Below are 72,089 nucleotides of genomic sequence, written 5' to 3' on the forward strand. Positions count from 1 at the left end.
AGAGAGAAGTGGATGTGAATTCTTTGAAGTGTCATTCTCTAATAAAATTAGGGGGTCTATTGCCATAGCGGGCGGATCGCCACCGCCCGTATGGCGGTGGCAATATACCCGCCATTACCTAACTCCCACCTCTCATTCCCCCCTGCCATATTACGATGGCAGGGGGTACCCCGGCGGACAGAAAGACCGTCAACCAATTTTCCGCCCGTCGACGTGTCGGCCGGGCGGAAAAGGAGCTGAATATGGTGGCGGTGTCTGTAAGACACTCCATCCATATTATAATACAGGCGGAGAAGTGCCTTTCCAAAGCAAGGCGTGCAGTTCTTGAATGTGGGGGCTCGTAGGGGGCTCCCAGGGTGTTGAGAGGGTGGGGGTGCACATGGGTGGTACCTGCATTTGCATGCACAACGTGACAGGCACCGCGCAGTGCCTGCCACGTTGTGCATGCAAATGCACAACATGCTTTTTTGCATTGCGACGGGTGCTGCTAAAAACACCGCCCACCGCAATGTAAAAAATGCTGGATGCTCCTGCCAGTGTGGCGGGTGCATCCTAATATGCATCACGGGGCCGCCGCACATATGGTGGGCGGTCCCTTTTGCTGTTACGGTGGCGGGGGGCCTTTGTCCGCCCGCCATCGTAAAAGACCCCTATGATGGTAGAAACATCATGTGAACACATTAAAAAAACATTATTAACCAATGAGACGTAGAATCAATGCGAGTCGCAGGTACCATGGGACTGTTTTTAGGTGGCGCAGTACTGCAATCAAGGCAGACACCTGAAAATGCTGAAATTTCACAAAAAATTTCAAGACATCTTTCTTGTTTGCACCAGTGAGGAAACCTCTAGGCTTCTCACAGGAGTCCCAAGCGATGCGGAACAGCAAGTTAAGGACCAGCAGGAGTACCACAGCACTCTCTCATTGTTCTATGGGTACCACAAGAGTACTGCTGTACCTTACTGGCGGGGGTAACAAATAAACAAATTAAGGCTGACATTGATTGGTCAGAAAGGGTTTCTTGGCCCTAATAAGGCTAGGGGGACTTGGCCCACCGGGCCCTAACCCATGGAAGGGGCCACACAACCCCCCTCCTCATTATATTGTAACATGTGCTGCCCGAGAAATAGAGTCCTTTGAGTCTAATAAGGCTCAGGAGTGGGACAACATGGCCCACATCCTCTTCATAATGCAATGCAACCCGGTGGGGCCCCAGGCCCTAATAAGGATTGGAGCAGGGTCCTCATGGCCCTCTTCCCCATTTTAAAAACAGACAGCCTGGTGAGTAGGATCCCCAGGGCCTGAGAAGGTTCAGGGAGAGGGCCATGTCCCTCTTTAAAATATGAATTGCTCAAGAGACAGGGTCCCCGCGGGTCAAATAAAGCTTGGGAGGGGCCCTGCATGCACTCCTCCCCTGTTTAATTGCATTTGACTCCGGGTGATAGGGTCCTTGGGTTCTTTTAAGGCTAGGAAAGGGAGGCCACACAGCCCCACTCCCCTTTTTATTGGAATTGGCCCCAGGGATGGAGTCCCTGGGGTCAATTAGGGGTGGGAAGGGGAGTGTACACTCCACTCCCATTAATCTATGCTTTCCTCCAAGGGATGTGGTCCCCAGGGCCTGAAGTCCAACTCTGTGCAGTGTGGGGTTGGCTGCCTGTGAGGAGCTGGACACAGGGACTGACTGCAAGTCAGGCCCTGAGGCCAACCAATGCTGCCCAGAACAAAGGCTGTGCGCAGCATGGGGTTTGCCTTCTGCGGGGGTGGTTGCCTCCAGGTGAGTTGGCCTACCACCTGCTGTGCACAGCCGAAGGCCATGTGCTAAGGGGGTTGAATTAACATATGGTAATAAAATATTACTTTACATTAGGAAACCCTAGAAATTCACTGAAAAATACAAAGGTCAAAATAACGTTATAGTTACGTCTGATAAATAGATATGTGTTTCTTTTTTTAAAAACTTAGAAATTTGCTGAAAAAATAAAGGATTAAAATAACGTTATATTATGGTGAATATGTCAGTGATAATGTGTTCAACCTAAATAAAAACTAAAATTGATCAGTTATAGTTAGCACAGCTAACTATAACCCACACCCCCACCATGCACTGCTTATGACCTCACAAGTTACATCACTCATGACATCTTCTATGACATCATTTATGACATCATTGATTACATTTCAAATGACATCATTGATTACATCACTGATGACATCATCCAAGTTTCTTTTGTACACATTGCTCTATAAATAGGTATAGCATTAGAGCTATGAAAGTAAGTGCAAAACAGTTCAGAATAACATGAAGCATCTTTATTCCTATCACACATACAACCTCTGTAGGTAAAGCAAGCTTGTGTTACGTGCAACATTGACTTTATACTATTCAGTTCATGGATAGCTGAGTTCATGTTGACTATGAACCACAGATAAAAGGGTAAACTATTGTGCACATGGTGTTCAATCTGCATACAACTGTTAAGGGAAAACCAAGTTTCTCTAAATACTGAAGCCCTGTTAAATGGCTAATGCCCTACTACAGACAGTCATTACCTGTATAAAACCTCTGACAGTCACTGAACCTACATTGAGAAATGAAGTTGATATGAGTAGAAAAGTGCATACTGTCAGCATAGTTTACTCTATTGTGAGTGTTTGCTCTGTACCACACTGTTTGCAGATAGTGAGAAAAACACCACAGAGTATTAAGAATTATGTACTAAGAACAGGGTATTCTCTGTGTAAAACATGTCCAAAGAGCAAATATTCACTTAAGATAACCAGGATCTAAAGGTGTTAAAGAACATACTACCTGCAGCCTTCATATTGTGGTAAAAACACAGAGATAATCCATCTTCTGAAGCATTACAAGCACATGTACATAGGTTATCACCTGGTGCACACAGTCCTCAATGTTTTGTAGAAATTGTCATGCTGAGATGATTCTGCTTAAATAACTGAAGGCTACTTACAATACTTAATACATTTTATGTACAATCTTTGCCCTGTTGGAAACTTTTCTGAAGAGCCAAACAAACTCATGGGGAACATACTGAGCACAAGTTGTCAACTGTCACTTGCACTAGGATTTAGTCTTCAAAACAAAGATTTATAATGTGTTCAATACTCTACACACCTAATATGCATTAGTATAACAAGCATTTTGTAAACACACCCATTAGCTATGTGTACTATAAAATAAACTAGCACACTCACTGGAAGATGCCATCACTGATGTCATCAATGATGTCATTTCAGATGTCATCAGTAATGTCATAAATGAAGCCACTGATGACTTCTGAATGTTCTCATGAATGAAGTTATAGAACCTGTCATGAGGGATGAAATATGTGAGATCATAAGCAGTGCATGGTGAGGCACACGTTACAGTTAGCTCTTCTAATAGTCTATGGCTGGTGAATTTCTGTGCTCTTTCTTATTTCAAATCACTAAATCTATCATTAAAATATTCACCTAACTATAACTTTAACCCTTGTTTTTTTTCAGTGAATATGTATTTATATATATATATATATATATATATATATATATATATATATATATATATATATATATATATATATATATATATATTCACTGAAGAAACCATAGGTTATAGACCATATATAGTTAGGAATTAGAATTTACAAAACATTGAAAATTCACTGAAAAAACCATGGGTTATAGACCATATATAGTTAGGAATTAGCATTTACAAAACCTTATTTTACTCACACAAAACCATTGAAATTTTATATATAGTTAGTTGCACTAACTATATATCGCGCACCCGCAATCCACTGCTGATCATGTCACATATTACATCATTCATGACATGATCAGTGACATCACTGATGACATCACTGATGACATCACAGATGACATTCAATGGTTTTGTGTGAGTAAAATAAGGTTTTGTAAATGCTAATTCCTAACTATATATGGTCTATAACCCATGGTTTTTTCAGTGAATTTTCAAGGTTTTGTTAATGCTAATTCCTAACTATATATGGTCTATAACCTATGGTTTTTTTCAGTGAATTTCAATGTTTTTTTAATAGCAAATATCAAAAGCTTTAAAATGTCAAGTACGTGGTAGGTAAAAACATTTTCGTGTTTATGCACGCTGATGTGCTTTGACCGCTGCCCCCCCCTCCTCTTTTCTTTTAGGAGTATTCTCTCTTTGCAGATAGTGAAGGGTAGGTAACGCAGGCCTTTGCCCCCGTTGTAATCCGTCGTGCCTGATTCCCTCTTCATTTGATTGATTGTTATCCTAGCATTTATTGTTTTGGAATTGGTTCTCTTTGGTTCATTCTCTATTTACAAACAAGCACAGAGTCGCAATACTCTGTTTAGTCTTTGCATATAGTGAAAAATCGTTAAAAAAACAAAAGGAATCAAGCAAAATCAGTAGGCCACTAATGGGATCTCTTTTTGACCTCGCTAAAATAGAAACATTATGAACAACCCCTCATGAGAAATATGAAACTAGTGAGAGGAACTGAGCTCGACACCATGATGGCTGCAAGACAGCTCTGCTCCGCCGCCCACCCCACCCAAAATAACGACAAACCCTATGCAAATATTATAAATATATACAACACACCAGCAAAGTAACAGAGTAAAACATTTTATTAAATAACTATTTACATGGCAGCCTGCTGCAACATCGATCCAAACAAGCCTTTGTATTTAGGGCTCAAAATCAACAAGTAACAGGGTAAAACATTTTATTAAATATCTATTTACATGGCAGCCTGCTGCAACATCGATCCAAACAAGCCTTTGTGTTTGTGGCTCAAAATCAACCATCAACAGTAAGATTTTCATAGGTGAGTGTAGGTTCATGGTTTTCCATCCACAGACTAAAAGCCTGGAGTGGGAGTGAAAGAACAATAACTAGGTAAGAAGGAAGGCAGAGGTTGTGGTAAGGCCTCTGGATATGGTATGTTGCTTGGTCCCTGAGATGCTTCGATGTCACTGCCTTGCACAAATGGCATAAGTCCTGGATGTTGGGTGCCATAGTTGAGGATTCCGAGCAGCGCTTGTAACACTGTCTGAAGCTTATTTGCACCTGCTGCAGCTTCACTATTCTCAAAGTAAGTGGGGGCTGTTTGTGGACCTGACTGCATTGGAAAACAATGTGATGCGGTGCCTCCCTAAACCGCTTGACGGAGGCCCCCGAGATAATTGCGCCTGTTCCACACCTTGTCCCACAATCCGTTTGACCTGAAGACACGTCCTGCCGTGCCCTGGTCCGACCATCATATATACCTGTGCCAGGCGACGGCGTGGGGTGCACTTGAAGGTAGAGGCGGCACAAACGAGCCTCCCCCACCTCCCCAGGTTGAGGTTTCTCAGCTTCAACCCAGCGCTTCACTCGACCAGCTGACTTGCGCCCACTGTTGCGACACAGTGCCTCGCTCGGCCAGCTGAATTGCGCCTGCTCTTGCTATTACAACGTCTCACCCGCCATCCAACGGAATTGCACCCAATCTTGCGGTACAGCGACAGGCGGCTGCTACGGAGCTCAAGAAATGGCGGTCGGCTCCACAGACTTGGGCCTGGCCTGCAAAGATGGCTCTGGGCAACCGTGGAACTTGATCGCTTGACTGCTAGGGCATGGGCCCCATTCCCAAAAGAGTCCCCTCAGCCTTGAAGATTCTACAACAGTCACCGGGACCCCCGACTCCCGTAGACTTCCGGTGGGGAGCGACTGCCATGATTGCTCGCGGAATGGCCATGACGTAGCCACGAGATGGTGGTGCTCTCATGCTGACGCCAGCTTCAGTCTGAAACATCCAGAAACACTGTAGACTACCAATTTGATCAGTTCCGGTGGAGCCCCAACGTGACCCGGTAGAGAAGAACTTGCCCTCCCCTCTTTGACTGATGGTTCTTGTTGCCTGTCCCTTCTGTTGTCATTTAACAGAACTTTTTGGACTGCTGAAAGGGGTTGTGTTCCGACCGCTGGTTGGTGGAGACATTTTGACTATATTCTGGACCTGCGTTGTTGCGTAATGCGTCATATGACGCTCCGCGTTAGCGCACCCGGAAGTGCTCCGGTGCGCGAGGCGCAGCTTCCCGGAAGCGATCCAGGGCGCGGAGCGCAGCGCGTAACGTAAGCATAACAGGTCATGTGACTTGTTAATAAAACTTTTCATTGGTTCATTTTACTTTTGTTTTTCTAATGATGGAAGGCTTGGTCATATGACCTAAAAATAACACGTTTCATTGCTTTTGAACATTTTTTTTTCCAAAATGATGAAAGCCCCACCTTTTTTTTTCTCACTCTGACTTGTAAAGCAAAGGACCCAGATGCATTTACAGTTTATCACTAACAATGTTCCAGGCTAATGCATTTTCCCGGGAAATTTACAACTGTCCTGCAAGTAAAATATTCCTATTTCGAGAAAAAGGGCGTTTCTTCGTCCCATGAGGGAGCCGTTGAACAAAAGAGGCTCGACCTGCTGTCTTAGTCGCTGATAGGCATGAATATCGGATTCTTATCGATCACTTTATGTTGCTGGAGTGGAAAACACAACAGCCCTTGACCATTTATCTTTACTGCGTTCCTGCGTATTATACCTTTTAACCGTCATGTAATCGGGCTGCTTTATTTCACTTGCCTTTTACTGATTCGAAAACAGTGGCTATTATTCAAAACTTTACCAATCTAGGTACTACTACCATGTTTTGTTTTAAAAACCTTTATTGTGAAAATGTCAGTATACAAATACGGGCCTATAACCACGTGGGCCGGCCACGGAGCAAACTGTAATCTTATATGATGAGGGGACATTTACACTGTAGAAGAACGTAACGGGCGGGCCATTAGGTTGCAAGAACTAAGGTGTCTAACAGTTGCGGAATCGGTGGGCGTACATTTTATAATTAAAGTACGACAGGGCCAGTTACAATAAAATTATCTAGATATACATTTGCGGGCAAGTACCATGGGTGACGTTAATTTGAACTTTAAATAGTACAGTAATCAATAACACATCAGAACTTAATATCAATAGGGATGTCCAAATGTTCAATCAGTACTCGTCCCCGCCCGCCATGTGCTTCAAAACTGCATAAGTATCTCGTGATATCAAGGTTGGGCAACCAGTACACAACAAGGAAGTACGAGTCCCATTTATACCGGCGCCATTTTGGGCGAGGCCGGGAAGGTCCAGGATATAGTCAAAATGTCTCCACCAACCAGCCGTCGGACCAGAACCCCTTTCGGCAGTCCAAAAAGGTTCCGTTAAATGACTACAGAAGAAATAGGCAACAAGAACAATCAGTCAAAAGAGGGGACGCTTTCGGGTATGGGGCCCATGCCCTAGCAGGCAAGCGTCCGAGTTCCAAGGTATCCCAGGGTCATTTTAGTGGGCCAGGCTTAAATCCAAAGAGCCGGCCGCCATTTTGAGAGTCCTGTTGCAGCCGCCTATCGCTGCACCGCAAGAGTGGGCGCAATTCAACTGGATGGTGGGCGAGACGATGTAGCCGCAAGAGCGGGCGCAACTCAGCTGGATGGCGGGTGAGGCACTGTGCCGCAAGAGCGGGCGGAACTCAGCTGGATGGCGGGTGAGGCACTGTGCCGCAAGAGCGGGCGGAACTCAGCTGGACGGCGAGTGAAACGCTAAGAGGCGCCCCACTGCCGTCTTTCGGCGCAGCATTGTAGGATGGCCACACCAGTGCGGCAACTTGCTGGACACCACCTCGGTGCCATCCGGATCTCGGCGCGTTGTGCTGCCTTCGGCCTACTGTAGCAGCAAGTGCGGGCGCAACTCAGCTGGACGGCGAGTGAAACGGTAAGGGGCGCCCCACTGCAGATGAGGGGCCTCCACCAGGGGAGGTGGGAAAGGCCCGTTCGCGCCGCCTCCCCCCTCCCCCGGGCACCCCACGCCGTCTTTCGACGCAGCATTGTAGGATGGCCACACCAGTGCGGCAACTTGCTGGACACCACCTCGGTGCCATCCGGATCTCGGCGCGTTGTGGTGCCTTCGGCCTATTCGCACATCGGTCCGCTACTGACGCCGCCTCACAGGCCAACGGATTTTGTAGGCTTTTTATAGCCCAAAGCCGCATAACAGGTCATGTGACTTGTTTATAAAACTTTTCATTGGTTCATTTTACTTTTGGTTTCCTAATGATGGAAGGCTTGATCATATGACCTAAAAATAACACTTTTCATTGGATTGAAACATTTTTTTTTCCCAAATGATGAAAGCCCCACCTATTTTTTTCTCACTCGGCAGTCCAAAAAAGTTCCGTTAGATGACAACAGAGGGGACAGGCAACAAGAACCATCAGTCAAAAGAGGGGAGGGCAAGTTCTTCCCTACCGGGTCACGTTGGGGCTCCACCGGAAGTCATCGAATTGGTAGTCTACAGTGTTTCTGGATGTTTCAGACTGAAGCTGGCGTCAGCATGAGAGCACCACCATCTCGTGGCTCCGTCGTGGCCATTCCGCAAGCAATCATGGCAGCCGCTCCCCACCGGAAGCCTGCGGGAGTCGGGGGCCCCGATGACTTTTGTAGAATCTTCAAGGCTGAGGGGACGCTTTCGAGAATGGGGCCCAAGCCCTAGCAGGCAAATGTCCGAGTTCAAATGTGTCCCAGGGCCATTTTAGTGGACCAGGCCCAAATCCGAAGAGCCGGCCGCCATTTTAAGAGTCCTGTGGCAGCCGCCTATCGCTGCACCGGAGGAGTGGGCGCAATTCAACTGGATGGTGGGTGAGACGCTGTAGCCGCAAGAGCGGGCGCAACTCAGCTGAATGGCGGATGGGGCACAGTGCCGCAAAAGCGGGCGGTAAACAGCTGAATGGCGACTGAAACGCTAAAGGGCGCCCCACTGCAGCAGAGGAGCCTCCACCTGGGGAGGCGGGGGAGGCCCGTTCGCGCCGCCTCCCCCCCCCCCGGTGTGCCCCACGCCGTTTTTTGGCGCAGCATTGTAGGATGGCCAGACCAGTGCGGCAACTTACTGGACACCTCCTGGGTGCCGTCCGGATCTCAGCGCGTTGTGCTGCCTTCGGCCTATTCGCACAACGGACCGCTACTGACGCCACCTCACAGGCCGACGGATTTTGCCGACTAAAAGACAGACCAAAGCAGCCCATTGTTGCTTTGAGATGAATGTTGCAGCAGGCTGCCATGTAAATAGTTGTTTAAAATTCTTTTTTTTAACGTGTTTACTTTGTTGGAGAGTTGTATATATTTATAAGTTATTAAAGTGTTATAATCCTACTACTTTGTTGTAGTGCTATATATTTTTAATGTGGCACATAATTGTGAAGACTTTGATGTACAAAAAGGCCTCCCTGGAATCTTCCGCTTCAGGCTTGGTCCCACACACCCTTACAGTGCGAATCCCCTCCCCTATCACAATACAGGATCGTTATCAGATAGTAGGAACGCGTGTGGTGTGACGGATCTCATGGGGTGGGGGCCTTGATCTACTGTAACTCCTTTGAAGAGGGGTGATTCTTTACAGTTGGGGCCATAAACTACATCCGCAGGGCTAGCTGATAGCCTGGGACCGGCCTGGACAATCAGACACAGAGGAAGAGGAGTGTCAGAGGGTGCGGTAGTGAATAGGGTGAAAGGGAGGTGTCGGGCGGGCACAGGGTGTGATTCTCAGGGAAGAGCAGCGCAGATAGGGGGGAGGTTTATGGCCCATGCATGAGAGAGAGAGCGGGGGTGACCAGTGCGTGGGGGAGATGCTTGCGAGGTTGGGGAGCCATGCTGAGGATCGGCGGCGTGCAGAGAGTGGGTCTGGTCAAGGCATCTAAAATGGCTGCCGTGCACGACAAAAGTGTGGCATTGGAAAAAAGGCAAGATGGCGCAGACAATGTTTATCAATACGGATTAATTTATAACAATTATTTTTAACAATATTTTACTCGCAGTGACAAAATGGCGGTCAACACTTCCTGATTTCCTTCGAATCGAACGTTAACAGACGTCACGCAGCAAAAAAAAAAAACGCTCACGCGCAGCCGCTGGAAGACATGTATCAACATATATGAGCATCCTCAGCCACCCTCAGAAAACATAGGGGGTCAGGATACGTCTCCCGTACCCCCTTATACCCATTTCTCACATTGTTTTTCCTCCATCTTGTAATTTATTTAAAACGAAACACAAAATGGCGAATTCCCGTTTCGCAACCCGGATCGCGACCCGGTTCGCGAACCGGGAAGCGCTTCTACCGCGAAAAATCAAATTTATTTTATTTGCCCCACGGGACCCTTTAATAACCCCAACATCAATCCTAGGGGGTCAAGAGGGGTCTACCTTGCCCCCTTTCATTAAATTCCCCCTTCGTTTTTCTCCTCCTCTTGACTCTCGATCCTACCAAGAGAAAAGATGGCGGCCATTCCGGACTGTTTAGAATGTTGACAGACACCGGAGAGCCAATCAGCTTCGCTTCGCAAAGTTCCGTTACGCGAAAAGTTCGCGAACCGGAGCGCTAACCGGGACGCTGTCACAGATATATCTGTTTTTTAAAACGTTAATTTCTCAAAATCCACTGATGCACATATATTGAGACCTAGCAAAGGCACATTGGGCTAACAGTCCCTACAATTTTGCCAAGTTTCGTGCAAATCCATTCAGCCGTTCGAGCTAAAAGTGAGGCCAACCGCCCTATGGAAAAATGAATAGGAAAAACGTGTTTTGGGACCCCCCTTTTTTCTCGGCCCCCCCTTGAGGAAACACCCCCAAATTTTCAGGGGCTGCTCAGAAACGAAATGTGCCATTTTCCTGAAAATTTCAGCCGATTCCGTCCACAAACGGCAAAGTTATTAGACATAGAATTTTCAAAAGTCCCATAGAGAAAAAATCCTAACTATATATACCTACTGGCGACCGCCAGTAGGTATATATATATATATATATATATATATATATATATATATATATATATATATATATATATATATATATATATATATATATATATATATATATATATATTACCTACTGGCGGTCACTTAAAAAAACATAGGTTTCAGGCCTTATATAGTTAGGAATTATCATTTAAAAAACCATTGAAATTGCTCCTATATAGTTAGTTGTACTAACTATATTTCGCGCACCCGCAATCCACTGCTGATGATGTCACCTATTACATCATTCATGACATGGTCAGTGACATCACTGATGACATCTCAGATGACATCACTGATGACAACTCATTTGACATCACTGATGACATCACTGATGACATCTCATTTGACATCACTGATGACATCATCCAGTGACCGTGTGTTTCTGTAAAGTTTAAATATGTTTTACATATTGAAGAATGAGTGGATGTATAAGTGTCTGGATGAAGGATTTAGTAGGTGCGTGACTGACTAGGTGTGTGAGTAACTCCATGGATGAGTGGCAGTGTTTGAGTGTCTGTATAGGTGTATGAGTGCATATGATAGTGTTGTATTGATGAGTGACTGTATGTATGAGTGATTCTATGGGTGAATGTGTGTGTAGTGTGTATGTAGTAACTGGTATTGGTGTATCAATGGTTTCAAGAATGGTAGTCTGTATTTAACACTGCGTGTATCAAAGGTTATATTAGAGTGTGAGGAGGTGCATCGTATTACCACATGAATGATATCATCAGTGATGTGATCAGTGATGTCAAATGAGATGTCATCAGTGATGTCATCAGTGATGTAATTTGAGATGTCATCAGTGATGTCATCTGAGATGTCATCAGTGATGTCACGTTTCCTGTAGTTTTTTGTAGATTTTGGTTGCTCTATTTCTCCTGATTACTGTAAATACATCTACCAGTATTATCTTACTTTTGGCATTATCTTTGGGCACAGAATTTCTTTCATACACTCCATCACTTTCTTAATTTTTCCTCATCACAAATTGCTTCATGGTTGTTACCATATAAGATCTTTTTTTTTCCCATTTTTTGATTTTCTTTTTGGATACACTTCTTTTTATTTCCATTTGGACATAGCCATGGGTTATTAGTTGGGTGGTTTTTTACTTTTGTACTACCTGTTGTGGCTCAAAGTTTATTGTTGGCCATTTGCATTTCTGGCATTTAACTTATTTATTGCCGTGTTACTTGATGAAGACATTTACAACCCATCCATATTGGATTTTATCCAATTGCTTACTTTTTTGCATCATTTTGCACAACATTGCACATTGTCACTTTATGAGTGTATATAAACAAACGACAATTGCACTTTGCATTTGCACTTTATCTTGCCAAACAAAGTTTGCACATAATTGCGTATTTTGCACAATGCTTGGGTTTTATCCAAAGAAAATTGTAATGTCTTTTTTAAATGAATTGTAACACGACGTGTTTTTTGCTGGATTTCATCTTGCACTTTAGCCAATTTTATTATATGCGTCACACTGTCGCAATTGTGGCCAGCGGTCGGACCAGAACCCCTTTCGGCAGTCCAAAAAGGTTCCGTTAAATGACTACAGAAGAAATAGGCAACAAGAACAATCAGTCAAAAGAGGGGACGCTTTCGGGTATGGGGCCCATGCCCTAGCAGGCAAGCGTCCGAGTTCCAAGGTATCCCAGGGTCATTTTAGTGGGCCAGGCCCAAATCCAAAGAGCCGGCCGCCATTTTGAGAGTCCTGTTGCAGCCGCCTATCGCTGCACCGCAAGAGTGGGCGCAATTCAACTGGATGGTGGGCGAGACGATGTAGCCGCAAGAGCGGGCGCAACTCAGCTGGATGGCGGGTGAGGCACTGTGCCGCAAGAGCGGGCGGAACTCAGCTGGATGGCGGGTGAGGCACTGTGCCGCAAGAGCGGGCGGAACTCAGCTGGACGGCGAGTGAAACGCTAAGAGGCGCCCCACTGCCGTCTTTCGGCGCAGCATTGTAGGATGGCCACACCAGTGCGGCAACTTGCTGGACACCACCTCGGTGCCATCCGGATCTCGGCGCGTTGTGCTGCCTTCGGCCTACTGTAGCAGCAAGTGCGGGCGCAACTCAGCTGGACGGCGAGTGAAACGGTAAGGGGCGCCCCACTGCAGATGAGGGGCCTCCACCAGGGGAGGCGGGAAAGGCCCGTTCGCGCCGCCTCCCCCCTCCCCCGGGCACCCCACGCCGTCTTTCGACGCAGCATTGTAGGATGGCCACACCAGTGCGGCAACTTGCTGGACACCACCTCGGTGCCATCCGGATCTCGGCGCGTTGTGGTGCCTTCGGCCTATTCGCACATCGGTCCGCTACTGACGCCGCCTCACAGGCCAACGGATTTTGTAGGCTTTTTATAGCCCAAAGCCGCATAACAGGTCATGTGACTTGTTTATAAAACTTTTCATTGGTTCATTTTACTTTTGGTTTCCTAATGATGGAAGGCTTGATCATATGACCTAAAAATAACACTTTTCATTGGATTGAAACATTTTTTTTTCCCAAATGATGAAAGCCCCACCTATTTTTTTCTCACTCGGCAGTCCAAAAAAGTTCCGTTAGATGACAACAGAGGGGACAGGCAACAAGAACCATCAGTCAAAAGAGGGGAGGGCAAGTTCTTCCCTACCGGGTCACGTTGGGGCTCCACCGGAAGTCATCGAATTGGTAGTCTACAGTGTTTCTGGATGTTTCAGACTGAAGCTGGCGTCAGCATGAGAGCACCACCATCTCGTGGCTCCGTCGTGGCCATTCCGCAAGCAATCATGGCAGCCGCTCCCCACCGGAAGCCTGCGGGAGTCGGGGGCCCCGATGACTTTTGTAGAATCTTCAAGGCTGAGGGGACGCTTTCGAGAATGGGGCCCAAGCCCTAGCAGGCAAATGTCCGAGTTCAAATGTGTCCCAGGGCCATTTTAGTGGACCAGGCCCAAATCCGAAGAGCCGGCCGCCATTTTAAGAGTCCTGTGGCAGCCGCCTATCGCTGCACCGGAGGAGTGGGCGCAATTCAACTGGATGGTGGGTGAGACGCTGTAGCCGCAAGAGCGGGCGCAACTCAGCTGAATGGCGGATGGGGCACAGTGCCGCAAAAGCGGGCGGTAAACAGCTGAATGGCGACTGAAACGCTAAAGGGCGCCCCACTGCAGCAGAGGAGCCTCCACCTGGGGAGGCGGGGGAGGCCCGTTCGCGCCGCCTCCCCCCCCCCCCGGTGTGCCCCACGCCGTTTTTTGGCGCAGCATTGTAGGATGGCCAGACCAGTGCGGCAACTTACTGGACACCTCCTGGGTGCCGTCCGGATCTCAGCGCGTTGTGCTGCCTTCGGCCTATTCGCACAACGGACCGCTACTGACGCCACCTCACAGGCCGACGGATTTTGCCGACTAAAAGACAGACCAAAGCAGCCCATTGTTGCTTTGAGATGAATGTTGCAGCAGGCTGCCATGTAAATAGTTGTTTAAAATTCTTTTTTTTAACGTGTTTACTTTGTTGGAGAGTTGTATATATTTATAAGTTATTAAAGTGTTATAATCCTACTACTTTGTTGTAGTGCTATATATTTTTAATGTGGCACATAATTGTGAAGACTTTGATGTACAAAAAGGCCTCCCTGGAATCTTCCGCTTCAGGCTTGGTCCCACACACCCTTACAGTGCGAATCCCCTCCCCTATCACAATACAGGATCGTTATCAGATAGTAGGAACGCGTGTGGTGTGACGGATCTCATGGGGTGGGGGCCTTGATCTACTGTAACTCCTTTGAAGAGGGGTGATTCTTTACAGTTGGGGCCATAAACTACATCCGCAGGGCTAGGTGATAGCCTGGGACCGGCCTGGACAATCAGACACAGAGGAAGAGGAGTGTCAGAGGGTGCGGTAGTGAATAGGGTGAAAGGGAGGTGTCGGGCGGGCACAGGGTGTGATTCTCAGGGAAGAGCAGCGCAGATAGGGGGGAGGTTTATGGCCCATGCATGAGAGAGAGAGCGGGGGTGACCAGTGCGTGGGGGAGATGCTTGCGAGGTTGGGGAGCCATGCTGAGGATCGGCGGCGTGCAGAGAGTGGGTCTGGTCAAGGCATCTAAAATGGCTGCCGTGCACGACAAAAGTGTGGCATTGGAAAAAAGGCAAGATGGCGCAGACAATGTTTATCAATACGGATTAATTTATAACAATTATTTTTAACAATATTTTACTCGCAGTGACAAAATGGCGGTCAACACTTCCTGATTTCCTTCGAATCGAACGTTAACAGACGTCACGCAGCAAAAAAAAAAAACGCTCACGCGCAGCCGCTGGAAGACATGTATCAACATATATGAGCATCCTCAGCCACCCTCAGAAAACATAGGGGGTCAGGATACGTCTCCCGTACCCCCTTATACCCATTTCTCACATTGTTTTTCCTCCATCTTGTAATTTATTTAAAACGAAACACAAAATGGCGAATTCCCGTTTCGCAACCCGGATCGCGACCCGGTTCGCGAACCGGGAAGCGCTTCTACCGCGAAAAATCAAATTTATTTTATTTGCCCCACGGGACCCTTTAATAACCCCAACATCAATCCTAGGGGGTCAAGAGGGGTCTACCTTGCCCCCTTTCATTAAATTCCCCCTTCGTTTTTCTCCTCCTCTTGACTCTCGATCCTACCAAGAAAAAAGATGGCGACCATTCCGGACTGTTTAGAATGTTGACAGACACCGGAGAGCCAATCAGCTTCGCTTCGCAAAGTTCCGTTACGCGAAAAGTTCGCGAACCGGAGCGCTAACCGGGACGCTGTCACAGATATATCTGTTTTTTAAAACGTTAATTTCTCAAAATCCACTGATGCACATATATTGAGACCTAGCAAAGGCACATTGGGCTAACAGTCCCTACAATTTTGCCAAGTTTCGTGCAAATCCATTCAGCCGTTCGAGCTAAAAGTGAGGCCAACCGCCCTATGGAAAAATGAATAGGAAAAACGTGTTTTGGGACCCCCCTTTTTTCTCGGCCCCCCCTTGAGGAAACACCCCCAAATTTTCAGGGGCTGCTCAGAAACAAAATGTGCCATTTTCCTGAAAATATCAGCCGATTCCGTCCACAAACGGCAAAGTTATTAGACATAGAATTTTCAAAAGTCCCATAGAGAAAAAATCCTAACTATATATACCTACTGGCGACCGCCAGTAGGTATATATATATATATATATATATATATATATATATATATATATATATATATATATATTACCTACTGGCGGTCACTTAAAAAAACATAGGTTTCAGGCCTTATATAGTTAGGAATTATCATTTAAAAAACCATTGAAATTGCTCCTATATAGTTAGTTGTACTAACTATATTTCGCGCACCCGCAATCCACTGCTGATGATGTCACCTACTACATCATTCGTGACATGGTCAGTGACATCACTGATGACATCTCAGATGACATCACTGATGACAACTCATTTGACATCACTGATGACATCACTGATGACATCTCATTTGACATCACTGATGACATCATCCAGTGACCGTGTGTTTCTGTAAAGTTTAAATATGTTTTACATATTGAAGAATGAGTGGATGTATAAGTGTCTGGATGAAGGATTTAGTAGGTGCGTGACTGACTAGGTGTGTGAGTAACTCCATGGATGAGTGGCAGTGTTTGAGTGTCTGTATAGGTGTATGAGTGCATATGATAGTGTTGTATTGATGAGTGACTGTATGTATGAGTGATTCTATGGGTGAATGTGTGTGTAGTGTGTATGTAGTAACTGGTATTGGTGTATCAATGGTTTCAAGAATGGTAGTCTGTATTTAACACTGCGTGTATCAAAGGTTATATTAGAGTGTGAGGAGGTGCATCGTATTACCACATGAATGATATCATCAGTGATGTGATCAGTGATGTCAAATGAGATGTCATCAGTGATGTCATCAGTGATGTAATTTGAGATGTCATCAGTGATGTCATCTGAGATGTCATCAGTGATGTCACGTTTCCTGTAGTTTTTTGTAGATTTTGGTTGCTCTATTTCTCCTGATTACTGTAAATACATCTACCAGTATTATCTTACTTTTGGCATTATCTTTGGGCACAGAATTTCTTTCATACACTCCATCACTTTCTTAATTTTTCCTCATCACAAATTGCTTCATGGTTGTTACCATATAAGATCTTTTTTTTTCCCATTTTTTGATTTTCTTTTTGGATACACTTCTTTTTATTTCCATTTGGACATAGCCATGGGTTATTAGTTGGGTGGTTTTTTACTTTTGTACTACCTGTTGTGGCTCAAAGTTTATTGTTGGCCATTTGCATTTCTGGCATTTAACTTATTTATTGCCGTGTTACTTGATGAAGACATTTACAACCCATCCATATTGGATTTTATCCAATTGCTTACTTTTTTGCATCATTTTGCACAACATTGCACATTGTCACTTTATGAGTGTATATAAACAAACGACAATTGCACTTTGCATTTGCACTTTATCTTGCCAAACAAAGTTTGCACATAATTGCGTATTTTGCACAATGCTTGGGTTTTATCCAAAGAAAATTGTAATGTCTTTTTTAAATGAATTGTAACACGACGTGTTTTTTGCTGGATTTCATCTTGCACTTTAGCCAATTTTATTATATGCGTCACACTGTCGCAATTGTGGCCATTGGTGATATAAATTTAAATGTATCTTATAATATCAATGTACTTTACAAAAAATAATTTTTTCACTTGTGGATTTGAACCCTTTATTTGTGAGTAGTACACATTAAGTAATGATTCTATTGTTTGGAAAACAGACTCTTTAATGCTTGTAATGGAGTATGTCTTTTCTTTTCATCATCACATGGTGCAGTGTTTGAAAGGATGCCCGAAATGCGTTAGATTTTGTTGGACTGAAGCTTTAAATAAATCTGTTGCCTTTATCTACTTCTTGGATTCGTGTGGTTTTCCTGGGTCGACTTAATGCAGAGCCTTTGTAAAACTGCTGTTGCTGCATATATATATCTATCTATCTATATATATATATATATATATATATATATATATATATGTATATATATATATATATATATATATATATATATATATATATATATATATATATGTATGTATGTATATATATATATATATATATATATATATATATATATATATATATGTATATTATCCCAATCCTGGCTTAGACTTCAAGAAGATCGAGTCAAAGGTTTTTATTCACCAATACATGCGATCAGACGTGTTTCGGTGGATAAGTCCGCGTTGTTCACTTCATCTGCTTTACACCATGTTTGTGGGCCATTTTTATAGTAGTGCATACTTGATAGGTGATGGAACAACCATGTGCCATAATTAAGTATGTGACTGTGAACATAGAAGAGTTCAATGCGCTCAAAAACATGCAAGTCATTGTGACACATTAAGCATAAGTATTTAAAACACTGTAAATACATCTTTACAATTGAAGGTTAATGCTGGTGTGTATACATTGCCAAAAATAATAATTTGTGGCTCTTTGGTGTGAGAAGTGTAGGCGTTATTGACACAAATGACTGCTGCCAGTTACATGTCGGTTTAGACATGGAAGAGTTCCTTCCTCCATGTGTATAAGTTTCTAGCCGCTCAGTAGTCTGTAACCTCTTTATTACGATCAAGACACGTCGTGTGTTTGGTGCATCCCTGTCTGAGCGTGTTTGAAGGTGAGTGTGATGTGCGCTAATCTGTAAGATTTGTATATCAGGAAGAGCCGTAGGGGCACGATGTCCGTGGGTTATTAACCAAATATGGCTTTTCTATACCTCGGCAGCGAAGTGTTAACGCTGATTGTCTGTCTCAGATGGAATGTATAAAAACCAGTGCATCAATGCGCGTTGGTTGGGAAGTGATTGCTCTATTGAGTTTGAGATTAATTTAGGTGTCACAATTCATTTGTGTGAGACCTAAAGGAAATAAATTAAATGCAAGTGCGTAAGTGTAAAAGGAGGTGGTCGTAGGCGTGCATGGAGTCCTGCCCAAGTGGGCTTGGACTCGTGTCTTGCTGGAGAAGTCCCTGGATTCCTCAATGTTGGAAGTTTCTGAGACTGTTTGTTTTATCGAGTGTCATTAAGAGGGAGCAGGCATGTTTGCTTTATGAGAAGGGTGGAACCCTGATAACTAAATGGCTAGCGAGCATGTTTCGAGCTCATGGTTGTTTTAATAATTAGTGATTATGTGTGTGTGATTTAAGGTGGAAAAATAAAAATATAAATGAAATTAAAATGTGCACTAAGTGATTTAAAAAGGATCAAGTCCTAGATGGTGAAACAAGATGTTATTCAGTAGATGGGTTTGTCTCAGGAAACATGAGTAGGGATGTTTTAACAGTAGTGTGGTGCCGTATCATAGATGTACACTAAGTGCCTCATCAGCATTGAGCCCAAAGGGGATCTTACTGTTGAGCTCTATGATATATTTGTATTCGAGTCGTCTCAGTTTTTGTTGTCTATTCCCTCCCCTGGGGTTTGGTGCTACACTGTCCAAAACAAAGTATGTGAGTTCCTCAATTTTTCCACTGTGGTGAGCATTGATATGGCGAGACGCAGGGTATGCTGGATCGTCATTAGTGATTGCTCTTAGATGTTGGAGGATCCTCACATGAGCTGGATGTATAGTGCTCCCCACATAGATTAAATTGCAGGAGCATTTGAGCACGTACACCGCAAAGTCAGTTTTGCACATGTAGTGTTGTCTGATTTTGAAAGGGGATTTTCTGAAAGGGAATTTGACTGTTTTAGTGTTAACCCCATGTTGGCAGGCTTTGCACTTGGTGCATTTGTAGAAACCCGGTTGGGAATGTAACCAGATTTTTTTGGTTGGAGCAGATGGTGCATAATTGACCAATTCTAGGCTCATTGAAGTTGCTCTTCTAAAAGTCAGCTGGGGCAGTTTTGCACAACTTTGTCCTATGACTGTGTCATTTTTAATCAGTGGCCAGTGTCTCTACATGATTTTCCTAATGTTCTTATGGTGCATGTTCTATCCTGTGATCAGTCTGGGCATTGTGTTAGTGCTGGTTGTTCTGGTATCATTTGTTGCTTTAGGCTTTTTTTGGAGCAAGACTGACCTGTCTAGGCGGTCGCTCTTTAGTCTTGCTTTGTTTAAAGTGTTTGAACTGTAACCTCTTTCCTTGAGTCTGGCACAGAGGTTGTCCGTGCTTGAGTTGAGGTCTTTCTGTAAGCTACAATTTCTCTTCATCCTTATGCATTCAGCATATGGAATACTTTCTTTGAGGCTTGTGGGGTGGAAGCTTGTTGAGTGCAAAATTGTGTTCCCTGCAGTTTCTTTTCTATGGGTGCGAGTCTGTATTTTCCCTTCCTCATGAAAAACATCTAGGTCTATAAAAGTGATTTTGTCTTTACTGGCCGTACATATGAATTTTAGATTCAGGTTGTTATTGTTTATGTCACTGGAGAATTGGAGGGCGCTCTCTTCCGTGCCCCGCCATAGGATGAAAATGTCATCTATGTAGCGCCTGTACAAGACAATGTTGTTGGTGATTGCGTCATGGAATTGGGTCATGAGTACTTGCTCCTCCCACCAGCCCATATGCAAATTAGCATAGCTGGGGGCGAAGCAAGTACCCATGGCAGTCCCCTGTATTTGCTTGTACAGGAGCTTGTTATACCTAAAGGTGTTATTCTCCAGGCACCATTCTGCCATGTGTAACAGCATCAGCGTGTGTTGCAACAAGGTTATGTTTCTGTTAGCAAGAAAGTGTTGCATTGCTTTTAAACCATCTCTATGTCTGATGCTCCTATACAAACTCTGGACATCTAAGGTAACAAGACTGAGATCTTGTTCCCTAGCAAAATCATTTATACAATTCAAAAAATCCCCAGTATCTTGAAGGTAAGCTGGCACTATTGGTTGGAGGAAATAGTCAATATATTTACTAGTGTTCTCAAAGAGACTTCCTATAGCAGAGATTATAGGTCTTCCTGGTGGACAGTTCGGGTTTTTGTGAATTTTGGGGATAAGATACAGTTGGGGGGTGATTGGATAGTCATTCTTCAGGAATTCCAGTTCCTGTTTTGAGATAAGTCCCTTCCCTCTCCAGCCGTAGAGACAGGAGTGGTATCTCACCTTGATGTTGTAGATATTTGTGCTGCTAGTTTCTAATATAGCATTCTCTGTCTTGTAATTGGAGCATGGCCTCTTTATCGTACATCTCGAATGGCCATAGCACTATATTGCCTCCTTTGTCCGCGTTACGAAATACAATGTCAGGTCTTTGTTTCAGCTTTTCCATTATTGTGTCATATTTCTTCCTTTGGTTGTTGATATTTTTGTTGAATTCATTGCTGCTTGAAAGAGCTAATTCCTTAAGGGCATTGATTACTGTATCTGCAAAAATGTCAATGTTGTCTCTGGGCATAGGAGGATAGAACTTGGATTTAGGTTTGAACGGACTTTTCTCTGTAGTGTGAATTTGAATGTTGGAGAGAGCCGCTGTTTGGGTGTTTGTTAGACTGTCATCTACCAAGTTCATTTCCAGTTCTGTGATGTCCTTCAATGCCTCAAAATCTGCCACACTCATAGGATGTGGGATTGTAGTTGGTTCTGTTGAGAGCATGCTTTCATTGATTTTCTCTTTTTGCGATGAAAAGTGTTTTTGTAATTTAAGTTTGCGTGTAAACTGATAAAGATCAACTTTTGTTTCAGCATAATTAAAATTAGTCTCTTTGCAAAAGGAAAGTCCCAGAGTTAAAGTTTTTATTTATTCATTTGTTAGCTCCATGGATGAAAGATTTATAACTGTGTTGGTGGTTGTTGTGTCTGTGTTCATCGTCTTCTGTTGCGTCTGTATGTAGTTTTTGTTCTTTGGGCCATGTCTGCCCCAGCGTCTGTTTTTCCTCTTTCTGCTGGTCGATTAGTTTGGATGGTAGTACTTTGATCTCCTCTTCGTGTTCTGGGTCTTAGGCTCATTAGACGTTCCATCCGTAAAAAAGCGAACTCATCAATTGGTGTTGGGACAGTCTTTTTTGTGTTAGCGTTGTTTCCTAATTCTGGGTCTGACTCTGCTCCTGAGCTCACTTCAGATTCGCTCAGTACTTGAGGGCAGGGAAGGATTCCGCCTGTGGCGGAGAGTTGCTGTCTTCGTATATTTTCAAATTTCCTTGCAAAAGTGTAGATTCTGCCTTGCAGGTAGTCATTTCTGTCCCATTAGAATTTTGCTGCTTTCCTGATCTTGATGGTGCTTTCCAGTTTTTGTACTCTGATGTTGATATCTTCCAGTCCCTTTTTAACCAGATCCTGGTTTGGTACTTTCACCAACTCTTCCATGACATAGTTAATTTTCAGGAGTAGTTTCTCCCTGTCTGAAGTGGCATATTTCACCAGGATGCGCAGCATATTGCGTGACGATTCAGCGCTGTTGTCTACCCAGTCCTGCAGCATGGCTGGGTCAGGGTCCTCGTATGTGGGCGCCACCAACACTCTTAGGCCTCTGGGTACTCTACCAACATCCAGGTATTTTTTGAGAGATGTGCATTCCCACCACTTGGCTACTTCAGCCTTTCTTAGTTTTTCAAGTTCTGTCAAAAGTTTCTTAGTTTCATTTCCCTGCGGTGTCTGCTGTGTACTTGCACTAGTTGTTGGGGTTGTTGCTGGCTCTGTTTGCTCTTTGAAGATATCAAGAGCAGCCTCTTCACGTTCCTTATCCCATTCTGCTGACATCGCTGTATTGGTATTGAGTGCTCTCCTTTGACACCCACTGCCTTTCTCGTGTGTTGCACGCTAAGGACTCCCTCTCCCGCTGGTCTTAGGAAAAAGCGTTCTGGCTTCTGCACTCACTTCCTTGCCCTACCACGTGGTTCCCCAACTCCCTGTCAGCCCCCTGGCTGCCACTGGATCAGGTTTACTCACGGTTGCGTTGCGGAAGCAGTGTCTGCCGGATCTGAATTTCACACCGCGGTGAAATATATATATATATATATATATATATATATATTTGGACATCTGATGCTGTGATTAAACATCCTTATGCACTAAGTCTTGCCTGTGGAGTCTGTTTCCTGGTTCAGCGCCACTGTGAAGGTTGGTCGCACTGCTGGGACTTTTGTGTGTTATATATATATATACATATATAACTATAACCTGCGCACCTGCTATTCACAGTCTTCTCATCAATAATTTCACTGCTAATGGTGCTGTAATATTATTTTTGACGTCATAGAATATGCAATGAGTGATGTATTATGTGGGGTATTTAGAAGTGCATGATGAGGGCATGAGTTATTGTCGGTATTTAGACAAAATATTGAGTTAGAAATGTCGACTTACACAAATGTCGAGTTGCAAATATCGTGGCACAGAAATATCAACAGCAAAATTATTGTGCTCAAGAATATCAATGTTAAGGTAGGAAATATCATTTGCAAAAATATAGTTGTTTAAAATATCGATTTTCGAATTAGTGGTATCGATTATAGTATATATTTTTAATGTATCTGATGTACTTTTTTTGTACATATGTGTTAAATTTTTAGCAGTAATCAATTTTATTTTAATTACATTTTGCGTTTTTTTGTTCCGTAGCGGGTTGTGGGTTTATTGTGGAATAGAGTGGGAAGTAAATTAAATAGAATAAATTCAATATTATTTTGTATTTATTAAACATTGAAATGTATTTACTTTAATATATTTAATTGAAATTGTATAGTGTTAATTGTGGGAAGTAATTGATTAGTAATTAATTGGTTGATATGTTATGTTATGTTAATAACTATTTATAGGGCGCACGTACACCCGTAGGTTTCATGGCGCTATTGTAGAGAGACAGAATACAATCCCTAAGCATAGGTCTGCTTGAATAGCCATGTCTTCAGGGACTTCCTGAAGACCAGAAGATTGTCACAGTTCCTGAGTGATAAGGGAAAGCAGTTCCAGAGAGTGGCCTCCAAATAGGAGAAGCAGTTTCATCCTTGTCTTCTCCTATTGAACGATGGAATGTAACCAAACTAAGATGGGTGGAGCGTAAGTTGCGCTGAAGTTTATAGTTGGTTATCATATTTCTTATAAGTTTGGGGCCGTTACAGTGCAGTGCTTTAAAAGCAGTGCAACCCGTCTTAAAGGCGTTCCTTTGGGCCATCGGTAACCAGTGTAGTTTTTCCATGCCAGGTCTGGCTGACTGCCATTTAGGTTGTTTATATATAAGTCTGGCCGCCTGATTTTGGACCATCTGGAGTTGTGTTAGCAGTCCCGCTGGGATGCCAAGATATAGGACATTCAAAAAATCCAGGCAAGAAAGTACCAGGGCTATTACTACCTGTATGAGTGCCGAGTGGGTCAGCAGGTTGCGATTTTCCTAATTTTTCGTAGTTGGAAAAAGATAGAGGAAACAACAGCTCTCACCTGCCTTTTAAGTGACAAGCCGGCACTGAGAATAACTCCTAAGCTTTTGACCGAGTGGGAAGCCGTGGGCGGGGAGCCCATATCGGTCGGCCAGAAATTCCGGCCCCAGCTGAGCTCACTCTTCCCGGGCAATCCCAATACTGTCTTGCCCGGGTTGAGTTTGAGATGGTTTGAATCCATCCACCTCTGTATGTGAGACATTCTTGCCTGGAACTCATCAGCAGAGCCGGGGAGTTCAAGGGAATTATCAACTGCAGATCGTCAGCGTAGTTGAAGATGGTAATTTTTCGTTTTTTTAGGGAGTGTAACAGAGGTCTGAGGTACAAATTAAATAGAAGTGGTGAAAGTGATGAGCCTTGAGGCACCCCACAAAAAGAAGGTAGCCTCGGGGCTGTGAATGTTCCAAGTCTCACTGACTGCGTCCGGTTGGTGATGAAGGAGGCAATCCATCTAAGAGCGGGGCCCCTGAGGCTGGCCTGCTTGACACGGTTCAACAGTATGTTATAGTCGACCGTGTCAAACGCGGCCGACAGATCCAGGAGCACCAAGGCCTGGTGGCTGCCCTTGTCCGCATTGATTCTTAGTGTGTCCTGGACTGCGAGGATCACAGTTTCTGTGGAGTGTGATGGACGGAAGCCGGCTTGATTCGGTTCTAGATAGTCAGAATGTTCAATGGAATTTGAAAGACATCTAGATACATGAGCCTCAAGTATTTTAGACAGGAAGGCGAGAAGAGAGATGGGCCTGTAGTTGGACGGTCCGAAGGGTCTCACCGGGTTTTTTTATGAGTGGGACAACCGTGGCATTTTTGAAAGTGCAGGGGACCTTGCCCTGTGAAAGAGATTTGTTCAGGAATGGAAGAATGCTCAGGGGTAGAGCAGAGCAGACCTCTTTCAGGATGTGTGGCGGGCAACTGTCGTTGGGTGACCCGGAGTTGACCCGGGATAGGAGCTCCGAGAGTGTTTTTGGGTCGATGAGGGGGAGAGCGTCAAGAGTGTGGGGGTTATTACACATGTCATCCATAGGTTCCAGGCTGAGCGGATTAGGGGTGCTCCTTTTTATAGCAGAGATTTTGTCTATGAAGAACTCATTAAGTGAGATGAATAACTCTTGGGTGGGGGCCTAAGTGGGGGCTGTTCTCTCGCTATTACATAGGTCGTTTACTATTTTAAAAACATCCTTTGATTTGTTTTGGGAATTTAATATTTTCATTGAGAAATAATCAGCTTTATTTTTTAAAATAGTTCTTTGATATTCTCTACCTGCTGTGACGAACTCCTCCTTATCTTGCAAGGAGTATTTAGCTCTCCATTTCCTTTCTTTCTGAAGTAATTCAAGTTTTAATTTCTTTAGGTCAGAGGTGAACCATTTGTGGGCATCCATGCCACGTGTGTGAGAGAATTTGACAGTGGGAGCATGGATGTCGGTGGCCGCTGATAACCAATCCGTAATTTTTCCTTCCATGATATCTATATCCCTGCAGATTGTAGGTAACGTAGATTTTAAAGTGTCTATAAAGGCCGGTGTGTTTACGGATTTCCATTGTCTAGTTACAACTCCCGCCTGGGGTACTGGTTTGATGTAACCATTAATGGTAGTTGTGAACTGAATTAAATAATGGTCAGACCAAATACAAGGCGTGTTGGAGGGAGTCCAAGATGTGACCCTTTTCATGAGTGGGCAAGTGTATGTGCTGGGCCAGGTTGAGGTTCAGGAGTAGTTCCTTGAGTTTGGCTGCCTGTGGGCCACCTGCGTCGTTATTGAACCAGTAGTTCAAATCCCCGACTAGGAGGGCTTTCGGGTAGTTCACCACAAGAGAGGCCATCTGTTCTCCCAAAGATAACGGAAATGTGGCCATCGCTTGAGGGGGACGATAGATCAGTACAAGTGCTAGGGCACCGCTATTCGTGTCAAGTTTAATGACTAAATTCTCAGCCTCTGTTAGGGCAAGAGAGGGGGGAGTCCCAAACTTATGATTTTTGTGAATGATGGCTGCCAACCACCCCACCGCCCAGTTTACCCGAAGGGCGGTTTGCTGCTAAGATGTAATAATCTGAAGGGAGTGCTGCTAAAATATCAGGTAGTGAATCCTGGGTTAGCCAGGTTTCCGTGATTAGTAATATATCAAGTTTTTCAGTGTTAAGTAGTAAGAAAATATCAAGTTGGTGTTTTACCAGGGAGCAAGTATTAAGATATTAACAGCGAAGATCTAGTAGGGATTTCGTGGGAGGGTAGGTGACAATGGGTGGAGGGTTACTAGGTTCTACACGTAGGTGAGGAAGTGAAGGCCTAGAGATAGCATTGATAGAGATACGGCGGAGTGTATTGGGGGTCAGGGAAGGGCAGAGGTGTGTGGAGGGTCTTAGTGATTTTAGGTCACTAGCCGAGTAGGTCAGAGTTTGACCATAATCCGTGGCTCCTGGCCCTGGTCGGGCGCGGACAGGCGCAGACGGGCTTGCCTTTGGCGCGCCTTCGGGGCGCCATCGGCGCGCCCGCTGCACACGTCCGCTGCGCGTTAGCGTCATAGTGTGATTTATAGGCACGTAATCGGTTAACCACTAGAGCGCCACCCTGCCACTATGGCCGCTCTGAGGGGCTCAACCAGGAAGTGAAGCTGAAGTGCCTCCATCCACACAAACAGCACAAGATTGCTGCGGTGGACCGGGTAAAGCGACAGAGCAAGCGCGAGCAAAAGTAAAAACAATTTGAAGTGACAATTTTTAAAATATAAACATAGGTATTTCTATTCGGCAGAACTAGCGCGAGGAGATTCTGCTTGCTATCCTCGAGCACGTCGGCCCCAGACTGAGCTTTAATACCCTGCAACCGGTTAACCACTAGAGCGCCACCCTTCCACTATGGCCGCTCTGAGGGGCTCAACCAGGAAGTGAAGCTGAAGTGCCTCCCTCCACACAAACAGCATGAGATTGCTGCGGTGGACCGGAGAAAGCGACAGAGCAAGCGCGAGCAAAGGTAAAAACAATTTAAAGTGAAAATGTTTAAAATATACACATAGGTATTTCTATTCAGCAGAGCTAGCGCGAGGAGATTGTGCTAATATCAATTAATTAATTGGTAATAAATCATGATAAATGTGTAATTTGTTAATGTGCGGGTTGTGGGGTTTATGGGGGTAGAGGGTGGGAAGTAATTTATTTTTAATTAATTAATAATTAGTTGTAAATTAATATTATTATTTCATTGAAAATTAAATATGGACTTGTGTAATAATTTTAGGTGTGTCTTGTGGGATTTGTAGGGGTAAAGAATGGGTAGCAATTTATGGTTAATCGATAATTAGTTGATTATTAATTTGAAATAATTAATTGATTATTAATATGGGTAATTGATTTTTTTGTGTGGCTTTTAGTTTTATAGGGGTAAAGGGTGGGGAGCAAATTAATTTTACCTACTTTATAATTAGGGTTTAAATACTATTACAGTTTTTTAATTGAAAATACATTTTAATTGTGTCATTAATTCGTTTACATTTTAATTTTAGTTGTGGGTTGTGAGGATTATAGTGGTAAAGAGTGGTAAGTTAATTCATTTTATTGTGTTTTCATTTGTGTTTTAGTACATTTCTTTTTAGTTTAGATGTATGTTGTGATTCGTGGGGTTTTATAGGTTAGGAAATAAAAAAAATACATTTATGTGATGATTAATGTTTTTGTTTCTAAATAATTTCTTATGAAACATACATATTTGGTTGAAAATATTTTCTTCAATTTTATTTAATATAATTAAATGTGTAGGCATGTGTCATATGTATTTAATGTCATAATATGTTTTTTATTTTTTTTAATAATAAATATATTTGTGTTTTCATTTTCAACATGTTAATATATTTTTCTATTTGTTTTGTTTTTTAAATATTTTTTTGTTGTTGTTGACATTTTGTTTGTATTTAATTTAGAACTGACTGAAGTGGAAATACTAATTTCCCCTCTGCAATCCAACACTTTCCCTACTGTTGCACTCACTGGATTGGGGATAGTAATTTTTACCCCTCCGCTATCCAACACTTTCCCTACTGTTTCACTGACTGGAGTGGGAAACGTCAGATTTTTAATAGTTTTATGTTTTTCATTATAATAGAATGTATTTTCAAATAGATTTTATGATATTGGTATATGTGTACAACACTGATGGCATCATCCATTAAATGGTTTTTTATTTCAAATTTAAATATGTATTATATACATACCTATCTGGATTGAAGAATGAGTGGATATATATTTGTCTGGATGGACGATATAGTAGCTGTGTGACTGACTGTTTAAGTGAATAATTAAAAGTGTCTCACTAAATACATGGGTTAGTGACTAAACTGTGTGAATGTCTGTTTCACTCTGTCTGTTGTTGTGTAACCTGTTGTATCTGTTGGTCACTAGCTACATGACATGTCTATGTTAGTTACTGATTAGTTGTTGAGTATTTGTATGGGAAACTGAGTGTGTGTGTGGTTGGGTGGGGGGTGTGACTCTGTGCGGAGATGTGTGAGTGTTTTATTGAGTAGGTGTATGAGTACAAGAGTGCATGTGGAAACAGTTGTTTGGGTGAATGAGTGTGTTTATGGGTGTGTTGATGAGCGAATATATGTCTCAGTGGTACATCTCCAAAGACGTACAAAAATGAAAGGCAGTGTATGTGAGAGTTGGTGTATATAAATAACTATATGTAAGAGTCAGTGATTGTGAGAGTGACTGTATGGATGAGTGTATACTTGTAATACTGATTTTATAAGACACTAGGGGGCACATTAGGATTAGGATCCTGCCAGTAAAAAGGGACCGCCCGCTATAAGGACGGCGGTCCCCTGGGGGTCATTAGGAAACACCCACCACACTGGCGGTCACATCCCAAATTTTTAACATTGCGGCGGACTGTTCTGAAAGCTCCGCCCACCACAATGCTAAAAATGCACTTTGTGCATTTCAATGCACAACGTGACAGGCTTTGTGCGTTGCCTGCCATGTTGTACATTGAAATGCAGGGGGGTATGGTACCCCTCCATGTGCACTCCTACCCCCCAAAATACCTGGGGGCCCGCAACGGGCCCCCGCAAGGGAAACCCTGCATGCTTGTGTCCGCCCCGTCATAATATGGATGGCAGTGTCTAGCAGACACGCCAACATATTAAATCTTTTTCCGCCCAGTCGGCTTGTCGACCAGGCGGAAAAGCGGCAGACGGTCTTTCTGTCTGCCGTGGTCCCCCGCCATAGTAATATGGCAGGGGAAATGGGTGGCAGACAGGGGAGGATATCAGGTGGATCGGGCGGTGGCGATCCGCCCGACATCCTAATGGGGCCCCAAGTATGAGTTACTATCTGTCTGAATAAATGAGGTGGTGTTTGTATAACTGTGTAGGTGAGTAAATGTAAGTGTGATTGATTGTTTGCATGAGTGAGTAGGATGACTGCATAACCGACTTGAATGAGAGGTAATGTGTCAATGTTGATATAAGTGTATGAGTGGATTTGATAGTGTTCTATTGATCAGTGACAGCATGTATGAGTGATTCTATGGGTGAGTGAGTAGATGTGTGTGTAGACCTAGGAATCAGTGAGTGGGTATGTAGTTACTGGTATTGGTTTGTCAATGGTTTAAAAAATGCTACTCTCTATTTTACAGTAAGTGATGAAAGGTTATACTAGTGTGTGTTGAGGTGCATCAGATTGTCAAGTGGATGATGTCATGAATATTGATGGAAAACAAAGATTGAGTAAAATGAATTGACAAGTACAGTTAAGAGTCATGGATGAAAAGGAAAAGCGAAAAAAAGGAGAAAAATATAGAGGAATATATATGAGTTCAATTCATTTGATTCAAATGATGTTTGGCTGTGCAGCTTGATGGGATCACGGTTGGTTCCTTTCGTGGATTTGTCATTTGAGATGTCATAAATGATGTCATCTGTGATGTCATCTGTGATGTCACTGACCATGTCATGAATTATGTAATATGTGACATCATCAGCAGTGTATTGCGGGCGCGCAAGTTAAAGTTAGCAGAACTAACTATAACGGAGGAATTTCTATGGTTTTGTACGAGTGAAATGTCCAGCTAACTATAACACCCTTGAAACCTATGTTTTTTTCAGTGAATTTCTAAGATTTTTTAAATGCTAATTTCTAACTATACCGTATCTGAAACCTATGTTTTTTTCAGTGAATTGCAAAGGTTTTTTAAATATTAATTAAAATTAATCTCTGAAATTAATCTCTGAAACCTATGGTTTTTTCAGTGAATATCAAATGTTTTTTAAATGCAAATTTTTAAGTGTAATAGTAGTAATATTGATTTTGTACCTATCACAGTGGGCGCGCGGATTCTAGCCGACATTTAAGAAAAGTCGTGAAGGATCCGCGTACGGTGTGCGATGGCTGCGTGTTTCTCAGTTAGGTCATATACATTTAATATTATGCGATGTACGCAATGGGTATACGACTGGTCCGCGACTCCTGCTCCCCGCGCTTTCTCTTCACATGCGCATTACGATACGCGACGCATGCGTTTTGGCAGATCCAGTGTGACGTCATATACGTGCTGGGGCGCGCTGGGTGCGCGACTCCCACAAACTATTAAAGGACCCCACCCATTTCAATTATTCTTGTTGGAGCATCTTTAGAGAGACCTCTCTCTTCCTTCAAGAACCCTATTTTGCTTGTTTTTTTTTGGTGTTTGTCAAAAAAAACAAAGAAATGGCTTCAGTACAACAGCAGCAGCAGGAGGAAGTGTCTTCTGAAGAGTAATTTTTGTATGAGGCACCACGTCCACAGAGGCCGGAGTCTATCACGTGGAAATTTTCCACCAGGGGGGAAAAAAGTGAATGCAAGAAATGTGACATGCAGAATTTGCCAATGAGTGCTGTCAAGAGGTAGTGAGAAGTAATATTCTTGTGGCACTGCCTCTATGTACAAACATCTGCGGACCATACATCCTAATAATCTTGCAAGGGAGGAGATGAGGCGAGCTGCGTTGAACCCCTCACCTGCTGTTCCAAGTACATCTGGAGCGTCCTCAACAACAGCAGCATCAAACATTAGGCCAGAATTCACCTTTCTAGAACAGCACTACGTGAAGTGCAAACAAATATGTTTTGGAGAGCAGTCGGTTGATGCAGTTTGTGCTGCGCAACGCAATCATCGTTGTTCATTTTTATTTTTTGGGGGAATGAAATGTAATTGCAGAAGTTTCCTGTTTTATTCTTTCTTTTTTTTCATTTTTTGAAAAAACACCGCAAAAATAAAAAAAAGACAAAAAAGTACAAAAAAAGTTCTTATCAGAACTACCTTATCTGGTTAAAAAAAGAACTAAAATTGCATGGTAATGTGTGAAAGTTTGGTTGAATATATGTGTAGAACATGATAGACTGAAAGTATGCATTAGTAGTGTATGGTGAATGTATAAGTGCAGATTTATAAGGAAGTCCTGAAGCGTGACACTGCAAGCTCCTTAGCTGCACTGCGCTATGGCACTTCCAAAGCTCTGGGATGTGACAAATGTACATGAGTATGTTGCAACTCTGTGCTTCTCTCTGCACTGCTGCACAAACTGCACCCATGCGGTTACCTAGGCATTTTTGCACCATGGTACAAGGATGTCTGTGTTGTGGGGAGATTGTTTTTGTTCAGGAAGGGACACCTTTTCATCTTTTAATGTATGCTGTGGAATGCAGCATGCATTGAAATAGGAAAAAATGAGAAGAAATGAAAACAATTCTCCTTGTTGTGCCTTGCTACACCAACTCTAGGATGGTGCAGCATTCACACACATCTCCAGATTCACGCTTTCTCCTAAATCTGGAGATGTGTCTTGTTCTATGAGTGTTGTGTGGGAACACCCACAACAATACTTATGGAATGGCCCTTCTACGCAAAGTGCTGTGTATAAAGGGATTATATTTACAAGGAGAAGAAAAGCTAAGCAGGGTGGCTTTTCCTCTCCTTGAAAATATGAAAGAGTGCCTAGCGCCATCACTACGTTACAAAGTGATGTACTGGTGGTGTAGGGTGCTTGTAAATCTGTCCCATAAGTGCTTAGGTATTGGCAGACTGATACAATAAGAATATAGTGTTGGATGGTTGATTGAAGAATTGCATGAGAGTGACAGGAGGTGTCCTATACTACATGAGTACTAAATCAGTATTTAATGGAGTGGACCAATAGTATGTATCTGCTATATGGCCGGGATGCCCGCCACCCCCTCCCAACACAATCCCCAAGGATGGGAGAAGTCGGACACAGGTTTGAACTTTTGGAAGGCGGGAGGGAGTCACCCTCCCGGCCGTATTTATTAAAATATGAAACAAAATTTAAAACATTAAATAAAAAGTTTCATAATTATGTACAATTTTTCATTTATTACATTTCGATGAAGACATGTTCTTTGGCTAACCTTATCAGATCTCTAATACAAAGGTTTCCTAGCCGAGTCTAACATCCTGCAAATGCATACATTCTAAATTAAAATTGTACATCCTAGCATTAAGGGCCAACGGCAAGGTCTTAACCGGTGTCAGATCCCTACTACCAAAACTCTCGCCCTCACGGTGTGAGTGGCGCATGCGCAGAGGACTCTACCCTCATTGCCAACTGTAACTTCCCTTGTCGTGGTGGGGGCCCCCTTTCCACTCGATGCCATCTTAAAGGTCGTCCGAGTTCCCGTGTGAGGTATCTGTAGGAAGGACAGCGTGGACTCCCCCCCATCCCCACACTCTCTATCCGCAGTCGCGGATATCCGGCCCCTGGGAAATTAGTAGGAGGGGCTTCGAGCCGCCTCCCCCCCTAGGAGGGTCCTATGGCCGTCTCCCCCTAGGCGACCCATCCTTAGTGGGTGCCGCCTCCCCATGGTAGGGGCCAATGGCCGCCTCCCCCCGGGCGCTCCCATCCATTCTGGGTGGCGCCCCCCTCTAGGGACCTTGAAATTACTGCTCACCGATCATGACCTTACCGCCACAGGCGGGATAGTTGACCGACTATCGGGCCCCCCCAACTCCTCCTAAAGGTCATGCTTCCTCAAACCCCTTAGCCATGCTATGAAGTCTCCTATGAGTAAATCATTCCCCTCCCTGGACAAGTGGACCCCATCGTTCAGATACATGAGATCACCCCGAATACACCCGTGAGGAATGCTATGCAACTGCGAAGAGCGAAACAATTTACCAATTTTATTATTAACCCTTTTCACCGAATGGTTCAGTGCTGACACCGAAAGGCCCCCCCGCCATACCTTCCTGGGAATCATGTGGGACCAGGCAATCGTGCACCCCGGGAGTCTTTTAGCCAACCAGCTAACAGCAGACAAAATTTGTTCAAACAACACTCGTCTACCCAGTGTCACCAAGTCATTGCCCCCCAGGTGTACTATGACTACAGATGGCAGTGACCTTTGCCGCCCTAAGCGACCCTCAAAAAATGATTCGAATTGGTCAAAACAGAGCCCACCCTTCCCATGGAAGGCCACTCTGTACCCGTATTCCCCAGCTGCGTGAGTCGCGTCACCTGCTTTGAATACGTCCCCGGCGCGCCTCACATATGAGTGGCCCACAACCCATACCACTCTCTCTCCAGGCGGTGGTCCTTGACCGCTGGTCTCCTGGTGCTGGGTCGACTGCAAATTCCGCCCCGCGTGACAGGCTCGCGAAACTGTAATTCAAACAAAAGACAAGAAGCGTGAGTACATGTCAATTGATCTTTACAACATGTGCAATCGCACATACCTTTTGAAGCAATTCGAGGACCATCGTCCCAACTGTTTCACTTCCTCAGCACTCTGACCCCTGGCTGTAGCTTCAGTAGCAGCCCCTATCCTAAAGGAGTGGGTCCCAAAATCGCACGGGTCCATGCCCGCAGCAGCGATTGTCAGTGCTAGCACCCTCTGGAACTGAAACCTCATCAGTGGGGTGCCATCCTTGTGTCTCAGCAAACTCCCCCCCCCATGTAGTCGCCCTTAGTGCCAAGTATTCCTCTATACACTTTATCGGGCACGTGGGGGACCCTCGCGCGCCGTGCACGACAACACTATTACCCATAGCCCCCTGGTCGGTCTTGGACCTGGCTATCGAGACCACCATCGAATCACCCCTAATTTGGACGTGATCCCTGAGCAAGCCTCCCTCAATGTCTTTCTTATTCCTTGCGACCAGTTCGTTCACCCGCATAGCCCCATGGAATGCTAATGCGAAAGCTGCCCGGAACAGAACTGCTTCGAAATGGGAGGAGCACGTCTCGTTTAGTTTCGCTACAAGTATAGACAACCTGTCTAAGCCAATCGGGTGCCTCGCATCTTGCTTGCGACCCTCGAGGCGCTGTCAGCCGCGAAGGGCCTTCTTAACCAAAAAGGAACCCGTCGGGTCTTTTATGCCATGCACCTGCGCCATGAATGAAATGGCCGCCCTATGCCTATTGGCCGTAGCCGCTGATCGGCCTTCTCTGTGCAGCGCTACCAGGAACCACAGGAACGATTCCTCCTGACCCCAGCTCTGACTCCCTGTCGGACCCAAAAATGTGCAATAGGAACGAAACGCTCCTTCGTATGCCTTCCTTGTCCTGGGGGCTAAGCTTGCTGCCACGAGGTCTTGTAATCCGGGGCACCGATTAGCCATAGTGCTTCGGGGAATGGTGCCGCCACTAGGTCCGCTGTAGGTAGATAACGCCTGAACTCCTGCATATGTGAACGAGAGAGTGCATCAGCTGCATGATTCAGTACGCCTGGGACATGTTTCGCCCTGAACTGTACATTCAATCTCATGCAAAGCAGCACCACTTCTTTCAACAATCTCAAGATCCATTTGCAGCGTGCTGCCTGTTGGTTACTGCATTCGACAACAGTCATATTATCAGACCAAAACACCACTGAGTGGTCCCTGAAGTCGTCTGACCATGCCATCAGAGCCACCCAAATGGGGAATAACTCCAAGAACCCAATGTTACCTGTGAGACCGCTCGAGTGCCACCACGTCGGCCATGTTTGCGCCGACCTTCGATTACCAAAGATGGCGCCAAATCCCACGCTCCCTGCCGAGTCAGTCCACAGACCTAGTTCGTCTGACGACGCTGGCGGCTTGTTCCACACGACTCGACCATTGAAGTCCGCCAGAAATGCCAACCAAATGCGCATATCCTGGCGAACCTCTGCCGACAGTCTCGTACGGTGGTGCCCCTCTTTGAGACCAACCATATCTTGTGCAATAGAGCGTGAGAAGGGGCGAGCCATTGGTATCACCCTCAAAGCAAAGTTAAGCTGACCCACTGTTTGTTGTAACTGGTGCAGGGTCACTTTCTCCTTGTCCAGGCATTGCATCAAGGAAGCTCTAAACTTGGCCACCTTTTCCATCGGTAAACGGAAACATCCCTCCACAGAATCGAGCTCAATTCCCAGAAACTCCAGTGAAGTAGATGGTCCAACCGTCTTACCTAGAACCAATGGGACTCCAAACTTCCTCATGAGGATGCAGAAGTCGTGCAGCGCCTGCGCACATTTCGTATCGCCGGATACTCCCAGGAACAGGAAGTCATCAAGATAGTGCATAACATGCTTATGCCTTGTGGCCTCGGTGAATGCCCACCCTAAAAAACAGCTGAACATTTCAAAATAGGCACAAGAAATGGAGCAACCCATAGGCATGCATTTATCCATGTAATAACTCCCCTGAAATGCAAAACCTAGCAAGCGCTGATCCTGTGGGTGTACCGGGAGCAACCGGAACGCCGATTCGATATCTGATTTCGCCATCAGCGCCCCGGGGCCCAGGCGATTTAACATGGCCACGGCATCATCGAACGATGCGTACCGCACTGAACAAACTTCTGGGTCAATGGCCTCGTTCACCGAGGAACCCCTTGGAGCAGACAGGTTATGAATAAGTCTAAACTCCCCTGGGTCTTTCTTCGGGACAACCCCTAACGGGGAACAGATGAACTCCGCCACCGGCGGGCGATGAAAAGGCCCTGCCACTCGCCCTAGGCTGACTTCTTTTGCTATTTTCTTCTCTGCCATGCTTGGGTTGTGCTGTACCGATAACTGGTTTTTACAAAAGGAGTCCCCCCGAAAATCCCCCGCCGGGATGTGGAAGCCATGTAAGAATCCCTTCCTCAACACCCCAGCGGATACATGATCAGGGTATTTGTTCAACCAAGGAGTCATAGCCATGAGATCAACGGGTGTAGGCAATCGGTCACAACGTTCTACCTCACTCCTGCTTAGACCCTCCTTTTCCTCCCGTCCCGCTATTTTTAGATCTACATGAACTCTCCGGGTGTGAGGAATTCCCACAGCCCGCACACACATGCTTGAACCTACATGTTTTCTGCGGTCTGTTACAGTTGCCTCGATTGAAGCCCCAACAGACCCCCGCTTGCCGCCATTCCCGCCGGTCTTAGGCTGGTAATCCCCACCGGCGCCCGCTCGAAAGGGCACCGCGGGCTTTTGGCGGACGACCCCTGACCCACTCCCGCCTGGCTAGGACGTACCTGCCGCCCCTGGCAGGAGCTGCTTGTGCCATGACACCGAGTCCAGGCAATCCCAAGTCAAAGTAGCATCATATTCTTTCGCTTTCCGGAATTTCATGTCATAACCTTTCCATTCCTCCCCCTCATACATTGAATAAAAATCCATAATACGATTCTGATAGCAAGTCAACTCAGTCAGCACCTCGGGTTTACGTTCCCCCATAACTGCAGTAAATATAGAAAAGGCCTTAACCCAGTTCGTTACTGTCTCATCCACCCTGAATTCCGCCATCTTGGCGCGCCAGACGCTCGGGTGCCACAAATCCTTCTGGGTTTTAGCATATTCCATCTTGCGATGGTCAGTTAATAATGAAAACATGTTAACATACTTGTCTCCCCATATTAACTCTTTCGTGGCCAAAGGGATGTGCTGTGCCACCTTCTCCCGCCTCGAGGGTAATGAACCCTCCCCCGCCATTGGCAATGCGAGCTTACCCGGTTCGGCCGTTGTTCCCGCCGTCTTCTCGTGACCAACTGCAGGTCCTACCCATGCCACCTGTGGGGAAACAAGAGGAACATTCGCCTTTGCGACATCTCTCGACTGCCGCAATTGCTCGATTAGTAGTCTGGCCTCCTCGGTCGGGTCTCCAGGGGCCACTGATCCCCCCGCTTTTTTCTTGAGCCATGCTGCCAACTGGATGGCCAATTCGGGAGGCATATCCTCATCATTATCGGGAGTAATCACGACCGGGATCGGCTGCCCCTTATCTGGATTTGGTACCGGGTTGTCTACCGGCATGGGGGGGGGCGACCGGGGGTACCTCTGGAACCGGGACCTCCCCTGAAACCGCCCTCTTTTTGACCAGTTTCCCTCTACCCTCAGGGACGACTCCCGGCAATGCCGGGCCTATTACCTTTTTAGGGTGACCCTGGTTGCTCAGTGCAGCCAGCTGCTTCTTGACCTCCGTCAAACCTCTACCGATCGATTGGACTTGTCTGGGTTTTCGGTCCATGCAAGCCATCCGATTCGACAATAGGCATAACACCTTGTCCGTCTCGGAACCCTTTCCCGCTTTCTTGCCAGCCATGATGTCGAGTATTCTGCACCTAGCCGATCGACGAGGTTCCGGACTCTTCGAACTCCAAGTAACTGAAAGAGAAACAACAAGATTACAAGTTCTCAAAATTGCTGCTTGTTTAGTCGAGGGCTCACGAGCGACGAGTGGGTGCAGCCTTCATTGCACAGGAACAAGAGGACGCTTCTTCGGATTCCCGCTCTTTTTATTCTTCTGCAGGAGGGCGTGTACCCTCCTCCGCTACACCTACTGGGCGTGGTCTTCGGTGTAGGTGTCTAGGACAACCCCTCTTGGGCGGGAAAAGGCGCGCCCCGGCTACGCCGCTTCGGGCATACCAGCCGAGCCACGTCCCCCGCCCAAAATGGTTTCCCGGGGGGATCGGGGCACCCAACCATACGTTTGGGGGGACCGAGTGGTCGCCCCTTTCCAAGAGATTTTTAGGGATTATGCACATTATATTGTATGTGTACTTGTGTTGTTGCCTATGTCATTTTATAATCGTACCACTAGTAACTAGAATGATGACATTGTTGCAAACAGAGTAAACACTTAATGTATAAGTGCTTGTGTATTGGTGGAATAATAGGATAAGTAGATACTGGAAGATAGAAGAAGTGCCTTAGACAGACTGGATGATTCCTACACTGTATAACTACTAACTAGAGAGTAAAGACAGTGTATGCTGAATTTATAGGTGCTTAGGTATTGGCGAAGTAATACGATATGTAGATAGTGCTGGATGGGTGATTGGAAAAATACATTGGACAGACAGGAGTATTCCTACACTGCATAGGTATTAACTGGATATGTAAAAGAGTGAATCAATAGTATGTAGCTAATTAGAGCTTTGCATGCATAATGCACCGAATATTGTAGCTGTATTAGATTTACTGGCTAGGCCATTCCTTAGGTACATGACTAGTAACTAGAATAATTTCAGTGCTGCAAAGACAGTACATTTTGAATTTATAAATGGTTAGGTATTGCGGAATGGTATCATATATAAATAAGTGCTGAATGGGTGATTGGAGAACTGCATGGGACAGACAAGAGGATTCCTAGGCTGCATGGGTAGTACTTTACTAAGTAGCTGGTTAGAGGTGTATTTATATAGTGCACAGCTGAATGTAGTAGTGCATTGATACTGTTTGCAATACTTAATCTTACCTTGACAGTAGTACATATCAAAAAATGCTAAACGTTTTTTTCAGTTGTTTTTTATAATTTAAATTTCACAATATTTCGTAGATTAGAATTAGAATCTCTGAAAGAGAAGAAAAAATACAGTTATAATTAAGCCTGGGCGGTGAACTACGCTCCGCTGACAGAGTTTATGAAGTTTCGGTAACTTTGCGGTTCGCGTAGAGCGCGAACTTACCGAATACTATGCAATGTACAGCAAAGCGTAGTTGTTTTTCTTCCTTGCGCGCTCAATATGCTTCTTGCGGGTGCAGTAATGACTTACCGTGATTCTGCGTTCGCCGACTCGATTTTCTATCCGTTCACGTGCGCCACGAGGTTTGGAATCCGGCCGCATGGTGCCGCGAGACTGTGCGAATGCAAACACGTCATTCGGACATGCTATCTTCCTTCCGGCGGCAGTGTTGGTATGATCGCGTTCCCGAACATGAAGGAACTACAATCTTGCAAAGAATATCTCTTGAGCATGATAAAACCTTCTCAAAAATGCTCATTTTGCTCATAAAAACTCCTCAGATTGTGATTTGGCTGTAGTCTTTTGTGCAAGGAGTTCTTTTTTTTACTCTTTTTTCAAGAGGAAGGAAGTGCCCCTGAGTCTCCAAATTCCTGTTCTTGTCCAGCAGGCTCCTCCCAGTGCTGGAGATGGAAGGATCACTTTTTGTGTCTCTCTGCTGCTTCATATCATTGGATTGGATTTATTTGAGGACTTTTGGATTTGAGATTTCATTTTACAAGTAAGTTGGAGAATTGGTGTACATGTTTGTTTGATTGGGGCTTTTTTTACCTACAGTTTTCTGGGCTTTTCATCATTTAAAAAAAATATTGTTGTGAGTGGCCTGTACATTCAGTAGGGGCCTAGTTGTTTTTCTTTCAAATTTTAGCCAGTAGGCCCAGAGGTACTCATGGGTCCATGTTTCTGTGGTGTCTGTTGAATTTAAACATCATGTAGGGCATGGATGGCATAGGATTCAATTGCTAAATGTGGTTGTGGTGTATTTCACTGTATGGGTGTTTGTGTTAAATACATTTGTTGGATGTGTGTGTGATTGATGTGTAACTTCCATTCCTTTCATAGCCCTGTTGATTTTCGTTTTTCCATTTTTGTATTACAGCTGTGTTGTTTAGCAGGCCTCCTTTGTCTGGCCTGTTACAGCTCATTGCTTTCCATGGCCTGTTGTGACTGTGAGTGACTATGTGGCTTGAGGCCATTTTGTGGAGGTAGTTTAGAAGTGTGCTTCTTTTTCCATATAGGCCTGCATGTCTTTTCTTTGTTCCCCTTGGCTTATGCCTGTTGTTGTTGTGGCCTGGCCATGTGGGTGGCGGCCATTTTGTGAAGACAGGCAGTGTGCTTTTGGCTAGGCTTGCATTGTCTGTCTTCCATTTCTTTTTGTTGTGGGTGGCTAGCGGCCATTTTGTGGAGCCATCCAGGCAGTGTGCTTGCTTTTGCCATAGGCTTCAGTTCCAAGCTTGTGGCCTAGTCTGCCAGTAGGCCCAGAGGTAGTCATCGTTAAATCATGGGTGCATAAAAACATTTTCTGTGTTGTCTGTTGAATTTTATTTTAATTTTAACATCATGGATGGCATTGGATTGAATTGCAGAATGTGGTTTTTGTAGTGGAATTTCAGTTTTTGGGTGTGTGTCAATTAAATAGGGCTTTTCAGCCAGTAGGTAACCCTAGGAGTTCAGCTCGTGTAGTTTTGGCAATTCTGCACAGCGTGACATCTCGGATTTACAGTTTTTGTCTTCTTCGTGGGCTAAATATGCGTATTCGCGCTCGCGATAATGACTTTTTGTACAGTTTACGATGCCGAACACGCAAAATTTGACGCCATATGCAGGTAATCTACATGTCGGGAGACATGAATAACGAACGGGATTAGCAAAGGCTGTTCTAGCTTGTGAAAGCGGTAATAACCATGACATTGAGGAGCAGATAAATACCTGTGGGTTATGTTCAATAGTAGATGTCATATTTAGCCATGTTTTTATGTATAGTGTGTTGAAACCAGCTTCCAGACAGTTCTTAAATCATAATTTCTTTTGAAATGTACTGAACTGCACTAAGGATCTAATGATGTGTATATATATGTAGATTAACTATCACATGTATAGTGGAGGCACGCACACAACAAAATTTGTAACAAAGTAACAATGTTTTTTATAATACTATAACTTAATAAAATAAAGTCTATAATTTTGTACCATGCGCTTTGTTTCCCTATAGTTTTTGCCGTCACTTGTCAGGTTTTGCCCTTTAGTTAAACCAGTTCCTAATTACCTTGTCTGTCTTATATTCCTTTTACTTTTTTTTTGTGAGTGGCCTGGCCATGTGGGTGGCGCCCATTTTGTGAAGACAGGCAGGGTGCTTTTGGCATAGGGTTGCATTGTCTGTCTTCCATTCCTTTTTGTTGTGGGTGGCTAGCGGCCATTTTGTGGAGCCATCCAGGCAGTGTGCTTGCTTTTGCCATAGGCTTCAGTTCCAGGTTTGTGGCCTAGTCTGCCAGTAGGCCCAGAGGTAGTCATCATGAAATCATGGGTGCATAAAAACTGTTTCTGTGTTGTCTGTTGAATTTAATTTTAATTTTAACATCATGGAAGGCATTGGATTGAATTGAAAACGGTGGTTTTTGTAGTGGAATTTCAGTTTTTGGGTGTGTGTTAATTAAATAGGGCTTTTCAGCCAGTAGGTAACCCTAGGAGTTCAGCTTGCGTAGTTTTGGCAACTCTGCACAGCGCGACAACGCAGACTTACAGTTTTTGTCTTCTTCGCTGGTTCAATATGCGTATTCGCGCTTGCGATAATGACTTTTTGGACAGTTTGCGATGCAGAACACACTGAATTTGCAATCTGACGAACAATATCTCGTGAGCGAAATAAAACCTTCTTAAAATGATGATTTTGTTCATTTTGCAAAAACAAATCCTCAGATTGTCATTTGGCTGTAGTTTTTGGAGCATGGAGTCATTTTTTTTATTTATAATTTTTTTTAAAATGAAGGAAGTTTCTCAGAGACTCCAACTTCCTGTTCCTGTCCTTTGTATGTACTTTCTTGTTATTGTGGGTGGCCTGACCATGTCGGTGGCGGACATTTTGTGAAGCCAGGCATTGTGCTTTTGCCATAGGCCTGCATTGTCTGTCTTGTATTCCTTTTCTCTTTTTTGTGAGTGGCCTGGCATGTGGTGGCGGCCATTTTGTGGAACCAGCCACTGTGCCTTTGCCATAGGCCTCCAAACATGTGGCCTAGTCTGCCAGAAGGCCCAGGGGTACTGATCAATCATCATGGGTACATGAAAGTTAAACAACTGTTTTTGTGTTGTCTGTTGAATTTTAACATCATGTATGGCATGGATGCATTGGATTGAATTGCAAAATGTGGGTTTTTTTATTGGGTATATTTCACTTTTTGGGTGTGTTAAATAAATGCATGTCTTGCATGTGTATGTGTTGTTGTTGCTCCCTGATGCTGCATCCATCCCACGTGATGCACAAATTTAGGGCAAACTGGCTCCACTACATTTATGTTTTTGTTCTTTGCTATTCTTATTCTTCGTGAGTGTACACAGTACAGTACACCAGGAAAGCCCTGGCTTTGTTGTCAGTCTCATAAATAGCTACACTGTTGTTGTTCACAGAGTTACTAAAATAATTGTGACCACCACACACTAAGAACTTATATAATATATTGGTTTGATTGTACAATTGTTGACTGATGTTCTTCTGGCTTTTTTGCTTTTAGGTGCACAAAAGAGTGAGGAGGAGGTGTCATCATTGCCCGTTTTAGGGCCAGACAGACGTCCTGCTGCTGTACACGACGTGACGTGTGAGTGACCTGACCAGACATCTCTGCAACTTGTGCAACTGAGTGCTGCTGACATCTGAAGAAGATATCCCCAAAGAAAGCAGGTACCAGGTCCTCCAGTACCAAGAAAGTTGCTATTGAGAAGAAGGAACAGAGGAAGAAAGAAGAGTCACTTAAGTCTGCTGTGCCGCCCAAAACCTTTTTTGTTTTTCTATCTACACTTACAGGTCAGCCTTTACCCTGTGCTATACCGGGAGAAACAATTCACACTTACCTTACCAATCCGCATCAGTCAGGCAGTGGCAGCCAAGAATGATGTACAGAGTGTCCATGGAAAGGAGGACCAAGATGAATGACAAGATGCAACTCCACAATTGGTCCTGGATAGTATCTTTAGTATCATTCGTCTTTTAATTGATTTGATTCCTTTTTTCTCTTCACTCATTACAACTGTGTGTTGTGTTGCTGTTTGTTTGCTAATTGATCCCTACAGCTTTTTTTTTATTTTCTTTGCCAGCTTTAAAAGTAAGCCCGGTACAGCATCTAATTTGGGTATCTCTGAGGGCATACAGGCAAGGCATATTTCATATTATTTATACTGCTACCCTGTACTGTCTAATTGTGTAGTAGTAGTTAGTAAGTATTACTCATTAAGCATCAAGTTATCTTCATCATCATGCATGCATTTACTTTTTCTCCCTTTATAGATTTATTGGATAATGGATCATGGTTGTCTTCCAAGATTGTGTTTTACTTTTGTTGTGTCCATGCGTACTGTTTTTCTTTGTCAAACCTTTTCCCAAACCCCCCTTCCCATCCATTCATCAAACCCTAACCCTCTTTCTCCGGGCTGTGTGATTTATACTGAGGTGTGATGTTGAGACACCAACAATTAACCAGACGCTTGCTGGGGCAGATGTGGTGAAAGCAACACTAATTCAATTTCAAGGCTGGACGAGGATCTTCTTCTGCTTGCCCACCCATAATCAGTCTATGTACAAGCCTATTTTTTTCCAAAGTGACCCACCTAATACAACATAATTAACTGCCGGCATTGATTGGATTCATCATCAACATCCTACCACACAGCAGTAAAGTTTACGAATTACGATTGTGTTAAGTGACGCACTCGACACAACTACTGTTTATAAATTTTTGTACTAGGCTGTCCCTGCCACCATTATGTTTTATTTTACTTTAGCAGTTGCAATATTGTTTGTTTGGAAGTCTTCTTCTGTACTGTACTTTACTTCGTTCTACTACTCCTCCCACAGTCTTTCTCAGGCAAGTGACTGTCTCTTTTTTTTGATTTGCACATGCTAGTGCCAGTGTCTACTACCACCACAGGGTATGCTCAGACGTGAGTCCCTTGCTCACTTTGCCACTGGATTCAAGCAAGCCGTGCTGAAGACGGCTGTAATGCCAGAAACCGGTCCTCGGAAGCTTGTTTCTGGTCCAGGGAAGACATGGCTTGGCAGTTCGGGCTGGACTGTTCCCATGAGGCACAGGGTCAGACTGATTTGCATGTAGCCATGTCTGAACTGGGGTGGCTAAGTGGGCTAAAGAACGGTGATGGATTAAACCCAGATCTTTTGACTAGGTGTGAGTGTTTGATTGATTCAGATGCTCCGACCATCACCACCCCCTTTTTATACCGCTTTTGGCCGCCATAAGTGTGGTAGGGTATGCTCAGACGTGAGTCCCTTGCTCACTTGGCGACTGGATTCAAGCAAGCCGTGCTGAAGACGGCTGGAATGCCAGAAACCGGTCCTCGGAAGTTTGTTTCCGGTCCAGGGAAGACATGGCTTGGCAGTTCGGGCTGGACTGTTCCCATGAGGCACAGGGTCAGACTGATTTGCATATAGCCATGTCTGAACTGCGGTGGCAGAGTGGGCTAAAGAACGGTGATGGATTAAACCCAGATCTTTTGACTAGGTGTGAGTGTTTGATTGATTCAGATGCTCCGTCCATCACCACCCCCTTTTTATACAACCACAACCATGGCATCTTCTCCATTCTCTTGGGAAACAATGCAGCCATCGCTATGCCGAACTTAATCATCATCATTCACAGGTAAGATTAGTTTGGTGGAAGGTATAATGGACTAGGAAGAGAGACTGACAGTACTAGTAGGAGAAATATTAACTTAGTGAGGGGTACTGCATCTGTCTATGTGTTACAAAATTGGCAGATTATTTAAATTCAACACTGGCTGCTGCCCTGCAGCAGCAAGGAAACCATGTGATGTAAATAAGTTCATAAAACCGTAACTCCCACAAAACATTAACATTGTATGTGAAAGTATAAATAAATATAATTTATTACCCTAACAAAAATAAACTATCCCACACCTGACCCACTCCTCTCCCTAACCCCAACCAATGTCCAAAACGAAAAAAGTCCAAACAATGTCCATAAACCCCAACACCCAATTCCCACCCACCAACAAAAGTAATAAAAAAGGGGCAATGCAACGGAGTTCATAGTTCTAGATTTGGCAGGCTTTAAGGTATTTGTCCACCATGAACTTAACACGCTCCTCTAGCTGCTCCTCTAGCCGTGCCTCCCGGAGGAGAATCTTGTGGCAAAATGCCCTGCAGTTGCATTTGCATCCAGGGTGGGGGGCAGCAGTGCTTGCAAAAGTGCGGCAGTGGGCGGCTGCCTGACCGCGGCGCCGTTCCACTGGAGGCGGGGCCTGGCTGGGGCCTGGGGCATTGGAGCTGCTGCCACCTCCACTTCCTCCTCCTCTGCCTTAGCCACCAGCCGTTGGTACTCTAGGCAGATGGCCTCCAGTTTCCGACGCCGGGCTCTGGCTTCCAACTCCTTCCTTGTTGGTCTTTCTAGTTGTGAAGAAGGATCTATATCAAGAGAGAAAAATAATTGTAACCAATACTCTTAGCAAACCAGTGACACAAAATGAATTCAACACATAGTGGCACAGTAGCACTAGCAAGCGCAGTACATAAAATTTGTGATAAGTATCTATCCTCCCACTTCCTTGGCCTCTAACATTTTTTGGAGTTTTTCAGGCATTATACTAGCACTATGGACTCCAGTACACAGAACACCAGTCTTTTTCTTATCTCTAGTTTAGCTAAATTACATAACCGTGTTGTAGCTGACATGCCAGCTCAGTCATCTAAGCTTGCACCCAAGACAAACACACGAGTCATGACGCAGACTCCCGTTACTTTTATTTACTACTGTCTGCAGGTGGGGAATGTTATGTTATGTTAGAAACGCTTATATAGCGCATGGCTACCCCAGCAACAGGGCGTCCCAGCGCTTGCGGACAGTTTGAAACAAAGACAACTTGGCCCCAGGAGAGAGCGTGTGATAGCACTTCGGGACCTTAAGTAAGCGGGAACAGCCATGTTTTAATTTGCTTTCTAAATGACAGGTAGTTGTTAGTGGCTCGCATCTCCAGGGGGATTGAATTCCACAATTTCTGAGCCAAATACCTGAAGGAACGGCCGCCAGCTCTGCTCCTTCTGATTTTGATGGTACAGGCAAGGTGAAGATCCGCTGAACGGAGAGCACGTGTGGCAACATAGGAGGAACATAGACCCTGCAAGATTGGGGGGCCAGAGAAATTAAGGATTTTATGAAGAACACAGAGGGCTTTGAATTGAATGCGCTGTGTCACCGGGAGCCAGTGTAGGCGCCGCAAAATGTGAGACACATGACAATGTTTAGGCAGAGCAAAAAAAATGCGAGCAGCTGCATTTTGGGCCATTTGAAGTCTGTTGATAGCTGTCCGATTGGAACTCAACATTAGTACATTACAATAGTCTATATGTGATAGAACAAGGGCTTGGACTATTGTTTGACGTACAGAGGGGTCAAAGAAACCCAGAATGGGTTTAAGCGACCGAAGGCGACCATAGCACACGCCAGCCACTCTTTTTGCGTGTGACTCTAGAGTGAGGGAGTTGTCAATAGTCACGCCCAGGTTTTTTACTTCCATCTTAGGGATGGGGGAAGAACCCAAGATGGAAGGCCACCAATGATCATCTCACTTGTGTGTTTCTTTGCCGATCAGGAGTACCTCAGTTTTTGATTAATTCAACCGCAGGCAGTTCGCGTTCATCCAATTAGAGATAGCCAGAATATCATCTTGAAATTTAATTTGGTCTGTTTCGATGTCGTTAGAAAAGGCAAAGATAAGCTGCGTATCGTCCGCATATGAAGTTAATTTGATATTTCGTTCTCTGACCAGCACTGCCATGAGGGCGGACGTATACGTTAAACAACGTGGGACTAAGGGCTGACCCCTGTGGAACACCGCAGCCCAATGGAAACCTGCTGGATGAGAACGGTGGGGCATGGACCTGAAAGGAAGTTGTCTGATAGAAATGACGAGAACCAACCCAGGGCTCCATCTCGTACTCCGATCTCCCATAGTCTTCTAAGTAGAATCCTATGGGAGACCGTGTCGAACGCCGCACTCAAATCCAGCAGGACAAGAGCCGACGTGCCACCCAGGTCTTGTGTCAGCCTCAGTTGTTCAGTAACGGCCAGCAGGGCAGATTCCGTGCTGTGGTTAGGCCGGAACCCGTTTTGGGACTCATCTAGAATATTATTGCTCTCCAAATAATTGGTCAAGATGTCATTCACGTGCGCTTCTGCTAGCTTGGCCAAGTAGGGGAGCAAAGAGATGGGTCTAAAGCTTTCTGGCCTAGAAGGATCTAAGGTGGACTTTTTTAATAAAGGAACAACCTTAGCGTGCTTCCACGATTTAGGGATGGTAGAAGACTGAAGGGATTTGTTAATCAGCTCCCGACCCTCCGCTTTTTAAAAGTATGGAAACACAGCCAGGTATACTCAGCAGATGAAGTTTATTTGGAGGAAAAGGGATCCTAGGAGTTCACAGCGCATAGTCCACTTCATAAGTGACCCAGAGCATTCCCCCAAGAATCATGAACATGTAAACGTTCCAACAAGCATTAAAGGAACATAACATGAGAATGTAACACATCTTCCTTCCAAAAAAAAACAAAAACAAAAAAAAAAAAACAAATAGGAATACAACATACAAGCATTGTACTTGCAAAGATAAAAACAATTAAGAATATAACATATAATCATTGAACTTGCTGGGCTTTACAATAATTCTTCCAGATAACCTTCTCGAACTTGGAACATCCACCTTAACTAAATTGGAAGACGTTTGTTGAACATTACACGGAGGAACAGCAGGAATAGCGATAGGACTAGGTGGCATAGATGTATTTGTTTTTGGTACGGGAACAGAAGAATTGCAGTTCTTGTTCAACCATAAATTCCGTTCTAGTTCATTGCACAAGACAACGTTACAAATATTCCATTTCCAACCATCATCCAAAAGCACACAATTACCCATCACTTCCAACACCTTCTTCGGATGGGACCACCTGGAAGAACCATCCTTTGACAAACCAAAACGAGAGGTTCTGACTATATCACCAACCAGGAAAGATTTTCCTGATTTCTTGAGTTTACTGTTGTGTCTCATCACATATTTTTGTTGATAAACATTCATTCTATCACTCAACTTCTCTTTTTGAACCTGACCAGAAGCAGTTTTAATCATCCATGCAGGAGTTACCTTATTGTTGGCAGAACGTCCCTTGAGGAGATGAAAAGGTGACACCAAGGTTGCAGAATGTGGGGTATTACGATAACTCCAAATCATGTCTTTAACAGCAACCTTACAATCAACACCATCAATCATAGCCAACTGTATGCATTCTTTCAATACTCGGTTGAACCTTTCAACCATACCATTTTCTCTAGGACAGTAAACAGCAGTAGTCACGTGTTTCACACCACATAAGCGTAAATAGTTTTGAAACTCACTAGCAATAAATTGTGGACCATTGTCAGTAGTGATGGTTTCAGGAAAACCCTCTCTATGGAACAACTCATCACAAAAATTTACTATGTTAGACGCCTTAATCTCCCTTACAAATGCCACTTCAGGCCATTTGCTGTAATAATCCATTAAAACAATGACAAATTTACCAGCAATATTACCAATGCTGAACGGAACACAAATGTCCATAGCTAATCTTTGCCACGGTCTATCAGGAAACACGGCAGGACTGATGTTGGATTCTTGGGAAGTGTGAGATTTGTCGCTGCAGGTGCATGCCCTACAATTTCTAACACGCCTTTCTACATCCTTATCCATACCTGGCCACCAGAAATCACACCTACATCTTCTTTTCATGCCGGACATGCCCGAGTGTCCCACATGGACCAGGTCCAATAATCTGTCACGTAAACTGGAAGGTACAACAAGTTTGTCTGCTCTCCTAACAATACCCGCATCCATGTCATAAGATAGTTCAGGCCACACAGTTTTATATTCAGACAATTCACAATTACTCCATGAGAAAGTATTGCATGGTGAAGATAATCGGTCTATAACTTCCTTTAAAACAAGATCATCTTGAACAGCTTTTTTCCACTCTGTTTCATCAATGGCACCATTACAAATTTCTTCTACAGAAGCTATAGACCAATCTTCATCTTGATCCAAAACAGAATCTTCACCACAAATAGGAAGACGGGATAAACAGTCTGCATTGACGTTTTTGATGCCAGGTACATATTTCATTGAGAAATCGTACTCTTGTAACTTATAAATCCATTTCGCAATTCTGGGAGTTGCCCTACCAGCACCTTTAGTTGAGAATATGTCCACAAGGGGTTTGTGGTCGGTCCTCAATTCAAAATTAGTGCCCCAAACATAATTTCTAAAGTAATTTACTCCCCAAAAACAAGCCAAAGCTTCCTTTTCAATGACTGAATATGAGGGTTCAGCACCCTTCAAGGTACGGGAAGCGAAAGCAACAACCCACTCCAATCTGTCTTTGCCTTGCATTAACACAGCCCCTAATCCATATGCACTTGCATCAACAACAATAATTGACTTTTTGTTGGGATCAAAAGGTTTAAGTGCGATGGCATCTATTATGTCCCTTTTTACATCCTCAAAGACAGACTGACATTCTGCACTCCACACAAACTTGGCACCTTTCTTCATTAAAAGTCTCAAACAAAAAACTTTGGAAGCAAAATTTGGCACAAACTTAGAATAGTACTCCGCTTGTCCTAAAAAGGAACGGAGTTGGTCTTTATCAGATGGAGATGGAGCATTCTTTACAGCATTCAATAAATTCTTTTTAGGTCTAACCCCCTCCACAGACAACGTGCGCCCCAAGTATTCAATTTCATTAGTCGCAAACTTGCACTTTTCAGCAGCAACAGTCAAACCGGCACATTGAAGTTTGTGTAACACCATATTTAGAATTTCATCATGAACAGTTTTACTGTCCCCCCACACCAGTACATCATCTTGAAAAACAAGCATGTTAGGTATACCTTCAAGAACTTTACTCATGACTCTTTGAAAAACAGCTGATGCCGAAGATAACCCAAAAGGCATCCTTAAAAATTGAAAGGCCCCCTCAGGAGTGACAAAGGAAGTTAAATGGCGAGATTCTGGGTGTAGTTTTATCTGATGGTATGCGTTTGATAAGTCAATTGACGAAAAATACTTAGCATCCCTAACAGATGCTACCATCTCATTAATCTTGGGTAAAGGGTAGCGATCCACCCAAATGTTCTTGTTTAGATCTCTCAAATCGACACACATGCGCAATTTGCCATTGGGTTTTCGCGCCAAAACTACTGGACTAAGCCAATCGGAAGCTTCGATGGGCTCTATAATGTTTTGTTGACATAAACGATCAAGTTCAACTTTAAGTTGTGATCTCAACACGAAAGGAACATTGCGCACCTTATGAACAACTGGTATAGAGTCAGATTTAAGAATAATGCGATGCTCAAATTTTTTAAGACACCCCAACTTTGAACTAAACAATTCTGGGAATTTTTTATGCCATTCTAAACTTACATGTTCTTGAGTTACCATAACTTCATCAGAATGTTTCTTGTGCCAATTAGGAGATAATAAAACTTGATCAGGATGGTTGGGATCAAGGGTTAACCCCCAATTCCACAATTCTTTCCATCCCAATAAAGCTCTGCCTTTTTCTACTACATACACAATTCCAGAAGTGTCCCTGTCTTTGAAAATGATTTCAGATGTAAAACATCCAATCACAAGTAATTTGATACACAAATAACCTACAGGAATTCTTGGAGAACATGAAAGATTTGGCTTACCACAAGTTTCCCACATGTTTTTGTCAATGATAGTGTATAAGGAACAAGAATCTGCCCAAAGAGATAATTTATGACCATTAATTGTAACTTCACATTTGGGAGGTTGAATTTCATCCGAAATATGATGAACCTCATTCCAAATTGCCATGACCTCAATGTCAGAGTCACTATCGGAACAAATAGGTTGAGTAACAAAGTTGACAGAGTTTTTCCAAGCGTTAGGATTATCCGATCTACACATTTTGGCAAAATGACCAGTCTTATTACACTTAAAACATGTTACATTTGATGCTGGACACCAGGAATTTTCAGAAGTATGTCTTGCATTTCCGCATCTGAAACAAAACTGTTTGTTAAAATTTTGTGTCTTATTAGAAGAAGGTTTGTTATACAACGTGGTGTTTTTATTGCCACTAGAAAATGTTCGAGGTTTAGTTCTAACATCACGTTTAGTGTTATATCTATTATCAAACGATTTTGATTTGTTATTAACTATGCTACATACACCACTGGATTCTTTGGTATCAGAAAACTTAGAGTCCTTGCTATGTGCACCCAATTCTTTAACATAGTGGGAATTATTTTCAACTCTTCTGGCAATTGAAATGGTTTTATGAAGAGATGGATCTTTTAAATCCAATAATTTCTCTTGTATTTTTATGTTACTGGTTCTATTAATGAATTGGTCTCTTATGATCTCTTCATGTAAGTCTTTAAACTTGCAAGTAACTGCTAATCTTCTCAAAATATTGACATACTGTTCTACAGATTCACCAGGTAACTGTGCTCTTGAGAAAAATTTATGTCTTTCCACGACAATGCTTGTTTTTTTACCAAAATTCTCCTCTAAGGCATTCAAAGAATCAAGATATTCATCGGAAGCAAATGTCTCAATCTTTGAACAATCAAATACTATTTCTTTGTCACTTTGATCATCTTCACCAACTACAGATACTTTAGGAAGACCAATGGATTTTATAGGTAATGTTTTAACACTTTTCTACCTTCTACAACAAGACTATGTTTGAGAAGCGCTAATTTGCGTGAAGCTACAAATACTTCTCCACCTATAGCTTCCAAATATGTCTCAAAAGACTCACGCCAATCCTCCCAATTCATAGGAGGAACACCAGGATCCTGTAAAAATTTTGGTGGAGCCAAAATTGTATTACTTTCCATATTTAACAAATTAATGAAATATATATATAATAATGAAACAACGGTTGAAGAGAGGAAAAAAAAATAATAAATTAACAAAATAAAAGTAGTCACCGTTGTCTAGAATGTAGTTGGTTTCTCTTTTTCATGTTTCATTTTTTTTTAAAACTGCGCTGCATTAGGAATGAATCCAGTTTAAAACGGGTTGAAAACGAAGGAAATTGCCAATTTACATTGATTGCGGAGTGGTTGCTAAGGAAGCATGTCCTAGAGTGCACAGCGTGACCCACAATGCATTGGGAGACAGGACGTCGTACGTTTAAGATGTCGTTGCCGGAAGGCCGGTCTCAGCGCGCTCAGCAACGCGAGGAACACAACTTGAACAATGCATCCGCTGAAGTGCCAGTCTTAGCGCGCTCAGCAACGCGAGGAATCCAGCGTCGACTGCAGCACACTCACGAGGATCAACGGTATTTTTTTAACATCCAAAAAATGCAGCCGTTGATTGAAACACTGTGATAAATGCCTCCCTTGAAACGCTATGATAAACGCTTCCCTATCTTTTCCTTATGCCGCCAATCAAAACGCTCACGAAAGGTTAACGCTTGCTCAACGCAGGAGTTAAAGAGCGTGTGAAAGTCGTTTTGACAATGTCTAAAGCGCACTGCGGTGCAGTGTAACCATAAATATAAAGAAACAGGTTACTCACGCAATGAATCCAGATGAAACGTAGTCTTTGTTAACGAGGAAAAAATGAATCAGTTCTTTAGTGCATTGCAGCAGAAGGTTTAGTTTACCTTTTCTTTTTTTTTTTAATAAAACGAGAAGATCTAGTAGCAAGATCGTAGGGTCCAAGATAATGGGTTGGGTTGTTTCCTCCTCGTCGCCACTTTTAAAAGTATGGAAACACAGCCAGGCATACTCAGCAGATGAAGTTTATTTGGAGGAAAAGGGATCCTAGGAGTTCACAGCGCATAGTCCACTTCATAAGTGACCCAGAGCATTCCCCCAAGAATCATGAACATGTAAACGTTCCAACAAGCATTAAAGGAACATAACATGAGAATGTAACACCGCCAGAATGGAATTTTGAAATAGATTGAACATTTCAGGTTTAACAGAGTCCTCTGGGGACCCAGACTTGACTTTTACAGCCAAAAATATCCATATTGGTCTGTGAAATAGGAGGGAGGGTAGGAAGGGAGTAAGAGAGTTCAAGTGAATCTAAAATTTGGTCTGGAATCAAAACAAACTCCTCAGATGTAAAAGAATGATAGATTCCTTGAACTTTACTAACAAAAAAAACAGCAATCTCTTCACATTGTAGGTCAGATGTTATTGTACAGTTACATCCCCCCGGTGACTTATTCATGTCCTTTACCAAAGAGAAAATGGTCTTAGAACGGTTGGTACTAGAACTGATTAGTTCAGTATAGTAGTTAGCCTTAACTTTTTTTATAAGTTTATGATAGGCTTTAGTAGCTGATCTGAAGTTGGCTTTTGCCAGGGGAAGCTCGTATTTTTCTATTACGGATGACACTGGCAATACTCTCACTGTTACATGAAGGGCAATTGCTCAATTTCACTTTCACTCTACCCTGGTTACTACAAAAAGCGAGATTAATATTATATATCTGATCCAATGATCATTGCTTATGTAAATGTAAATGTATGTATACTTGTAAAGCGCACTATCACCTTTCAGGCATCCTGGCGCAGTATACCGCTGTGAGATGCCCCCCACTGGGCACCCCCAAGGTGAAGCCAGGCATCCCAGTGCTTTCGGGGCCATTGTGGAGATTAGGCAAGCTATTGCCCAGAGTTGCAGAGTGGGACCCATGATTAGAGTAGGCATCGAGGCGAGAATTATCGAGTCCGTGGACATTGAGTCCAAGACCCTGCTTCGTCGGAATTGAACCCTGGTCCCGGGTCAGACCTCTGCATCAGGGTCTGCCACTTCTAACCAGTGAGCCACACTTCTCCACTATGTATGGAACGATGACATAAGGTCAGTACAGTAGCGGTCAGTGGTGGGAGTGGTCGCGGACAGTGACGTGGGGAGAAGGAGGGTCAGGGTGGGGGTAGTAAACTATGGATTACGGACAATTACAGGTAAGTAAACATATAAATAAATGAAACAAATTTTGTTGTGCGCACAGCATTGCATTTGGGAGTGCAGTACACACAATGACATTTGTTTCACTTATTTTTATGTTTACTTACCTGTATTTGGCCGTAATCCATAGTATTAGTGCAATAACATCTTCGCGCAGTTTTGCGTAGCGCGACTACGCGAACTACGCCCAGGGTTAGTTATAATATATAATAATATGGTTTTTACAACACAACATCATTTTTACATTATATGAATTATTTTGTTTGCTTTTTTACTGTTCTCAGAATATATTGAATTTCACTATAGATAGTGATTTCAATATTACTCATCACATAACAGCGGGCAAATAAAAAACTATCATAAAGATTGTTTAAAAAAAACCAAATTTGTGTCAAAAATATTTTCAATATAGTCAAGTATCTCTGCACATTAACACTATAACCCATATTCAATGGATCACGAGAATCTAACCTGTGGAAAAGTAGTAGCAGGTTTTCCCAAATTGGGTACGCCTTTTTGGAAAAGAACATTATTTTCTTGAGTCCCCTCACTCACCAGAGGTTGCCCTTAGGTGACATGCTTCATCATTGGGGCCATCCCAAGCATCTACTGCTTGGGGTGTGCTGCGACTTGCAAAGGGTACATAGGAGCACTTTTTGTGAGACTATGTGTGGTGCGGTGTATGGTTGTGGAGTGTATATTAAAAATACCTAGCTAGTAAGCTAACACATTTATTCTTGCCTCTAGTTGGTATGGTAAAAAGGGGTTAGATATAGGAATTAGAACAGTAATGTGGTAAAAGTTCCTGCTGTCTTGTCGACATGTTTCAATGTGTCCCCTACACCTTTTTATCTTGATCCTTGTGGTTTTGTGCCTATGGAGTGAAGCCTAACATTAGGTGCTCAGTCCGGTGCCCCTACAACAGAAGAACAAAACAAACGGTGGGTGGTACTCCATCTACGTCTGTAAAGGGTGTTCCTGTTCAAAGGATTTAAAAATGTTGAAATATACAATTATATACACATGCAGAATACATTCGTTTTGGCTGCACACTTACAATGACAAACACAACATACAAGATATAATATTGTCCCTGTTGGACCTGCGATGGGCAAGCCCAGCACAAAGGGGGGTAGTTTGGCTTGAGTGACAAGGCGGTAGAAGGCTGTTGTGTTAAGCCGGCTATGACCAAATAATAACTCCCTGCACACCACACAAAAAGAAGGACACCACTCCACTGTTATAGAAAAATACGTTTTGTTTATGTAAAAGTTCTCTGGGTTTGAAGGAAGTTCACTTAGGTAATCACATTCACATTTCTTACATGGGTTTGATTAGCTGTGTACTGGTTTCTCAGGAATAAATAGTTGGACTCTAATAAATAAATATACTGGATAAGTATCAGGATTCAATACATTAGAATAAATATCTGCAATGACTGGAATAAATATCAGCAATGACTGGAATAAATATCAGCGATGCAGTACAGTTTCCTAAAAGGTTAGATACTGATCGTTTCACATAAATATCACAGGGTCATTCTGGTATCGCTGCCACCAATTAATCCCTTTCAGGGTAAACACATTACGTTTGTCATTCAATGCGGAATGTGCGCTCTTACAGTTTTTGAAGTGTTCACGGGTTCGGGCTCTCTGGGCACAAGATAAGCGTTATAATCCCTTAGTTGCACGCACAACTCATTGAGCGTATATCTGGAAGATAAAGGCATAAAATGACTACGGCAATTACACTCCGCGGCCAGCCGGTTCAATGCTACTGCTGCCGGAGGAGTCTGTGCGCTTCTGTCAGCGCAGGCGGGGTTTCTGAAGGCGGCTCCAGTTCACGAGTCTTGGGACCCTCGAACGGGCTGCCGGAGGGGCCAAAACACCTGCGCGCACAGTTCAATATGAGGCTGCGTCACAGTTCCACAACAACGCGGCAACTTCAAGGGTAGAGACGGCCCACCTCACTTCGGCGGCGCCGGTTAGCGCTCCAGTCAGTATGGCACTTCTCCCAAGGGCGAAGGGGGGTTCCAGGGGCTCCGTGATCCTCCCTCCGAGCTCACTCACGGGGGTGCTCCCGCCCACACACCAGCTCCCAAGTCACTCGGGCAGGGCAGAGACAGTAATCTCGCCCAAATGAAGGCCAGCCTTTCCCCACCCCAGCGCAGCACCTCACCTTCTATCCAGAAACAGCACGTCGACGGCGGTGGGTTCGGAGACGTCCGAACGCCCGCCAGGAGGCACTTAAGTTGAAGGGGGCACTCTTAAGAGTTGCAGTCGCGATCTCACCACTGGGGGGCAGGGAGGCTCTAACTATGGCCAAAGTCTCTGAGGGGCAATTGGGCACTCGCTGACCAGGCGCTGAAGGCGAGGGGTCACTGCTCACGCTTCTGACTGGAACGCCAGTCAGGGTCCACGCCAGCAACCTCTGCTGCTCTTCTGCCTGCGCTATCAGCTGCCTCAGGGGGTTAACAGGGCAGGTGTCAATCTGGGTCAAGTCCTCTTCTTCTGGTGTTCTTTGATCATTTCAAAATGGCTGCCAGGGGCTGGGCCTTATATAGCCAGTGCCCTAGGATGCCAGCACGAGCCAGAAGGTTCTAGAGCCTTCCCTGGCTATGTCAATGACATGGCCCTTTCAAGGTATCTCTTTGGTCATTAGGAGCCACCGTACTGGGCTTCCTAAGGCAGCCATTTTGTGTACCTGTAACTCCTGAGGGGATTCTTGTCAGGTTTGCAGGTTACACAAAGTGCGCCAAAACCTTCAAAGGGTCAGAGGGGCTCCAATGGGAGTCACTCTCATAAGGGACAATGGTGTCCACCATTTTAGGGTTGACAACCCCAGTTTGTTATGCCACCGGTTCCGTCAGGCGCCTTGTACATAGGTGCCAGGAACTTGGTGAGCAACTGGGCATCAAGGAGCATCTAGCCCTATGGGACAACACACAAAAAGGTCCTGGTAGACAAAGAAAAAGCGACAAATTTTAGGAGGGGAACAAAATAAATCATAGTGTGAGGGTACTCTCAGAAGCAGACAGGTCTAACAGTCCCGGTCTTTGTTGGACAAAGAAACGTACTTATTCATTAGCAGTAATATGCCCCATGGTCTGTCTGGGTGGAGGGGCCTGTAGACTCTGTAGGGTCAATGATATGCAGGACGTGTAAGAAGAATTAATTATAAATGCTATAAAAATCTATTAGACTTTTTAGAGTTTGGGCGCTTAAGGTTGTGTCAGAAGGCTTTTATTCACAAAACATCTTCCTCGTAATACCTCTGCCTGCGGGTGTAGGGTTTATAATGCCGGAGAAAGGGGTTGTGATTGTGCTCAGAGTATTCGGTTATAAATGGGATATTATTTAGAAACCATGGATGTTCCGACTGGTTCAGATGACAGAAAAATTAGAACTGTGGTAGCGATGCCTGAGGGTTGCGATTATGCTCGAAAATGATCAAGGTTATTAAACATGAAAAATTATGGATGCTACGTTGTGCAAGATAGCGGTTGGTTTAACCTTTTAATTAGGCTTGCGTAAGTTGTTACATGTACAAAGGCATGTTAGGGCTACGTTGTCGATGATAGCGGTTGCTTTTAGCATTCTCTCTGGTTCGCTTATGTTGTTACATGTGCAAAAGGTCCAGAATCGCTAGTGCATATCTCATTGGGTGTCTACCCATTGCTAAAAAGGAGGCCAGGATCTGTAATAAAGTTTTAAGTAACACAGCCCTCCTTTCTGTTAAACCTGTTAGACCCAGGTGCGACTGCATCTTAGCGTGTCGGCGCCGAGGGGCCATTTTAAGTGTTATCGTTTGTGATTCTGGTTTGCCACGAGATAAATGATTGGTTTTACTTTGTGGCACATTGCAGACTCCATTGATCTCATTGATCATAGCGTGTTGCTTGTTCAACAATCACCAGCTATATGTGCGGGTCGTGGGCACTAGATCAGTTGTGTCACATACGATGAGATTTTTAATTACTAAAATTTTTAAAGGTATTTTATACATTTCGGAATTCGAGAATCAAACCCACTTTTCATTGATGAAGTTTTTGTGGCCATTTTGGATTGGGTAGATGGGAGAATAACCCTCACATGGTCACTTTACTTCTTGTATTGTGTTCTTGTATTCTAACGGCTGTAGGTTAATTCAGTAGAGATCATGTTTTTGACTCTATATCATTGTCGGCAAATCTTGGCAATTGCATGGGGAAAGTAAAAAAAAGGAAAACGTAGAAAAATGTCTGTTCAGCAATTGTTGTGTCATGAGAAAGTGGTGATAATCCCCAATATTGTTACATGAGTTAGTCACATATAGGGTGGGGCCCTTAATGCATACTGTTCTGGGATCTGTTCATAAGAGGGATGTAGTGTGCTATCTCTTGAACTGCCCCAAGGTATATTCTCATTAAGTCCTACACTATCTGTGTGAAGTTTGAACACCTATCTTTGTTCTTTCTCTAGCAGAGCTTGTTCAAGATTATCACCTTGTTTCATGTGTTCAAGGACTACCCATCGCAAGTCATTTGGGGTATGCTATTTCTCATTGAAATGGGCCGCCATTTTGGTACTTGCTCTGTGGCACCAAATATTACTGCGATGTTCGCAAATTCTAGTGCTTATTTTTCTTGTGGTCATTCCCGCATAGTGTAAGTCACAAATGCATGTTATGAAGTATACAACTCCTGATGTGTTGCAATTTGTGAATTTGCACAGTTCCCACGTTTGGCCTGTGTTGAAAACAACTCTTTTTGTGGTGCTGGTGAGATGCAAACACTGCAGTTGCCACATGGATGGTGGCCAGTGGGTAGAATACTGATAACTTGCTGATTGCTTATGTCATGTGGTTTATGGCGGGTGTGTACTAGTAAATCTCTTAGGTTATTGGCTCGTCTGTGGGAAACATTGGTGTGGTTATGTTCAGCTGTTAACTATTTGCCAATGTTTCTTGACAAATTTCGCAACTTTGTCTGACGCTATGCTGAATGTTGTAATGCATATTGGTTCGTTTTTTTTGACTGTGTCTTCCTTTTCATAGGTTTCCAAAAGGTCATCCCTGTAATTGTTCCTTGCTCTTTTCTTATCCCGCATGATGGTTTTGGTTGGGTATTGACGTATTTTGAGTTTGTCAACAATCTCTTTTGCTTGTGCATTGTAATCAGCAATGTCCGAACAATTCCTCTCAGTCTCAAGAACTGGCCGAAGGAGAGATTTTATTTAAGGTGGTGTGGATGAAAACTGTTATATAATAAAAGGCAATTTTTGGCAGTTGGTTCAAAGTGTGTTGTTGTTTTTAGAGCCCCATTTTTAGTAAAAATGTTTAGGTCTAAGAACACTAGTCCAGACGTAATCATTGTGTGTGTAAATTTCAGGAAGGGGTCTTGGGTGTTGAGCCAACTAATGAAAGTATTTGCTTCTGTCTCATCACCTTCCCATATAACCAGAATGTCATCGATATATCTTTTCCATTCTAAGGTTTTTTGGCGATGTGGGTTCTGTTGTGATAGAATTATCTGTGCCTCCAAGTGGTGGACGTACAGTCCAGCCACACTTGCAGCAAAAGTGCTGCCCATGCTAGTCCCATGTTGTTGTCTGAACAGGAGGTCTTCAAACTGAAAAAGGTTTTCTGTAAATGCCCACTTACAGCAATCAAGTACCACATGTTGTGGAGTGTGATATGGCCAAGATGAACTCTACATAGTTTTTTCAAGGATGTCCAAGTTTCTTTATGGGGAAAGCAGGTATGAAGGCTTTCCACATCCAGCGCTATCATGATGTGTTTATTTGGGTCAAAACTGAGATCCCTCAGTAGACATAGTACTGCCTTGGTGTCCTTAAGGTAGGTGTTGGTGGATTGTATTAATGGACGCAAAAAAGAGTCTGCAAATTTTGAGAGCGGTTCGAGTATTGAACCGATCCCAGAGACAATGGGCCTCCCTAGAGGGTTTTGTAATGATTTGTGTATCTTTGGGATTATATAAATATATGGTATTTTAGGTTTCTTGTTGCTCAGAAATTCTCCTTTTTTGGTAATCCAATCATGGGCGAGGGCTTGTTCCACCGTGCTGGTGATCCCAATCCTGAGTCTTTCAGTCGGGTCCTCTTTGACTGGTATGTAGTTTCTTTTATCCTCGAGTAATCTGAGACATTCATGTCGGTAGTCTTCCGTATCTTGTACGACAATGCCGTCGCCCTTGTCCGCTGGCTTTATGGTGATGGTCTTATCGTTGGCCAGTACCTTGATCGCATCTTGTTCCTGTCTTGAAGTGTTATGAAACACCTTTGTTGTAAATAAGGCCAGGTAGTCCATACGCTTTCTTGATGCTCCTTTATTCAGGTAAGATGTTAGGTAAGATATATAAAGGGGAAACCCCACCAGGAGCGGCCTCCTGCCACTCAGCCCACATTCAACTGCCAGACATCCACACAGAACATTCGGTGAGCGATCTCTCACCGAGGTTATCTTCCATTTTAAAGAAAACTGCTCTCCAAATGTCATCTGTGTCAACCCATTTGACTGCGGTGAGCGATGTCTCACCCGAGCTCCTCATAGGGGTAGAGATGTCTGTCCTTAAACTAATCCACAATCCAAATCACAATCAAGAAACACAGCCTGCACTGACAGTTTCATCTTCTTCATAACGACATGCTAGTGCATATGTTTAATTGCGGCAGAAGAAATTCAACAGTACATTTTCCTAAAGTGTCACAGCTGAAACATGAAGCATTTTGACACTTTCTCACACTCAGGTTCATTCTGACACTTCATTGCTGTCTCTGTGGAATGCACTGCAGCTGTACTTCACAATGCGGGTGAAAACTGCACGGTGTAACCTCCATGACCATGCCTTAATATTATCGTAGCGTTGCTGAAATGCGTTTCACATAACTGCACCAGACCCATAAAATGGAGGCACGCAGTTTACGTTCTGCCGGATGGTTACCGGCACGTTAAAGCAGCAAGGCGTCCATATTCAGTACAATATCCTCAGACGTCACACAGAGAACATGCAGGCAAGGTAAAGTGTGTGCGTATGAAAATCGAACTTTGACAAAGGTTCAAACCTTGTACACTTTAACGGCTATTACTTTAACTGTCCCCGGCATGGCTTGTTTTGCTCCGTGTTAAATACTCGAAAATTGAAACAACAAGGTTAAAAGTAATGTTTCTGCGCAGTGCCGATCTGCTGGATATGCATAAATTAGTTTGATCGCACTTCGCACTGGCTGTGACTCTCTTCTTATTTTATTAAAGGGTGTAGCATCGCATTTAAAACAGCGCATCCACTCTCACAGTTAACAAAATCTTTCTTAAAAAGGAAACTTCTCTTGCAGTGCAGGTCGTAAATCTTCAAGTGCTCAATACTAAATAGATGACAAATTGACTCAGCTGTGCTTCAAATACACGAGCACAACAGATAAATGTCTTGAAAGTCAATTTAAAAGCTCTCTCTTATTTCTCTAGGCAAGTCGTTTTTTTAAATGTCTCTGCCACATCGCAAGTCTAACTGCTGCTCACAGTTACAGCTTGCCGCCATTAAAGATGACTTCACATTAATCATGTAAGCTTAATTTGGCACTCCTGATTCTTAGGGCGACTGATTTCTTTGTCACTGGTGGGGTTTCCTAGTGCCAGTTGGCTAAACACACGTAAACATAGAAAGTAATTTACCTTTTTTTAAAATCTTCTGTTTCTGTTATGTACTCTTGGGTTACCTCTTCACAAGTTCAACACTCCTTTCTGCCTGTAGATTCTTCAGTTTTGTAAAGTTTAGGTTTCTGCACGCTGTTGGCTCTTCTCTCTCGCCAAAAATGTTGTAAATAAGGCCAGGTAGTCCATACGCTTTCTTGATGCTCCTTTATTCAGGTAAGATGTTAGGTAAGATATATAAAGGGGAAACCCCACCAGGAGCGGCCTCCTGCCACTCAGCCCACATTCAACTGCCAGACATCCACACAGAACATTCTAACAGGCTCTTACATCACACATTCTAAGCTGGGCAGCAGGGATAAGTATAACAACCTTCAATGGGTTGGGTCCAAATCTCCCACTTCTCTCAGTACTGCCTTTTCAAAGGCAAGTATTTCTACAGGTAGAGTTGTTGAAGGGGGGGAGAAAGTGGACTTCATGTGGAGACCTATGTCTCCTTTATCCATTTCTATATTCTGTTTGTTTTCAAAGAATACCCTTGATTTTAGCTTTCTGAGGAATTCATTTAATTCGCAGCTCAGTTGAAATTTGTCAAAGAATGGTGTGGGCACGAACCCTAGACCTTTTTACAGGACTGTTAGTTGTACTTCACTTAGGTTTGTGCTAGATAGATTTACCACTAGGCTTGGTGGCTGCTGGTGTTCGGTTGGTCTGGTGGACCCATGCTCCTTGTGTGACTCCTGGATGTTTCCAGTGGCTGTGCCCATTGTACCTGTTGTCCTTTTTTTGTTTTCCCTCTTTGAGGACCTTTGCCCATCCTAATAAAGGAGGCTGGGGGTAATCGTTTTGTGGTGCTTGTTCCCAGTATGGGTTTTGTTGCTGAGGTAACGGTGGTGGACCGTGAAAGAAAGGAGGGTTATGAAATGAGGGTTGGTAAAGTGGCCACCCGTAACCTCCTAGGCCTCGGTTCTTTTTGTTGGGCCCCTTTGGTTCTTACGTCCTCCTTAGCTGTTATCAGAATAATTGGATCTGGTATCTGAACCATTCGTGTCTGTATTGTACCCCGGGTTTCTTCCAGTCTGTTGGTAGTCATCTCTGGTGTATGGGTAAACCTTCTTGTGACTGAAGTTCTTCCCATCCTTTTGACATTTTTGGTACTTTTTGTCTTTGAGTGATATTTCAAACTCTGTCATAGTTTTATTGAGTTCTTCCAGTCGTTTCTTCAATTCTGCTGGGGTTTGGTAGGTCTTTAGTTTGACCTCCAGGGTATGTATTTCTTCTTTCATTGCATTTGAGAGGCGTGTTGCTGTTTTTATTATCAACGCAAGCCAGTCTTGTGTGCAATGCCAAGAGATTAGCGACCAATCTCTTTTGAATTCTGTCCTGTTGAAAAAAAAAGGATCATTGCGTACTATTAGCCCTCTTGGAACTGCATTAATTCTGAGGTATACTGCCATCATAATACCATGGATGATTGTTTTCACTTGGTTTCTCTTGAGCTCCGTAAGCTCATCCGGGACAGGAGGAACATGGCGGCGGGCTAACGCCGGTCGCAGGAGCTCGGCGAGGCAGTACAGCGTGATACACAGAAACGGCAGAAACAGCGGAAAAACGCATGACCTAACAAAGTTATCTTTCTAAAGCCTACCCGGTGAGAGGTGAGACTCGATTACATTTTTTATTGTGTACCGCGGAGGGCTGAGTTGTTTTCTCTTTGTTTTCCGGTGTTGGTGCTGCGGGCTGCTGTGTAATCTCTAGGACCCAGAGGAGGACGCTGATGGGCAGAGAGGCGATGCGAATAGAGCAGGAGACTGGGTCCGCGCTGCTAGATGGCTACGGAGGGCGTCGGACCAAGCTCTGGATTCGGGCTCGGACTGCCCTACTAAAAACCAGGTTCCGGAGGCTGGAGTGCAGAGATTATCTGCCATGAATTGGGGCCACTTTTTTACAGCGCCACTCGGTACTCCATCACGACCCAGTAAAGTGGTTTCAAGCAGGGGCGGAGCAGAAACAGGACTGCATGGAGCAGGATTTAATCTATACCCATTCAGCTGTTTCTTCTGATTCTTCTTCAGCCAATTCCTCAAAGAGCAGAGGGCGGTAAGGGGGGTAATAACAGCACAAAGTCCCCCAGAAGGTGCAGGGGGGTTTAGCCAGCAGGTGGAGCCTATAGGGAGTAGTGGCAAAAGTGGTGCTGGACCATTCTCGCAGGGTCACCACAAGGGATCACCTTCCCTTAAGATAAACAGATAGCAGCTAAGGTCCCAACAGGAGCTGAGGACCAAGGGGATTCTGGATCATACGGAGGGGGTAGGGGTAACCCATCGCCCCACGCAAAAAGAAAGCAGCAGAAACTGGGGATATTAATAAATTAAAAAGCTCAAAGGTAACTCGCCCTCCTCAGAAGAATACCCCATCCCTTAAAACTTATTTTAAAATCATGGAGCAGGTAGCAGGCTCAGCTCGGGCTACAGATACAGCCCCATCTGCACAAGACAGTGCTCCCATTAAGCTTTAAAATCGTTTTTATCCTCTCGCTAGTATAGTGGATATGAAGAAGGGATTAAGCGGATTAAGTGGAGCGGTAGGGGACAGTACCATGAATCTAACGGTGCCCGACAATGGAGATCTCTCCGGCCACTCTAGTAATACTATCACTAGCGACGATATTATATCTACCCCTTCTCCTCTTCAGACCCCTTCAGTCTCCTTGGTTTTACAGCCTCCAGAGGGACAGGCAGAGGTTGAGGGAAATGCTGGAAGTATTAGAGGTATTGGAAATAGCACCTCAAGTATTGTAGACTATAGGCCAATCTCAAGCCCAAGCCCGAGGCGGAAAGCCTCATAAGGACAGCACTATGCAGGCATCAGGAGGTGCCAATGAGGACAGGGACAGTCGAGGCTCTTTGCTACAGGCACTAAGGGGGGATCTTTTGACTAAGTTTGAAATATCTGAAGCAAACCGGAAGGGTATTCATGACAAGTGTGATGCCCCTGAGTCAAAACTTGACGACATATGCACACGTACGGGATCATGTGAGCTTAAAGTTTCATCATTATCCAAATCTGTCCAAGGAATTCCAAAGATATAGATGCTTTAAAGACCCAGAACCGATCCTTACAGATGGATATGGAGAGTAAGCATGGGCGAATTTTGCAAATCTCGTGTTCGCGAATTTTGCGGATTTGCGAACTCGCAATCCGCAAAATCCGCGAATTCCCGCGAATTTGCGGATTTTTTTTTTGTGTTCGCCCGTGTTTCTGCCAGTTCGCGAGGGTTTTTACAATTTCGCAATTTGCGAACTTACCTGTCGGGTCGCAAGTTTTGCGAACTTGTTGTTTCTACGTGTCCAGCCTGTTTGGGACACTCTTCTTCATCACTGCCACTCTCTGTCACCACTGCCACTCTCTGACTACTCATGCCACCCTCTGGCCCACCCATGGCACCCTCTGTTTCATCACCACACCCTCTGGTTGTCCAGTGTACATTATTTTCGGCAAAGCAAAGCACACCTTCCCTGCCTCAAGTGACCTGAATTAATTTGGGGCTGATTAATGTGTCACAGAATATTTTTTTAGCTGGCACCTGCTTCCTTAGTGCGCCCTGATTAGTGATCTTTTGCACTTGCTAAGTGCTTTCATTGTTGCAAAATTAGTTACAACACCTGCCCTGCCCCAACTGACAATAATGAATTAGGGGCTGATTAATGGATTTTAACTTCCAGCCTGGCTCCTGCTTGTCTCCCTTAGCTGTAATTCAGGTCCTTTGTGGCATATGTGTAACTATTCTGAGGTTCAGAGCAGGGTCACATAATAGTTGCAACTGGCAACTGAACTCTGGAGGGGCCCCTCAGGAAGCACTACAGGAAATGGCTACTAATGATGAGCCTGAACTTTTGAACCTGGTAAGTAGTTTCAGTTTTGCTAAGATCGTATTTCTGCAATTTAGCACTTATTCGCGGGGCGCGAAGTTGTACTGGGAAGCCGCGAACTCACGCGAACAGTGCGAGCAGTGCGAGCAAAATCCGCTGCTCGCGGATTTGCGGATTTTGCGGGAGATTCGCGAATCTCGCGGATTGCGAATTTCCCGAAAATCCGCAAAATCCGCGAGCGAAACGGATTTTCCGCCCATGCTTAATGGAGAGGCTGGAGATGCAGGCCCACAGGAACAACCTTAGGATTTTGAAGATACCAGAGGGGGCGGAGATGGACGACATAAAGGGATTCATATGTAACTTGTTAAGAGAAGGGGTGTTAAAAGATCAACCAGATATTGATCTAGAGGCTAAGATGCAAAGAGTACTTAGCGACCCCTTTAGGTTGCATCCGGATTGGAAAGCTCCCAGAAAAATTTTAGTTAATTTTCAGACCAACAGTACCAAGAAAATAATTCTAGGGAGGTGCCTAACACAGTCTACTCTTCACTACCGGGCTTGCCCCTACCAAATTCGTTCGGATATTGGGGGGAGAACAGCCCAAAGGCAGTGGGAGTTAGGATCTAGAATGCCCGAAATAAGATCACTTGGGGTGCAGTTCAAATGAAGTTCCCTGCATTATTAAAAATAATGTGGAAAAACAAAATGTATAACTGTAGTCAACCTGAAGATGTAGACGACCTACTGTCCCAGATGAAAGGCTGAGGGTGAGGGGGAGGCCATGTGGTAAGGTCTGGCTTCTGGGAGGAAAAAGACCGGGAGGGGAAAAGAAAGAAAGGGAAAGAGAAAAAAGGGGAAAAGGGGAAAAAAAACAAAAAGGGAAAAAATTTAATACAAAATAGAGGGGAATTAAAAAAAAACATGCTATAGAATACAAAAAGTAAAGCCATATCGGGTATAAGTTGAAATGGTTTTTGTTCTCTTTTTTTTTTTCTTCTTTTTTTGTGCTGACTAAAGAGATGCTGTGCCATCTCAGGGAGGGTTCCTAAAAGGCGATTTCAATGCCAACATTAAGGGTGGGTTCCGCAGGGGTGGGTATGGGGTGGGGTGCGGAGTGGGGAGGGGCATGGGTGAAATCAGAAAATTTGTCCTCATACAAAATAAAGAAGGCTTGTATTTTAGCTCTAGATGTTTGGCTTATACGGGTAGGCTATGATTAGGTCATCGAATATAAAACTTCTCTCCTGGAATGTGAACTGTCTAGGAGGAGGTAGGAAGCTATCTCGGGTTTGTGAGTTTCTAAAAAATAGTGAAGCACATATCTATCTATTGCAGAAAACTCACTTGGAAGCCATGGACTGTAAACAAGCCTTTAGTGAATTAGGTTGGGTGCAGGAAGTGTTATGTTCCAAACAAAGAGGGTGCACAAGAGGGGTAGCAATAGTGGTAAGAGCAAACAAGGGCATCATGGTTGAGAAATGGGATACAGACCAGTCTGGGAGATGGTTGGTGGCAACTTTGTCCATAGGCGGGTCGACAATTATTTGCGCTGTATACTATGGGCCTAATGGGGATAATTCTGGTCCTCTTTTGAAACTAGAGACTAGCCTTCTACACACGTCTGCCCCAGTTATACTTGGTGGAGATTTTAATCTGGTCTTCGACAAACAACTGGATCGGACTTCTAAAGCGAAATACTGTGTTCCAACTAGAACACTCTCTATACTTAGGAACGTTATGATGGATTTTAATTTGCTTGATATTTGGAGAGCAAAACATGAGACTGCTAGAGAATTTTCGTTCTATAGAAAGAAGTATAAGCAGTATTCAAGGATAGATACTTTTTTGGTAGATCATGGGATGCTCTCAGACTTAGGATCTATTAGTTATATTCCAGCTATAGTTTCAGATCATTCTGCAGTGGAGTTAGTCCTTAATCTCGGGCTTAAGTTGACAGAGAAAATATGGACTCTGGAAAGGACCTTGTTAATGGATGAGAGAGTGAAGGTGGAGCTAAATGACAGAACAGTGATTTTTTTAGCTTCAACACTGGCTCCTCCACTGAACAGACAGTCTGGGAGACCTTTAAAACATATATGAGGGGGCTTCTGAGTTCTCTAATGACCCATAAGAGGAACACCAGCAAGAAAAGATAAATAGAGGGCCTTAAGGATGTCAAAGAGAAAGAGCTGGAGTTGCACTAGCAGCCTGACAGCCAGGGGACGTATTCCTCAGTTGGAGAGGAAACTGGTTGGCCTACAAGCGGATTTTAATGCCAGGATGGATAAGATCATGAAGGATAGATGGGATGCCAGCAAATTACAGAACTTAGCCTATGGCGAAAAATGTGGTGCCCTCCTGGCGTGGAAATCAAGAACAGAAAGGGTGAAAATTAACATCAAGAGTCTGATACAAAGGGGGCCAGGGGTGCTGCTAACAGAAGATGATAACATTAGTGAGGAGGCTAGGTCATTTATGAAGGGTCTATATCAGGAGGATACTATTTATGGACCAGATGAAGTCAGGACGTGGTTAGACCTCAGAGATTTACCCCAACTGTCTGAATCCGATAAGGAATATCTAGCTATCAGTATATCTGAGGGGGAGATTAGAGAACAATTGAGGTAAATGAGTTTAGGCAAAGCCGCTGGCCCCGACAGACTACCAGTTGAAGTTTATTTTGGCCTTTTATAGAAGGTTGTGCCAGTATTAAAAGTACTCTTTAATAAAATACTCATACAAGGAGAATATATCCACCCATCATGGTCAGAAGCCACAGTATTACTGATTCCTTAACAAAATAAAGATACCAAAAAATCGAATCATACAGACCAATCTCGTTACTAAATTCTGATTTGAACATTTTCTCCAGGATATTGGCCACTAGGATGGCCAGAGTTATTTAAACAATTATACACCCGGATCAGAGAGGGTTTATACCAGGGAGGCAGCTCAATGAGCTTACTTTCCAGGTAATCGGTGCAATCAACTTCGTGGAGCAAAAGAATTTGCCACTAACCATCATTGCAATTGATGCTGCTAAGGCGTTTGATCAGGTTAAATGGGGATATCTCTGGGAGACCATGAATAAGTTTGGTTTCCCACTAAATTTTATTGGAGCAGTTAAATCTCTCTACTTGAATCCTAGGGCAAAAGTCCTAGTTAATGGTGCCCTAACAGGGTGGTTTTGTATTTTTAGAGGTACCAGGCAGGGGTATCCCTTGTCCCCCCCTATTGTTTAATGTATATATTGAACCTTTTGTTTGTGCACTTAGAATGGATCATATTATTGCACCCTTTAAAATTTTGGATTTATAGCTTAAAACTGCTCTATATGCCGATGACCTTCTCTTATACACCTTGAATCATATTGATGCAATCCCATGGTTATTCCAACTGGCTGAGGAATTCGGTAGAATCTCTGGTTATAAGATCAACAGAGAAAAAAACAATATAATGGGGTGGAATAGTTTAGGCACCATACAGGGGGCCAAAGAACAGATGAGATACCTAGGGATCTAGCTAACCCAGAACTTGATGGATATGCCTAAGATTAGCTGGCAGAAGGAATCTAAGGAGGATTGCAAGTTATTGTTGAGATGGGGGAGTCTACCATTAAATATTTATGGGAGAGTCAATCTTGTAAAAATGACAATCATACCTAAAATAACCTTCCTGTTCAATACAATTCCACTACCATCAATTCTAAGGATATTACCAGCCTTCAAGGGAAGATCGGTTGCTTTATATGGGCAACAAAAACACCCAGGATAGCCTGGAAGAAATTAAGGAGAGGGTTGAAGATTGGAGGTTTGGCCTTACCTGATCTACTTTCCTAGTGTCACACCTTCCATTTTAAGAATTTTAGAATATTAGTCAATAAATTGGATTCTTCCTTGCAGGGCCTCCTATTTCGCGCAATGCTATATTGCATACAGTGAGGGGACTCAAGAAAAGAATTTTCTTTTTCAAAAAGGCGTACCCAATTTGGGAAGACCTGCTACAACTTTTCCACAGGCCAGGTTCTCGTGATCCATTGAATATGGGTTATAGTGTTAAACTTTAGAATTCAAGAGGCCGAACCTAGCCCTAGCCTTTTCTCCCTCCTTTTTTGATAATCATTCCATAAAAACAACATCCTCAATAACATAGCATATAATACACATCACACATATATAAAATGCTTCTTTCTAAGAGAATTTGTTTATTGCCATATGAAAGAACCGAAACAATAAATGAATGAACAATTTTTCATAATTTTCATATACTCTAAATGATGTTCTTTAAAATATATGCTGTCCGAATATTTAAGAGAAAGTCCTTAATTATTGTAAATATCTTTCTTCTAGGCTAATGATATTCTTGAAATCCTTTATACTGAAATTGTCCAATAGGAATTGTAATAATACATATAAAGATATTTCCAATAGGCTGAATTATGTTCTTAGAACATTGGCTTACAAAAATATTAGGTAGGAATTTGGTAATTCATAAGGCAAATGAAGTTTAAAAACAAAATGAGCATCAATACAATATGTCCATCCTTTATTGCATTTTAAATAGACAGTATAATGTCCAGATGTTGTAGAAGGACTATCATGGAAAATAATTGCTACTGCTACAAAAGTTATTCCTGATATTGATAGTTGACTTGCTATAAAATGTTTAATTAAAGTTTCCAATTTTCTTCCATCAGCAGTACAATGTTTTATCATTAAAATTATATTTTGTCCAAATCTGTGTATAAATAATGTTGATAAGATTTCTGATTTGCATTGGCCACATTCCATGTTTTGATTTGCTTCTTGAACTAGTTTGTTGAAATACACTGTTTTACAGTTTGGTATTATCAAATATATGAATCTTTCAGTGTTTATGTTAGTGGTAGACCTAAATGTACAATTTTCACATTCATGTTTGCATTTATAACTAACTCCAAAAAGGTTTTCAATTTCTATTCCTTCATTTTCCAATTCTGCAAGCATATACATTAGGAATTCCTGAGCATCTTGTTGGACATTCTGTGTAAATTGTGTACAACCAGAACATATATCCAGAAGATTGAGAATATCAGAAACACTTTACATTTTACTTTTCTCAGTTCTCAATTTTTCATAAATACAATGCAACAAGGAACAAACCTCCCAAACAACTAAATTGGTCAGATCACTCAGTTATTGAATTTTATATTCAGGACCTTACAGACCCTAAAACTTCTAACCCGTCCACAGCCTATTGCGTAGTCAGTGGCAGAAAGTCTTTCGGAGAACTTTCAAAATGTTTTTACAAGGCCCCTATTTGCTGCTTCTGACAATAGTGAGGAGGCACTATCTAAATACAACTCAGCTATTGTAAAAGCGATTGACCATATTGCACCTATGAAATCCTGTGTGAGCCGCCCTAATCGCCCACAGGCAGTTTGGTTTACAATTCATCTGCTAGCTCAAAAACAACTTTGTAGAAAGTTGGAAAGAATATGGTGTGCCTCAATATTTGAGATGGACAGAAATCAATATTATTCCACTCTGACCAGCTATTACAAAAACATAAACACGCATGCAAAACGCATAAAATATCGCAGTTAACACAGGCTGGTAACTCCTCAAAAACCCTGTCAAATTATCAGTCCTTTGTTAATCTGAAGGCATGCGGAAGCCTTGAGACCCCCTCCCAACAGTTGTGTGATGACATAGCCCTTTATTTTACTCAAAAGATAGAGCTCATCTATGGTAAAATCACAGCAGCAGGCAATCTGCAGCAGAGCCCTATGGTCTTGGACCAACCTAAATCAAGTTAACCCTCAGTTACTAAAGAACTTTCCCATCATCACTGTGACCGAGGTCGAATCACTGACCCATCAGATAAAATCTGGATCCCCTTCTGATCATATTCAAGCTAAAGTTATCCCATCTCTAACTAAACAGCTTGCCCCCGTGGTGCAATCGCTTATCAATCTTTCCCTTACAAAGGGTCAAGGTCGCCCAGGTCAGACCTATTCGCAAGAACTCTAAAATTCCGTGGACGGACCTCTCCAACCTTCGCCCCATCTCACTTCTTCCATTTTTGAGCAAACTAATGGAGTAACATGTTAACACCCATCTTTCTAACTTTGTCGAACTGACTGGTTGTTTAGACCATTCCCAGTCCGGTTTTAGTCCCATATACAGCACCGAATCTGCATTACTTGCAGTCACAGATAACATCAGAATGTCCCTAGACAAGGGCCATTCTATGATTCTGGTGCTGTTGGACCTATCCGCAGCGTTCAACACAGTTTCTCACAGTGTTTTGCTCAAAAGATTGGAAGAGATGGGGCTAA

The sequence above is a fragment of the Lissotriton vulgaris genome, chromosome 6, assembly GCF_964263255.1.
Source record: "Lissotriton vulgaris chromosome 6, aLisVul1.2, whole genome shotgun sequence".
Lineage (NCBI taxonomy): Eukaryota > Metazoa > Chordata > Amphibia > Caudata > Salamandridae > Lissotriton > Lissotriton vulgaris.